This window comes from Papaver somniferum, chromosome 9 (assembly GCF_003573695.1).
Source record: "Papaver somniferum cultivar HN1 chromosome 9, ASM357369v1, whole genome shotgun sequence".
NCBI classification, from domain to species: domain Eukaryota; kingdom Viridiplantae; phylum Streptophyta; class Magnoliopsida; order Ranunculales; family Papaveraceae; genus Papaver; species Papaver somniferum.
In genome coordinates, this window is record NC_039366.1 from 31,077,273 (window position 1) to 31,149,150 (window position 71,878).

The window sequence follows — 71,878 nt, forward strand, 5'->3', positions numbered from 1 at the left end:
TCCTTATGTTGTTGAATTTGTAATCCTAAGAAGAATTTTAATTCACCAACATTGCTCATTTCAAATTCCTTAGCAAGAGAGACTTGAAAGTCCTTTGCAAAAATTTCAGAAGTTGATCCATAGATGACATCATCTACATAGATTGGAGCAATAACAACATCTTTCCCACTCCATTTGGTAAACAACGTTTTGTAATCTCCGCCTCTTGAAAAACCTTTTCTAAACAACGTTTTTCAAACCAGGCTCTAGGTGCTTGTTTCAACCCATACAGTGCCTTTTTGATCTTTAGCACATGATCTGGGAAATCAGGGTTTTCAAACCCCTTTGGTTGAGCAACATATACTTCTTCCTTTAAGATTCCATTAAGGAACGCGGATTTTATATCCATTTGAAACAGCTTAACCTTAAGAAAACAAACATGAGCTAACAAGAGACGAATGGACTCGAGGCGTGCCACGGGAGCAAAGGTATCGTCAAAGTCAATCCCTTCAGTCTGTGAATATCCTTGAGCGACAAGTCTAGCTTTGTTTCTGACAATCGTGCCAAATTTGTCAGACTTATTCTTGAATATCCATTTGGTACCAACAATATTGATATCGGAGGGACAAGGTACAAGTTCCCACACATCTTTCCTTTAAAATTGATTTAACTATTCATGCACAGCATTCACCCAAAAGGGATCGTTTAGAGCTTCATCAATATTTCTTGGTTCTACTTGCGAAAGATAACAACCAAAATTGCAAATATTTTGAAGTTGTCCTCTAGTTTTAGATGTAGAATCTCTTCCTCCAATAATACTGTTTGGATCATGATTCCTTTGAACCTAGAGATGTCGTGGAGGAACACGTTCTTGTTCATCAGGGCTGCCTTGATCAGTGTTCTTCTCCTGGTCACTAGAAATGTCAGGATCAGTAACAGTTGTGATAACTTCAACCGATTCTGGAATTTCTTTGACTTTCTCAATTGTCTCGGTTGGAGGCAATTCAGCGGGAGGATTATCCTGACGAAAGTTAATAATGTCGTCGATGATAACATTAGCATATTCCATCATGACTTGAGTTCTTAGATTAAATACTCGAAAACCACGACTATCAGAAGCATACCCACGAAAGATACCTTCATCACTTTTGGTGTCGAATTTTCCTTTCTGTTCTCGATCTTTCATAATATAACACTTACTTCCAAACACCCTGAGATAGTGTAGGTTGGGTTTCCTTCTATACCACAACTCATAAGGAGTGTTAAGGGTTCTAGACCGTAAATACACACGGTTGATCAAATAGCATGCTGTGAAAACAGCTTCTCCCCAAAATATTAAAGGTAAGTTTTTGTTATGAAGCATTACCCTTGCCATTTCCTGAATATTTCTATTATTTCTTTCAGCAACTCCATTAGCTTGAGGAGTGACAGGTAGCGAGTATTGTTAAATGATCCCCAGTTCGTCACAGAATTCAAATACCTTTGTGTCTTTGAATTCCGTATCACGATCGCTTCTAATTTTCTTAAGTTTGTGACCTTGTTCGTTATGGATCCTTTTAACAATAATCTTGAATTTTCCAAGAGTTTCATTCTTATGAGATAAGAATGCAACCCAAGTGAATCTGGTGCAATCATCTAGCATAACTAAAGCATACTTCTTACCAGCAACAGTGGGTTGTTGAATTGGTCCGAAGAGATCCATATGAAGTAAATCAAGTGGAGCTTTAGTGAGAATATCTCGAGATGATTTGTGGTAGACTTTCGTTTGCTTACCCTTTTGACAGACACCACATACACCTTCAATCTTTGCGTTGATTTAGGGAATGCCTCTAAAAAGTTCTTTGTTAATGATCTTAGTTAGAAGGCGATAATTGATGTGACCAAAACGCTCATGCCAAAGATCTGTAGATTCTACCTTAGTCAAATTGCAACGATTGCTAAACTGAGTATCAAGTATATAACATTTGTTTTTACCACGAGTTCCTTGAAAAATTACTTTCCCAGTTTTGTCAACCATGTCACATCCATTTGCATTGTGATAGACGCATTTATGTGTCTAATTTGTCCTCAATGTTTCGTATTGTTAGTACTCATTTTCGTCCTTATTATGGTATTTTGTGTGTGTAGGTATTTTTTTTGGAAATAAACATTGTTGGAAAAATCGCCTCGAAAAATGACCCGAAGGAGCCTCGGAGAACACCTACTATTCGGACTCTCGGTTTGGATAAGGGGCAACCCAATTGCTAAGGGGAACCCCCAGAGTGCCACCTGCTATTCGCACCCCTTGTTTGGATAGGGGGACACCATCTTCTTCATTCAAATATCAGTTTTGGCGGGAACTTTTGCAGCAATCGGCCAGAGATTAGGGTTTGCGATTTGAGCTTGTTGCAGTGAGACTCAACGGATGAAATCGTTTGGGAAGATTTGTTTGGGCATCACAGGCATGGTATGGTCGTCGGAATAGGTTAAGTTTGGCTAGAAAATTACTTGGGAGCAAATCAGGGTTCAACATGGTTCTTTGAAAACCCGATACTGCTGTTCTGGTTTTGGAAGCTTTCTAAGGAAATTAAAACTCTGCAATTAGTCGGATAAGGCCTGTTACACTCTAACCGGACTGGTAGGTCCATCAGAACCGATAAATTTTGGCCACATCGTCGGAGAGAAGAAATCAGGGAGTTCGTGTACGGAGGAGATAGTCAATGGATTACAGCAAGTTTGGACTGTGTTGAACGTTTTCGGGTGGATTCTGGTCGATGGAGGAGCGTAAAGGAGTTAAACATGGATAGTATGCACGTAATTAACTGCTGCAGATACGTGCATGAAACAAAGAAGGAAAGAAAATATATTCTCTTTACTGCCGAGTGATGACAAATTATTTTGGAGTTATGTCGTGATTTCTTGCCGCTGTCGAGTATAAAAGAAGTTCTTGGAGGTCATAGATGGGAGGGGAGAGAGTTTGGGTAAGTTTTGGAGGCTACAGAATGAACAAATCACGAGTTGCAGAGCTGCCATTTATCTGCTGCTGCTGCTGATGAAGAACACCAAGAACACGAAGAACAGACTATCCAGGACAGTCGTTTTCCAACAGTGAGAACGACACACAGGCTTGGTCGTAGATATACTGATCTGTGACCATTATTATTTGTCGTTTTTTTTTGGACGCTTTTTGTGGGTCGTACTTTTGCTGTTTTACACCTTTTTATCATTTTAATCAACTTTTGAGCAACAAACATGTATTTTTATCAAGTGATTAATATGAGAAGTTAAACCCCACGCTGGGATGACGGAGGAAACCAAAATTCATCATGTGGTAAATTCATTTAATTCTTTATTTGACTATTTGCATTAAATTAAAATTACAAAAAAAAAAAAGATTTTTCTTAATTAATTGTCATTTCGTTTGATGGTTTATGCTTAGGATTAATTCTTTTGATATTCCATGCTTAATATTTACAATTAATATTTTAAGAATCTATCTTAGGCAAAGAAATAGAGTCAAAATACTTGCTGAATGAGCTATAATAGTTTAGAATAAATAGGTGAATCACATGAATTTGAATATTTGGTGGAATCCTAGTCCCAGTACCTCTCACCATTGTTAAAATTATTTGTATATTTATTTTTATTAAAATTTAAAAATTGAACCTTCACAAGTCTTAGACGAACTTTACTACTACAACAACTTTTGAATCCATCACATTGAAGACAACTCGATGGCCTTTGTCACAAATTTGACTAATAGAAAGAAGATTAGCAGTCATACCTTTTACGTACACTACATCATGGATTTCTGGAACACCGGGTAGGTTGATCGTTCCCTTCTTGATGATGTAGCAGGAATTCCCATCTCCAAACGTTACGTGACCTCCTTCATAGTCAATAGACGAAACGAACCATGTGAGATCTCCTGTCATGTGTCTACTACATCCACTATCAAGAAACCATTGAAAAGGAGACGTAGATCTTAAAACAAAGGCACCCATACTATTAGTACTTCTCTGTTTAGAGTTTCCTGATAGTTTTGTATGTCCTTTCAGAGTATCAACATGTTGTTTAGTTTTCTTACAAAGATTACATGCAACATTCAGACTCTTTTGGAATGACATACAAACTTGTTGAAAACGATTGGAAAAATCACAACAACAATACAGGACACTGCTTTGAAGTTTGTCTGAGTGGTTCCTAGTCACCTCAGTTTTTTCATCAAACGGTCATTGATTCCTATCTGATTTACGACTATTATTTAAAGGGGAACAACTGGAGTTACTCAGATTCACCAAGGGACAATTACCAAATATCAAATCCTTAAGAATTGCAATTTCTGCAACAAGACCAGAGTTGATCCGGATTTTTTCATCCAACCCCTTTTGAAGAGTAACCAGTTTATCAGACCTTTTTCTACGGTTGTTTTTAAAACCTGGTGAAGCGTGAATTGAGACTTTATGGTCCATATAGTCAGATCGCTACAAACACAGACTTTTGAGGTCTTAAACGTGTTTCCCTGCTCTGATACCAATTGAAAAAGCGGGGGTCTAACAACACTATCCAATATTTCTATTAGTAATCTGTATGGACTAACTCCGAATCAACTAGACAGTCAGACTCAATCTAGATAAAAGTATCTCAAGGAGTAAATATCTCTCTCTTGTTTTGATTCACTCAACCTAATAGAAATCAGCGATTCCTAATCAAACACAAGGAATAACTTGGACGGTACCAAAGACCAATGTCCAAGGATCAATCAATATCAATCAACAACCAAAGGTCGTATTTCCTATTGATTGATTCAAACGCACAACCTGTATTATTTCAATTATATGACAAATATAATGCGGAAATAGAAATAACACAGACACCAGAACTTTGTTAACGAGGAAACCGCAAATGCAGAAAACCCCCGAGACCTAGTCCATATTGAATACACACTGTATTAAGCTGCTACAGACACTAGCCTACTCCAAGCTAACTTCGGACTGGACTATAGTTGAACGCCAATCAGTCTCCCATTGATCCAAGGTACATTTGTACTCCCTACGCCTTTGATCCCAGCAGGATACTACGCACTTGATTCCCTTAGCTGATCTCACCCAAAACTAAGAGTTGCTACGACCCAAAATTGCAGGCTTTAACAATAAACAAATCTTTCTCACATAGACAAGTCTATAAAATGATCAATCTGTCTCCCATAGAAAAACCCTAAAAGTTTTTGTTTCATCTTTTGATAATAATCAAGGTGAACAGGAACCAATTGATAATCCGGTCTTATATTCCCGAAGAACAGCCTAGATTAATCAATCACCTCACAACAATCTTAATCATATGGTAGCGAAACAAGATGTTGTGGAATCACAAACGATGAGACGAAGGTGTTTGTGATTACTTTTTATATCTTGCCTATTGTAGAACTCTCACGATCTCAAGCCAATCAATATGATTGTACTGTTACGATAGAAGATGCAAGATCATATCACTCAACTACGATAAAAGTAGTATCGGTATGGCTTCACAATCCCAATGAAGTCTTTAAGTCGTTAACCTGGTTTTAAAATAAGAAAACCCAAGGTTAAAGGAGAATCGACTCTAGCACGCAAACTAGTATCACACGTAAGGTGTGGGGATTAGTTTTGCACAATACTAGATGTCTCCTTTATATAGCTTTTCAAATCAGGGTTTTGCCTTAGTTACAAAGCAATCAATATTCACTGTTAGATGAAAACCTGATTTAGATTCAAGCTAATATTTCTCAACCGTTAGATCGAAAACTTATCTTGTCATACACAAATGATTGTACGCTTCTAGGTTTGTTAACCGCACCCAAACGTGTAGATTGCTGGTTCGACAATAGTCTACCCAAAGAGGTTAACCATATGAGCATTTCATACCAACCATGTTCTTCTTCACCATAACTAGTTCAATTGACCCAAATGAACTAGTTAAGAGAGTTGTTCAATTGCAAGGAAATATTATGTAACTACACAAGACAAAATTGAAGCGAAGATGATTTGATTCACTCGAATCAGTTCATGAACTTTAATAGCCACGGTTTGCAAATGCATTCCTTAGTCTTTTAATATTAAGTTCAGAAATCATCTTTAGATATATAACCTTCTCAAGTTCGCAGACTAGGTTGGGGACTTAAGACACCGGATAGAGTTTACAAACTCCAGCAGAAATTCTCGGGTTCGAGAACTATGCCTGTTCGCGGACTGGTTTCGCGGACTTGGCTCACACAAGTAGTTTGTCAACTCCATCAGAAATTCTCGGGTTTGAGAACTTCGACAGTTCGCGGACTGAGTTCGCGTACTTGGCACTTTCCATACTTCCGGTTCTCTTGATCAACAAAGTTCGAAAACTTCGGTTCAAGGAATCCATTGGTTATGTAATCTAAACTCTCATTCCAATCATTGAAACATTCTTAGAGGTCGTTATATAGTTGTTATACTATGTCTCGTCAAAGCAATTTTCAAAGTGATTGAAACATTCATGACTTTGGTCACTAGGTAAAGATAAACTTGGTCGAAGTGAAAATCTTACCAACACATATTTCGAGATATGGATAGGCGAGGTGTACTCGGCTCGAAATACCCAATGTGTATGATCTAGTCTATATATATAACATAGGACTTTTGTCTCAAACAGTAGGACATAGAATAGATAGACTTTTGAGTGACAGATAAGTTCAAGTCTCAACATACCTTTTTGTCGAGAAGTTCCACCGGTTCCTTGAGTAGATCTTCTACTTGTATGATGAATCGCCATGAAGTCCTTGAGCTCAACTACACTTACTATCCTAATCCGAGACTTATCTATAAGAGACTAGAAATCAAGACTTATAATTTTTATCACTAACATTGACAAACATGCTTGAGATAGCAACGCATGAGAGTTTGACCGAGCAGTGCTCTAACAATGTTCATGATATTTCCAAGGAAATGTGTGTCATTGTTCTGGAGTGTAACCTACAAAACTTGATGCATGAACAAGAAGTTAGAATGTTTCCATCATCCAGCAGTCCAGATGGACTTCTTCGAGCAAATGATACGCAAGGAGTTCAGATGGATATAAGTAATATCCTTTTTTCTTCTATTTGTCAATAACGTTTATTTTTGAATATTTTTTTTTTGTGTCCTTTTATCTAATATTCACAATGAACTCTGATATTTGTCATATTTTTCCTAGAAAATATAACATTTGATCAAATTATAGTAGGAGTTCATTCTATGGAATAAGCTATTCTATCTGTTAGTTCATTATGAACAGATAAAACAGTTAATTATTTCCTTCCATGCTTAGTTCATTATGTACTATGAAAGTTACATTAGTTCATATATTGCTAGTTCATAGTACTTAATAAACTGATATCTGCCAGTTAAAATAGATGCTTATTATTTCCTTTCTAATTAGATAAATTGCAAATCTGTTCATTGCAGGAAGGAGTGCTTGAAGAGCATGCAAATCTGCAGATAAATCAAGTAGATGTAAAACTTCAGAACAATGAAGAGTTGAATGAAATTGAAGTGATGTAGCTTTAACAGATACACTGCAACAAATAAACTGTAGTCGTCCTTCTTTATCCATCGGAGTGTCACAGATCCGTGTTGAGACAACAAATAAGATTGAGATGGTTTCGCAGATTCTTGAAGATTTGAACCAACATGGTCTTGGTTCTTCAAAGGATAACACCGAAGGAACACCTATTCAAGACATGAAATGATTACAAGAGGCAAAAAAGCAGGAAACTCCGTTGGAGAAGATTTTGTTAGTGGATCAGAATTAAGTGAGAGGAAAAACTGCAGAATCAGGTTGAAATTGCAAAGAAAATCAAGTGAAAGGACTCCTCCTAAACCTACTGATGACAAGCATAAGAAAGCTGAGGAGAAGAAGAGGAGGAATGTACCCAAGAAAAGAATCAAGGGAGATGAAAAACCTGCTCCAAGCAAAAGGAAAAGAGGAAATGAACAAGTAAATCTTCCAGCAGAGAAGACGGAGCGAGAACAACAGGAAACAGTGAGAGCCTATATGCCAATCATTCCAGATATGGGGGACCTGAAAAAGTCCCCATACTTCTCCAAATTAAATAGACATAAAAAGAGATTGTTGGATACCTACTACAAACATGCTATGAGAAGGTCCAAAAAATATTAAAAACTACAGAGTAAGAACTCGTAATGCTTACTGTATAAATGAACACATATAAAAATTTTCAGTTCATTGAATAGAATGACTGTTATCCTATCGAATGAACTTGTCATATGTTGATATATAGCTTGTTGCTTATCCTTTTGCAGTCAAGCATCTTGGGTTGTAGATGACGAAGTAAACATGGCTCAAATATCAGTCCAAGGAGATCACATACATGACCTATTGTTTAGTAATGACCTTGATGTCATGATTCTTTTCTACTACTGCTACAAGCGAAAGAGGGCTGCACAAAGAGAGAGAGAATCCATTTATAGTCACACTATGGGAAAAACAGTAATCTACAACTGTAGATTGACAACTCGTAATTTTCAAGTTGTAAAAGATATCATGTTTTACAACCTTTTCTAATGAAACAGTTGTCAAAGTAAAAACCGTCCAACTCTTAGGACCTAAGAGGTCCAAAGAGTAGTGACGAGAATTAAAACCACAATTTTTTGTATAAAAAGGGTTGCAGAGAGAAGTGATGAGTGCTAAAAAGTGCATATTTCTATATATTTTTCTTGGCATTTAACTCATCTTTTGTGCGTTAATTCTACATTTTATCCCATATTCTGTATTTTCATTGTTTTCAAGAATAAATATTTTTCTTAATTAATTTTGCATTTTTAGGTAACAAATAAAGTTAGATGAATTGCGGAGCGGAAAAGAGCAGAAAAGTAGTGAAAAGCCGGGAGGAATCACGCAAGGAAGCCGCGAAGAATGTTGTGCACAAGACCAAAAGGCTAGAAGTGGGCTTGAAGAGGAAGAATTGTTCTTAAAAAGATATGGGCTTGGCATACCCAAGGCCCAAAACCCTCACCCAAATCCATTTCCTATATCCATACCCCCGTTTCCCTTTCTAGCCGTCAGATTGGATCATCTCAGCATCCTATGGTCGCAGCATCACCAGTACATCAAAGTCTAAGCTCCTGTCAAACACTACAGCACCTAACTCCATCTTGAGCCGTCAGTTTCGTTGTACTTCCGCATCCAACGGTCGCTCCTCGCTTCCTTCTGTCTCGCCGTTAGATCGATCCATCATCTTCGCATCCAACGTCGCATCCTCGCTGTTCATCAACAATTGCTAAACTCGCCAAACACACGAGCACCTAACACCTTCCCCTACCAAACCAAACGCACCCTTCCTTCTTTCCCATCGAACCCATCTTCCCCCACCTCACCTCTGCAGAACCACTACTCCACTGTCACCACCTTCTCCATCATCGCCACCACTCCCTGACGCCACCAAACACCACCAAACCACTCTACCTTTTCCATAAAAGCAAAACCCATCATTTTCCCCATCTTTCTAGCCTCCTACTTCATCAATCTCGCACCTTCCCTATCCCTGAAACCCTAGGTTAGAGATTGATGAATTAGGTGAAGCTAAAGAAGAAATTGAGGCGTGGGAATGAAGCAGTGAAGTCAGAGGAAGATTGGGTCGACATTGTGGAATTAGACCCATCAAAGTAGGTAAATTTCATAGCCCTAATTCACTGTTAAATTTGGGGATTTTTGGGAATTGTGTGTATGAGCTAGAATTGTGTAAATTGGGTATAAATAGGATGATATGGTGTGTGTTGTAGGCATGCCTGGGCTAGCCAGAGCTTCACCCAAGGGGCCTGGAATAGCCAGTGCTTCCAAGTTGTTTTCAGTTCATGTTTTGAAGTCAGTTAATTTCAATTTCAAATGTTAATCATGTTTTAATTTCATGTGCTAGGGTTTAGATGAAACTCTTGATTGTATGTTAAGATAGTTAGTAATCTGTCATTGTTCTTGTAGTGCTAAAATGAGTTAGGACTGCTAGTAGCCATTTGAAAAGCAAGCCTGTGATCAGCTGTGCTGTAGAAAGACAGCTGATGCTAGGGGTAAGTGAGTGATAATGGTTAAAAATTCAGTACATTAGAAGGATTGAGCCCAATGCCTTAGAGTTGATAGATTAAGTGGTTGTGCAAGTAAACCTGTGATCAGCTGTGCTGTAGAAAGACAGCTGATGCTAGGGGTATGCTAGTAAAATTAGTTGATAAATCATCCATTACAATCTTCCCTGAGATGAAACAAGAACATGATTGATTAGGATCTGCCTTAGTTTAGGATCAAGAAGTAGATTCAAAGACCCTAGTACCTTCATTCTTTACTTCACTGCCTTTGGCTCATTGCCACTGTCACTTACTGTCACTGCTTAGCTTAGGAAACCTCAACTACACACACCAATTCCCTGAGGACAAACCCCTTCTTACTCCACCTATCTACAACAACCCTGTATACTTGCAGGTGTAGTTGTAGGTTCTTTTAAAACCACACCAAGTTTTTGGCGCCGCTGCCGGGGACTTGGTTGTGTTGTGTGAATTTTTTGGCTGTTTTTGGCATGTTAGTTCATTTGCATCACTGCATACTCTTTTGCATATTGTTTCATTCTAGCATATTCATCATGCATTGCATTCTTGCATTTTAGTGTAACTTGCATTAGCATCTCTGCATCTTGTCCTGCATCACTGCATATTTTCAATTTTCTGCACTTCTGTAATTGCAACTTAGCACCCTGTGTTAGCTGCAGTTGTCTGTCTGTAGTTAGCTGCATATTTCTTTTGTTTATCTGCTACTACATCATCTTAACTGCTACTGCATATTGGTCATTGGGTCATTGTCATCTTGGTTTTGTACCAACTGAACTCTGAAATTTGCTGCTGTGAATGCCTGAGTTGTGTACTGAGTTAGCAGTGTCATCTTGAATGCCTGAAATTTGTTGTTGTGAGAACTAATTCTCTCATCTGAAATTACCAGGTAGTTGTGAGGCTGAGAACAAACCTCTGGTGCTGATATGCTGCTGTGAAGCCCAAATAGAGCTGAGCTGCTTCTCCTGATCCTGCTGCTCCTGATCCTGCTGCTGCTATTGCTGCTGCTCCTGTTGCTATTCCCTGTTGCTGCTGCCTGCTGAAGCTGGTGTAAGATAAAGCCCAACTGGGCTGTAAGCTGCAGAAGGAGAGGAAATTGAACCAAGCCCAACTGGGCTGTAAGCTGCAGAAGGAGAAGAAATTGAACCAAGCCCAACTGGGCCTTGAGTGTTGAAGCCAAAGCTTAGGATGATCCAAAGCCCAACTGGGCTTTTGCAACCAAACTGAACAGCTGGGTTGCTTCAAAGGTAAGCTAAACCCATTAAGAGAACCCAACCTGTGGGCTTCCATTTTTAATTTGTGGGCTTGTAATAATTTTTGTTTTTCTTTATTTTTTTGGGCTTGTAATAATTTTTCTTTTTCTTCTTTTTCTTTCTTTTATGGGTTTGTAATTATTATTGTTGTTTTTATTTTCTTTTATGGGTTGTGCTAATTTTGCTAGGATAATTTCCAAAAAAAAAAAAAAAAAAATTTACTTGCTCCCAGATTTTAAAACCAAATTTTATTTTGCTCCCACATTAACAACCAAATTTTTTTTTTTTCTTTTATCCCACAAAACCAAATTTTCCCAAAAATCCAAACCCATTAAAAACCAAATTTTGGGCTTTGTAACATAGTTACTTAGCTTTGAGCCCAATCATGTCTAGATCTTTTCTACAGTTGGGGAATACAACAAATCCCTTAGAGAACTTGCGTGTGGACAACTTCACGTTATGAACCTCCCATAGACCATGATGTCAATAGTCATAGGAATTATTATGGACATTTTCAAAGTCCGAGCCTCAATACATGAACCCTAATGACTATTCACACATGCATCATTCGCCACAACGTGAAAATGAATTTTGCTAATACCTCACTCACACAATCATCTCTTGAGGATCAATTAGAAGCTCGAATCGCAGCTTTAGAAATGCAATCATGAGGAATCTGTCACATCTAATTTTCTTAGGCAACCTGAAATCTATGCATGTCCCGCATGTGGTAGTTTAGACCACCCTGTTGAGAATTGTCATAGTTTGCATGATTTTAGGCAATCTAGAGAAAATCCAAGGTATGAAATGCCCATAAATTGTGAGGATGGTAGTCATTGGGACCATAATCAATCCTTTGAGGGTTGCGATCAATCTTTTATAAACCCTAATGACCATGCACACATGTACCAATCACCACAATTTGAACATGAAGAATTTTGTACTCCCATGAATTTAGACTCCACCACAGAAGCTTTCAGACTCAGTGAGCAAAACTTCGATAGATCTACATCACGAATTCAGGCATATTTAGATCAGATTTTGCTTCACCTACAAAAGGAGGAAATTCATGAGGAAATGTATATTTTCCCTAATGAAGTGTCTAGTCCCATTCATGTAAATGATATTGAATATGAACCTAATTTAGAGGAACATGAATCGACTAATGACACCACCACTGTTAATGAGGACCAATATGCATGCTACCATGATGATGATTATGATGATTATGATGATATGTTAGAAGAACATGAAAATATTGTGGAACCTGTTGGTTCAATAACATATGGCTTCTCGCCCTCGACCTTCATGAATGTTGTTCTTTCTAATACTCATTGTAATTCATATGATTTTGATATTGACATGGGATTCGTACAATTATTCTGTGAAGATGAGCATGACATAGGAATAGTTGAATCTTCTGTAGACACTAATATGCATGAAAATATATTTGATGTGTCCGATTCTCTACCTAGGTCACATTGTGATATTTCTCCTGATTTGCCAATGCATGAGAATGAATCTGTTGATGATGTTGATGACTCTGATTGTGATCTTGCCAATTTGTTTGATGATTGTGAGCATGTTGTGACACTTGTAGAAGACTTAGGAGATGTTGATGTGATTAGTAATGATGTGCCTATCCTCCTACATGAGTCACAATCTGATGGCCTTCCACCCAACCTAGATTTGGTTTGTACCCATATTGTCAAACCGACTTTTCTGAGAGTCCCTAATCTAGGTTTGGAACTGTGTGCTCCCAAGTCCTCTTGGACTATTTTGCTTTAAGTATAATACATTTGAGGAACCACAGTTGGAATTAGCATGTGTACCCGTCCCTAGCAAGTTCATTTCGAGCTAGACCTTGTGCATGATGAACCCCCGAAACTGCGCGATTTTGTTTTCAAAATTATCTTCTGTAAAATCCAGGTTTGGGGGTAGCTCATTTGGTTTCACAGCTTCACGTGCTTTTTTTATGTGTGAAGTTGTTGAAACCGCTACACTTTGTCTTTTGGGTTGATCCTCAACTCTTTAGATTGTTAGTGTATGGTGAATTTTTTGTATATAATCCAGTAGATACAATTTCTTAAAACCCTTTTTATTCCTTTTGTATATATTTTGCTAATCCAATATGATCTCGGCTGAAAAATGTTGGATTCTAGCCGGTGAATAATGGAGTTCGGTTCGTGTTTTCGACGAATCGGGTATTCTCTCTCCTTTTACTCTACTTAGCATGTTCCTCTTCGTATGTTGCATTTTAATTCTTTCCATATTTTTAAACATTGAGGACAATGTTTAGTTTAGGTTTGGGGGTATAGAGTAGATACCACGATAATATGCCATAATTAAAAACAAAACTCCATCTTTTTGAAAAAATTGAAAAATTCCAAAAAAAAAAAAATTAGAAAAATGATAAAAACATAAAAATGGAGCTCATTTACCTTGAAATGTTGACTCTTGTGCAAATATGTAATTATTAGGAGTCTTAGTCTAGATATTTAGGCACCCTGATTCTAGCACAATTCACATAGTGATAAGAAATTTGCACGCGCACGATCTACCAATACATGTATGGCCTCGATCTTCAAGGTGTTTGATAGGAAGTTACGATTGCCAATCACTTTAGAATACTGAACGAAACTTGACTAGCTTGTCTTTGGTTGGTTGGGATAGAAGGTGGAGGTTACATTAAGAAAGACAACCATCGAATTTAACTGGGTGCATCAAAAAGGGCTACCTCTTGCAAAGTGTCATGTAATCTTTTGTTTCCTTTTGTATGTATCAAAAGTGTTTTCTTTTGCAAAAAAAAAAAAAAAAAAAAAAAAAAATCAAGTTTTTCAATTTCATCTCTTGTTCCAAAAATAAAAGAGAGTAGTCAATGTAAATAAGAGTCATGTAAAGAGTCATTTTGTTGTTTCATTGTAATAAGCAAGGAGGGTGTATGCATTGATGTACAACGCGAGTAATTGTGAAATACCTCCAACTCATTCACAATTCTCGTAAAGTCCGGACAGCTAGCTAGATTTCGACCTTGGTTCTTAGCCTGAGAAACTATCTCTTGGTGATTAGTAGTCATAACTTCAGATTTCTTTACACATGTGTAGATACACTTTACACTCTTATCACATGTCTTTTTTTGTTATCAGTGCTAGGATTGTGCCTTTGATAGCTAGATTGACATCTCCATTTTGCTGTGAGCTTAAACTGACTTGCACATGTCACATTTGATGGAATCTGAGCTTATATTTTGACCTAGAACTTTGTAGGTACGTTCTAAGCAAACCTTCACGAGACTTAACTCGTCCACTAGGGACACTTAGTGGTTTAAAAGGCTTAGTGCATACGCTAAATGCATTCGAGATACCAGCGACAGTGGTATAGGTAGGATTTCCTTAGTTTTGTTTTACTTGAGGACAAGTAAAATTCAGGTTTGGGGGTATTTGATGAGTGCTAAAAAGTGCATATTTCTATATATTTTTCTTGGCATTTAACTCATCTTTTGTGCGTTAATTCTACATTTTATCCCATATTCTGTATTTTCATTGTTTTCAAGAATAAATATTTTTCTTAATTAATTTTGCATTTTTAGGTAACAAATAAAGTTAGATGAATTGCGGAGCGGAAAAGAGCAGAAAAGTAGTGAAAAGCCGGGAGGAATCACGCAAGGAAGCCGCGAAGAATGTTGTGCACAAGACCAAAAGGCTAGAAGTGGGCTTGAAGAGGAAGAATTGTTCTTAAAAAGATATGGGCTTGGCATACCCAAGGCCCAAAACCCTCACCCAAATCCATTTCCTATATCCATACCCGTTTCCCTTTCTAGCCGTCAGATTGGATCATCTCAGCATCCTATGGTCGCAGCATCACCAGTACATCAAAGTCTGAAGCTCCTGTCAAACACTACAGCACCTAACTCCATCTTGAGCCGTCAGTTTCGTTGTACTTCCGCATCCAACGGTCGCTCCTCGCTTCCTTCTGTCTCGCCGTTAGATCGATCCATCATCTTCGCATCCAACGTCGCATCCTCGCTGTTCATCAACAATTGCTAAACTCGCCAAACACGAGCACCTAACACCTTCCCCTACCAAACCAAACGCACCCTTCCTTCTTTCCCATCGAACCCATCTTCCCCCACCTCACCTCTGCAGAACCACTACTCCACTGTCACCACCTTCTCCATCATCGCCACCACTCCCTGACGCCACCAAACACCACCAAACCACTCTAACCTTTTCCATAAAAGCAAAACCCATCATTTTCCCCATCTTTCTAGCCTCCTACTTCATCAATCTCGCACCTTCCCTATCCCTGAAACCCTAGGTTAGAGATTGATGAATTAGGTGAAGCTAAAGAAGAAATTGAGGCGTGGGAATGAAGCAGTGAAGTCAGAGGAAGATTGGGTCGACATTGTGGGTAAGATTAGACCCATCAAAGTAGGTAAATTTCATAGCCCTAATTCACTGTTAAATTTGGGGATTTTTGGGAATTGTGTGTATGAGCTAGAATTGTGTAAATTGGGTATAAATAGGATGATATGGTGTGTGTTGTAGGCATGCCTGGGCTAGCCAGAGCTTCACCCAAGGGGCCTGGAATAGCCAGTGCTTCCAAGTTGTTTTCAGTTCATGTTTTGAAGTCAGTTAATTTCAATTTCAAATGTTAATCATGTTTTAATTTCATGTGCTAGGGTTTAGATGAAACTCTTGATTGTATGTTAAGATAGTTAGTAATCTGTCATTGTTCTTGTAGTGCTAACAATGAGTTAGGACTGCTAGTAGCCATTTGAACGAGCAAGCCTGTGATCAGCTGTGCTGTAGAAAGACAGCTGATGCTAGGGGTAAGTGAGTGATAATGGTTAAAAATTCAGTACATTAGAAGGATTGAGCCCAATTGCCTTAGAGTTGATAGATTAAGTGGTTGTGCAAGTAAACCTGTGATCAGCTGTGCTGTAGAAAGACAGCTGATGCTAGGGGTATGCTAGTAAAATTAGTTGATAAATCATCCATTACAATCTTCCCTGAGATGAAACAAGAACATGATTGATTAGGATCTGCCTTAGTTTAGGATCAAGAAGTAGATTCAAAGACCCTAGTACCTTCATTCTTTACTTCACTGCCTTTGGCTCATTGCCACTGTCACTTACTGTCACTGCTTAGCTTAGGAAACCTCAACTACACACACCAATTCCCTGAGGATAAACCCCTTCTTACTCCACCTATCTACAACAACCCTGTATACTTGCAGGTGTAGTTGTAGGTTCTTTTAAAACCACACCAAGAAGTGACCACCTTTATATTTTACAACTCACATCTTAAAGGTAGTGAATAAGTTTATAACAACACCCATAAGGTTCGCTGAAGATTAAAAAATATTTGATTTTTAAAAATGTTCTTTGAGAGATTCGAACCCAAGCCTATTGTATGTTAACTCAAGTCATCAACCATCATTCCAGCTTCTCAATACTGGCATATTTCTGCTTTTTTTATGATCAATATTGACAACCTTTACAAAGGTTGTAAAATGAAAAAATTGGCGTTGAAAAAAAAAGAGTCTGCGGTGAATCGAACTTGAACCTCATCGGCCTAAGACTAAGATTCCAACCACCCTTCCAGATTTACATGTGTGATCATATTGTACAAGTACATCTATATTGACAAACAATTTCAACCGAGCCTTAAAAAAAGGACATCAAATGCGCCATTCTTCCTGAAACATACAAGGCATTCTCTGAATTATACAAGGCCTGCAATCACATTTTAATCAACACACACAGTACCAGATTCTACATATCAAAATCTAAATGAATGAAACAAGTGGAGGTGTATATCTATGCATGTTTTGGTACAGAAAACACCAGTCATGAAGAAGCTGCAAATGCTCAAAGTTTCAGAGTTCATATGAATGTGTTACCTGTTTTTCTCGCCAAGTGCAGAATTAGGACCAACTCAGTAAATCCCCTTTTCTCTCCTCCTTTATCCGGGCTTGAGATCGACAATGAAATAAGATATCATTTCAATGGCGGAGTTAAAAAGAGGGGGTTCATCTCAAGAGAAATAAAAAGCATATCATATATACCAACAGTATTATAAGCCATACAAAGGAAATCCAGGTCTTACACATAAAATGAAATGTTATTACATATGAAGACATTTCTGTATATTTGTAACTAGATCAGCCATTTGATTTGTAGAAACTCTAACTTATTCTTTTGCAGCAATGAAGATAGCATCTGAAGCCCATGTAAAATCTCCACATTTTTCACATATAAGGTAAGCTATGTACTTATTGTGTTGATTGTTGCATATTTTCAGGTTGAGTTTGTAATTGCAGGTTGAAGAGAAGCACAACCGATTGTGCAGTGGACAATTTTTATAAGAGTGATTATCTTCTCCACAAGCTTGACAGCTTTTCTCTGATGGCAGCAACAACAACTTGGCTTTGCAAGGGTCATAAGCATCATCAAACCATTTAAAGTAGTTGCAGGTAGGTATGGTGCACTTGAAAAACATATTTCCATAGGTTTCAGTTTTTTTAGATTGTAGTAATGCTCTCACACCATTACAAGGAACATGCTTGCACCTAGAATAGAGCCAAGGACACACTTTTGTCTCATGATTCCTTTGTTCATAGATAGCACACTCACTTAGGATTTTTTTCATTCTCATGTTAATGTTGTTGCTGCTACTGCTGCTGCTTGGAGAGTCTTTCACACCTCCACCCATAACTAATTTAGAGTTTTTAAAGCCTAATTGAAGAAAATTTCTGAAATCTACACTAATTCACTTAAAATCCTAATTCAGTGTTGCCTAATTTACACAGAATGGGAAATCAAAAAATTAGCAAGGACTAGAACTGTATCATCATTCTCAATATACTAGTATTTAAACAGAACGGGAAATCAAATAAATAATAAAACCCTAAAATGGGTTATAGAATCAGACATGTGTAACCTTCTTTTCCTTAACAGATCGAGAAGGTGTTGGTGGTGAAGAAATATTAAGCTCGATCTATTGATGGGTGATGGTGGTGAAGAAATCTTAAGCTCGATCTATTGATGGGTGTAAATAAATGAACCTTATTTTCTTTAACAGATCGAGGAGATGAAGTTTGGTGGTGAATAAATCTTAAGCTCGATTTATTGATGGGGTTTTAAAGTTTCGTGGTTCGGGAGACGAAGGAGGAGGTTTTGCGGGAGATGGATGAAGAAAAAAAATGAGAGAAGGAAGATAAGTGGAGGAGAATCGTTGATGGGGAGATTGAATAGATAAGAAGAGGATAAAAAAGATCTTCTGCAACCTTTATAAGAGTTGTAAAATAAAAATAACTTTGAAAAAAATGAAGCTCAGGTGAGAGTCGAACCTGAGCCTCCTCTGTCCAAGTCTAAGACTCAAACCATTCTTCCACATTTACATGTGTGATTATATTTTACACTTACTTTTATATGTATAAAAAATTTCAACTCAGCCTTGCAAAAAAAGAGAGCAGCAAACGCATCACTTTGCCTGAAACATACAAGGCATTATCTGAATTATACAAGGCCTGCAATCACATTTCAATCAACACTCACAGTACCAGATTCATGTAAGTTTTGGTGAAGCAAACACCAGTTCTGAAGAAGCTGCAAATGCTCAAAGTATTGACTGCAAAAAAAATACAACTGCAGAACTGCAAAAAAAGCAAGAAATTGGTTACCAGTGCATGATTCAAGTAACCAATTTCTGCACATTACTTCAGAAAATATGTATTTAGAACTCAATAAATCACCTTTTCTCTCCTCCTTTATTCGGGCTTGAGACCGGCAATGAAATGATATATCATTTCAATGGCGGAGTTAAAAAGGGGGGGTTCATCTCAAGAGAAACAGATAGCATATCATACCAACAATGTTGCAAGTCATAATTAAAGAAAAATAAATAGAATGTCATTTTAAAAGCAAAATTACAATCTGAATCAAAATGAAAGAAACCAAATAGGTTCAGCGCATCAGTGGAGATGAAAAGAGTAATTAAACCCACCATCAGTGGCACTTCTTTTTCGTTTTCTTATTCTTCTTGTTCTTCTTCTTTTCGGGAACCACTAAGATATGTTCAACATCAGTTCTTGCATAAGTCTCGGGCTCATCATCCATTTGTAAGTCAAGAGTTGAAGGATCCACTGGTAGGCATATTGTGTCTTCATGTTCATTGTATTTCTCTAATTCATGGAAACCCCTAGGTGGTGGTTTCAACATCACAAACCAATTAGACGAATCTGACTCTCGAGAATAGAAAACTTGTCGGGCTTGTGACGCTAAAATGAATGGATCATTCTGATATTGGTTCTTATACTGACGTAAGTTGACTAATGTAAAGCCTTTTTCTTGCTTGACACCAAAATAGGTGGGATCCCAGTCACATTTGAATATGGGAATTTGAAACATATGCTGGTAGTCCAACACAAGAATTTATTCTAAAACACCATAAAAACCACTACTTATTTGTGATGCTGCAACTAAAGATTTTGACTCAATTGAAACACCACTGTTTTGTGTGACTCTTCGAATATCCTTCGTGATAAACCTTGACCCATTTATTTACAAGCCTTTATATGAGACACATTTTTCTAAAGGACCATATGCCAACCACTGTACTGTACTTGATACAGATATGCCTCGACTAATTTGCATTTCAACCTATAAATATAATCTAGTTAGCAGAACACAATTACCACAATAATGGGTGCAAGCTCTATGCAAAAAGGAGTTATTACTCAGGGAAAATGAATCAAACATATAACAAATGACATATAACATATAAAAAATGACCAAGTGGTGGTGCACGTACCTTTTGCCATATCCAATCTGCAAATGTGTCTGAGTGTATGGAAAGGAGTTGGTCTTCACTGTCAGCATGGGAGGATCTTAACTCATCCATGTGCATTCTAATAAGAAAAAAAAACTAATATGAAAAAGACCCGTAAGGGTATTAACTAATAACAATTTCAAATGAACATATAACGTCAATTGCTGTTGTGTTAAAAAGCACATATCTATGAGCGATCTTCAGCATATCACTACCAATATACACTTGAACACCTTTAGAAAGAGGACGCCCTGCCAGTGTGGAATCATGTTGAATGTTTTCATTACGGCTTTGATTTACTTCTCCTTCATATGCTTTGTCCGCATGAACATCTAAATACCTGACGCACTCCATTCCCAAGTAACACTCTGCTATACATGCTTCAGGTTGTGTGTAATTGTTTACGTATTCTTTGAATATCTTCATATACCTGCGATATACCAAACCTTTAATTATTAGCACCAAACTCCCATTTACATTAACAAAATTTTTAATAATAATAAAAGAAGTAATACCTTTCAAATGGATACATCCAACGATATTGTACGGGTCCAAACGCACTTCTCGAGCTAGGTGAATTGTCAAGTGTATCATCACATCAAAAAATAATGGAGGGAAGTACATCTCCAACATACACAAAGTCACAGCAATTTCTTCTTCAAGTTCTAATAATCTATTCAGATCAACAACCCTTTGGCATATTTCGTTAAAATAGGAACATAACCGGTTAATCGCAGTACTTGGCCCATCAGGTAAAAGTCCATTCAAAGCTACAAGTAATATTTGTTGCATAAGAACATGGTAATCATGAAACTTAAGGACACCCAAGCAACCATCCTTCCAGAAATGCCTCATAAGATCAGAACTATACCCATATGGAACTTTCAAATTTCTCATCATATTATAAAATATACCCTTTTCCTTGTCGCTTAAGTTATATGGTCCTGGTTCAAGCCATGTTTTCCCATATATGATTTTTGGATGCAAGTCTTCTCTGATTCTCATACTTTTCAGATCATTACGGGAGTTTAAGCCATCTTTTGTTTTTTTCTTTATATTCAATATAGTACTAATGAGACTCTCACAGACGTTTTTTCCCGTATGCATAACATCAATATTATGACGTAGTAACAAAACCTAACAAGGAAGAAACATAACATAAAAGTATGAGCATGCAAGTCACTTGGTCGTACGTTCCATAACAGGGAACCAACATCATGATATGGTTATTAGGAACCTAGCACTGAGACTTACAATGCATATAGGAATTTCAGAGTGAAAAGAAGATAATTTGAGGTTAGAATTTACCTTCCAATAAGGCAAGTCGAAAAATATCGACCGTTTGTTGAATATCGGATGGTCATGATCCTGTGCACCAGAACCAGCAACAGCACTCGTACCGGCATCAGTAAAAACTGCCCTCTTCCGCTTCCCACACTTAGAGTTACCGTCATTTGAACCTTCTGCTCTGCTCTGACCCTTTTTTTTCTTATTCTTCTTCTTTAACTCTTTATCTTTCCTTTTCTCTGCCTCGTTCTGCTTCGCTTTTCCAAAGTCATTCACAATACTGCTGTGACGTTGAAAAGCCTCTGCACCAGACATAGTAGGTGGCTTTTCTTTCCTCTCAATATCTCTATTGAAACAGGCTTTCTTCTTACTCGATCGAAGAGAATTATTATGAGGTAGAAATATCCTATGATTCATGTAAACAGTTTTACGACTAAACGGCAGATAGTTTGAAAGAGTATTATCACCACAAATAGGGCAGTCTGCCTTCCCTTTATACGTACATCCAGATAGGTTACCATAAGCAGGAAAATCGTTTATCGTCCACATCAATAATGCCTTCAAGTTGAACATTGTCTTACTATCCGAATCATAAACCTCGACCCCGTCATTCCACAACTTAATCAGATCATCAATCAGTGGTTGCAAATATATATCAATGTCTCTACCTGGTTGTTTCTTTCATGGAATCAGCAAGCTTAAAATAATATTATCGCCTTGCACACACAGCTGAGGGGGAAGATTATATAACACAAGCAACACCGGCCAACAACTGTGGGATGCAGAAAGATCGCCAAAAGGATTAAATCCATCAGCAGCAAGCCCAAGACGCAAATTACGCGGTTCTGAAGCAAATTCGGGGAACTTTGTGTCTATGTGCTTCCAAGCCAAAGAATTCGTTGGATGACGCATCTTCCCATCTTTACTCTTATGAGTCACGTGCCATATCAACTGCTGAGCTAGCTCTGCTGATTTATACAATCTCCTTAATCTCGGCACAATGGGGAAGTATCTAAGTACCTTCACCGGTATCTTCTTTTTGGGCTCGTCTATCATGTCAGCATCGTCCATGTTAGATGTTTCTTCCTTCCACCTAGAATAGTGACATTTAGGACATTCATCTGCGTCTTTCAAATCATTTCTAAACAAACAACAATCATTCTAACATGCATGTATTTTCTCATAAGTGAGCTGGAAAGCTTTCAGCAACTTCTTCACTTCATAAGTTGATTTAGGAAGACAATGACCCGGGGGCAACACAGAACCAATTGTCTTGAGAAGATCGTCAAAAGCCCTTCGAGATAAACCATTTACTGTCTTCTGCCTATACAACTCAGTAGTCATAGATAGCTTCGTGTGTGTAGTACAACCAGGGTATAAAGGGAAGTCAGCCTCTTCAATCTCGTTCAGCAACCCTTCGTCGTGGTTTGGCAACCCTTCGTCCTGCCTAGGTTCACAAACCCCTTGCCCTGGTTCGACATCGCCTTCAACATTAGCATATGTCCACATCTGGTAGAAAGTACGTTGACGTGTTTCTCCCTCTTCACTCACATTATTAAAATTGCTAACCTTCTCCCCGTGAAGAACCCACTCGGTGTAAGTAGGATCCATACCCCGTTTTAGCAAGTGCATATGTATTGTACCAGGAGGAAGTGGTGCAGCAAGATTCTTACAATCCACACAAGGACAACTAAACTTAGAAGGATTTCCAAGTTTCTCATGAGCCAACTCTACGAACTTCTTTACTGCATCCTGGTATGGAACTTCCCCCTACATTAAAACTCCAATGGTTAGATCTCACTAAGATCAATTAATCTCATTATGAGACATACACATCAAATGTAAAAAAGGCATCTACAAGTCATGACCCTATAGAGACAGTTATGACTTGGCTTTACCTTGGCCAACGAACCCAATCTTTATTCATCATTTTACAGTTATGAATCTCTATTCCCTTGCCACTGTGAATGAAAAAAATTCTCATATTAAAACATATATAAAGTGCTAAAGGTTCAAAACTCTATCATTCACAAAACAAATCAAACAACAAGCAAATAACTAGCGCATACATACCATCCGTTAGCTAGACTTCTTTTCAGCAAAATTTGTACTTCACCTGCTACCCTATACCGTTGGCTCAATCTGCAAAAATCAAACAACCCGAAAAAAATTATTTCAACCATTTGCAGAATTGAATGCATCAATTTCGAAGAACCCAAAAAAAATTAATGCAACTGTTTGAAATGATTGAAATTAAATGAAACCCTAAAAATTTAATCCAAGCCAATCATCAAAATTTAATGGAACCCTAAAAATTTAGTACAAGCCAATCATCAAAATTTAATGCTACAAAATCATCAAACGAATTAAATGCAATGATTGAAAAACGAATTTGATGCAACCCAATCAACAAATCCTAAATTTAATGCAAATTAAGATGAAACAATTACAAAAAAAATTAAAGAAATCAGTTACAGACCCGTGAAACAGATCGAGAAGGTATTAACAAGGCTTAAGAAGCTCGATCTGTTGATGGACAAGCTCGATATGTTGATGATGTTAACAGAGCTTAAGAAACTCTATCTGTTGATGAAGAAAAAAACGATATGTTGATGAAAAAGTTAAAAAACTCGATCTGTTTCCTCGATCTGTTGATGATTTTGAGTGATGGTGGTTTGATAAATGGTGTTTCGGCAGATGGAGGAGGTGTTTTCTGTGGTTGGAAGAAGATAAGATAAGAAAAATAAAAGAAGGGGTGGAGGAGGTTAAGGAAAAAAAAAAGAAAAGGATAAAAAGGAAAAAATAAATAAAAACAATGGACGACTAGAGATTGAAATGGAAGCTGTGATGCACTAATTTTTTTCTCATGGCCCTTTCACAACTCTTAGAAATAGTCGTCGTATGGGTTTTTTTCGTCCTGCTAAACTTTTTCACTTCTGATAAAAAAAAAAATCACTTATGCTAATTTTTTTCACTTCTATTAAATTTTTTCACTTCTGTTAATCTCGGAACAAGTTCACTTCTCGAAGTTGACGAATTCGTGCGTGTTTAGGGTTTATGAGAATATTTTCATGGAATCTTACCCGTAAACTGCTAAAGATCCATCGTTCATGCTAAGTTGCAGTCTCATAGTAGTTATCTCATGGCCAGTTTTCGATCTCGGAACAAGTTCACTTCTCGAAGTTGACGAATTCGTGCGTGTTTAGGGTTTATGAGAATATTCTCATGGAATCTTACCCGTAAACTGCTAAAGATCCATCGTTCATGCGAAGTTGCAGTCTCATAGTAGTTATCTCATGGCCAGTTTTCCATCTCGGAACAAGTTCACTTCTCGAAGTTGACGAATTCGTGCGTGTTCAGGGTTAATGAGAATATTCTCATGGAATCTTACCCGTAAACTGCTAAAGATCCATCGTTCTCGGGATGTTCGAGTCTCGTAGTAGTTATCTCATGGCCAGTTTTCGATCTCGGAACAAGTTCACTTCTCGAAGTTGACGAATTCGTGCGTGTTCAGGGTTTATGAGAATATTCTCATGGAATCTTACCCGTAAAATGATAAAGATCCATCGTTCATGCTAAGTTGCGGTCTCATAGTAGTTATCTCATGGCCAGTTTTCGATCTCGGAACAAGTTCACTTCTCGAAGTTGACGAATTCGTGCGTGTTTAGGTTTATGATTATATTCTCATGGAATCTTACCCGTAAACTGCTAAAGATCCATCGTTCTCGGGAAGTTCGAGTCTCGTAGTAGTTATCTCATGGCCAGTTTTCGATCTCGGAACAACTTGACGAATTCGTGCGTGTTTAAGGTTTATGAGAATATTCTCATGGAATCTTACCCGTAAACTGCTAAAGATCCATCGTTCATGCGAAGTTGCAGTCTCATAGTAGTTATCTCATGGCCAGTTTTCGATCTCGGAACAAGTTCACTTCTCGAAGTTGACGAATTCGTGCGTGTTTAGGGTTTATGAGAATATTCTCATGGAATCTTACCCGTAAACTGCTAAAGATCGATCGTTCTCGGGAAGTTCGAGTCTCGTAGTAGTTATCTCATGGCCAGTTTTCGATCTCGGAACAAGTTCACTTCTCGAAGTTGACGAATTCGTGCGTGTTTAGGGTTTATGAGACTATTCTCATGGAATCTTACCCATAAACTGCTAAAGATCCATCGTTCATGCGAAGTTGCAGTCTCATAATAGTTATCTCATGGCCAGTTTTCGATCTCGGAACAAGTTCACTTCTCGAAGTTGACGAATTCGTGCGTGTTTAGGGTTTATGAGAATATTCTCATTGAATCTTACCCGTAAACTGCTAAATATCCATCGTTCATGCAAAGTTGCAGTCTCATAGTAGTTATCTCATGGCCATTTTTCGATCTCGGAACAAGTTCACTTCTCGAAGTTGACGAATTCGTGCGTGTTTAGGGTTTATGAGAATATTCTCATGGAATCTTACCCCTAAACTTCTAAAGATCCATCGTTCATGCTAAGTTGCAGTCTCATAGTAGTTATCTCATGGCCAGTTTTCAATCTTGGAACAAGTTCACTTCTCGAAGTTGACGAATTCGTGCGTTTTTAGGGTTTATGAGAATATTCTCATGGAAATTTACACGTAAACTGCTAAAGATCCATCGTTCTCGGGAAGTTCGAGTCTCGTAGTAGTTATCTCATGGCCAGTTTTCGATCTCGGAACAAGTTCACTTCTCGAACTTGACGAATTCGTGCGTGTTTAGGTTTTAGAGTTTATACCTTTCAAATGGTTTTATTATAATTGTTTGTAATCCGACGAACCATATTTAAGGAAATCAAATCACAACCCAATCTAACGGTGGGAAGCCTTGTTTGGTTTACCAAATTTTGTGTTTTGTTTCTCAATCTGTATGCTTTGTTCAAACCAATGGGATCGTCCAAATTTTGATCTAACGGCTAAGAAAAAGAGCATGCGGATTGTGTGTTTCCCACCTAAACAACCCGACTAAATTTGGGCACATTCTTCTAAAATTCGAACCAAATTTGGTTTCCCACCCAAACAACCCCTAATGAGAATACTTTTGACCATTGACCAAAACAAACCCCAACTCATTTTCTTTCTCTTTCTCTTTCTCGTTCTCTCCGTCTCTGAAACTCTTTCTCTGCAACTCAGAAAACAAATCTCCGTCTCTCCATCGTTCACCTCAAACTTCACCTCAAACTCAGAAAAAAAACCCCAACTTCATAGAAGAAGAGTTCATATTTCTCAGCATCAACTCAGGTATAAATCTCACCTTAGGGTTTTATCTTTCATTTTCTGTTTCGTTTTTTTGATTAGTTTTGATTGGAAATGTTTGATTTAGAGTTAGACTTAGGGTTTTTCATTTGATGTAGATTTAGATTAAGGGTTATTTCCTGATTAGGTTTTTTTTTAGCCGAGTTACGGTTTTTTTGGACCGATTCATATGTTTTTTTGATTTCGAGTTTGATTTCGAATTTGATATTTTCTTTGTGTTTGATTTAGAGTTATTTTATGATTAGGCTTTGATTTTTTTAGCCGAGTTAGGGTTTTTTACCGAACCGATTCATATGTAAATCGGCTTAGAGTTTAATTTTTGATGAACAGATTCATATGCTTATTGATTTGGAGTTAGAGTTATTTACAGAAATTTAAAATTGTTGACATGCAATAGTTTCTGCATCTAGTTTTTTTTTTTTTTCATTTTCTGTTTGATTTCATGGTGCATAATTGCATTGTCTTAATAATTAGTTTTTGATTTTGATTTATTCATTCATATGATCAGATTATTCTTGGGTGTTGATTGATTTTGTTTTTAACATGATAGATCAAGTGCACTAGAACATTTTAAGAATGACTTGTTTTTAACATGTTACATATATATAGCCATGTCTGTTATGCTTTCAGTAACATGTAATACAATTTTTTGCAATATGACTAGCCATCAAGTGAATCTGTAATTGTCGTTGGTGGGAGTACCGAACTCCTGCCTCATTCTCAACTGAGAATTGCGCAGGGATTCGGTATTCCAACCAACGGTTGTCAGTTGCTTGGTGGTTATTTGAAGTTTGATTTGTAACATGATTTTTTTTTTAAGTTTGATTCATATGTGGATTGCTTTAGGGTTCATATTATTAACATGATAGTTTGATTTCTTAAGTTTGATTCACATGTGGAATGCTTTAGGGTTAATATTCTTAAAACATGATAGCTATCAAGTGAATCCGTAATACCTTCTGGGTGGATTACTGAACCCCTGGCTCACACTCAACTGAGAATTGCGCAGGGATTTTTTATTCCAACCAGCAGGTGTCGGTTGCTTGGTGGTTATAGGTTTCTTTCTTATTTTAATTTGTAGACTATTGTCAATATTGTTTGTAACATGATAACTATTTTAATTTGTAGACTATTGTCAATGTTTGCAGTTCTGACTTTTTGGTTCTGTTTTTATAGTAGCTGCGTACGTGTGGAAGAAGATGAAGACCAATTTGTCTGCAATGGTAAACAAAAAGGTATAGACTTATATATATTATAGTTCAATTTATGCATTTAGTGTAAATGATGTTCTTTCTCTCCTTTTGATTAACTTACTTTACTTTATGTTACAGGTTATCAAAGAAGCAAAGAGAAACAAGTCGGTCCCAACTCCCAAAAAGGTAGTAAACAAGCAGGCAAAAATCGTCCGCGTGTCTCCTTTCAAGGTAGTAACAAATATCGTATGATTCAGTTTCTTTTTACTTGTATCAATAATTTTGTTGACCATCATCTCCTTTTGATTAACCTAGTTTAATTTATTTTGCAGATCAATTTGAAAGACCAGAGTAAAAAGTCTCCTGCCAAACAAACTCCTAAGAAGAAGAAGAAGAGTTCAGAGCATCCTGATAGCGGAAAGAGTCCAAGACGATCATCCCCTAGGTTCAAGAATACTCCTGAGGAACCTCATAATGCTGAAAAGACATCTCAGAACAGTTCAGAGGAACCACATGATGCTGAAAAGACTACTCCAACACGATCATCGCCTCGGAAAATTAAAAGTGCAGTTGAACCAGTCGCTGAAAAGATAACTCCAACACGATCATCACTTAGGAAAAGGAAAAGATCATCTTAACCAGAACAATCTCAACCATTACAGTCCACATCAGGAGCATCCCAAGTTGCACCCTCTAGTGAAGTTGTTAAGAAGCAGAAATATGCAAAGCGGAGATTGTACACAGGGCCATGTCCAAATGTGCAAGTCAGGAATGTGAATGATACTTTCTCAGATCTTCAAGACAGTGAAGACGAAGAAGATGAAGATGAAGATGATGAACAAGAAGAGAAGGGAAATGAAGAGGTGGAAAATGAAAACGTGGAAAAAGAGAATGAGGAAAATGAGGACGAGGAAAATGAGAACGATGGCGAGGACCATGGCGTGGGAAATGAAAATGAAACAGAAGCTCAGGTATGACTGTATGTCCAAGATTTTCATTTGTATCTTTATGTTATTTTTTCCATCCTTAACTCTTTTGCTTAATAACTGCAAAAACACTTGGGTTTTGCAGGCAAAACCGAAAAGAAAGTACGTTCCACGTGGCCCAACAAGGATGAGTGCACTATGGATAACAAATGGTAAGAATGGCAACGAAGCTGTTAGCCTTAACAATAAGGATCAGCCTATTGGTGATCCTTCGTTGCAACTTGCAAGTGTGTTGGGAGTTCTGGTTAGGAGAAACATCGCACTAAAACACATGTATTGGAGACTTGTCCCTAAAGAAGCCAAAGATAACATATGTGCGGTTGTCCAGGTGATTTCTTAACTCTTCAAATTTCGAACTCTTTTACTTATATAATGTATCAAGAAGATTTACACATTCTCTCTATAACTCTTTTAACTCTTTTTCTTGTATTTGCAGCAAAGGTTTGTTGTCGATGAGTTTTACAAAGATTACTATGTTGAGAAGATGGGATGTTATCTTAAAGAGGCTAGGTCAAGGAAAGCCGGGAAGATACTCGCCTTAGATGAGGTAGAGAAAGAAGAAAGAGAGAAGAAGCTGGCAGAACTGAAACCAAATAATAGCACTGTCAATGAGTGGGAAGAGTTCGTGAAACATGTTTGCTCGGAGGAATTCAGAGTAAGTGTTTATATCACAATAAATTATTTTTTTTGGCGTTAAACCCTTGCACGTTCACTGTTCTTGGTGATGTCTTGTTATTTAACGACGTTCCGTACTTTACCAGACAAAAAGATTCCGGACGCAACAAATCAGGAAGAAATACACCACTCCACACACTATCAGTAGACTAGGTTGGGCGAGACTCGAGGCTAAGATGGTATGTTATGTATTTTTATTCTTATGTTCATTATATGTTCACTGTATTCAAATTGTTCATATGTTAACTAGCTGGATTATTGTATTGTTTACAGCAAAAGGAACGGAAAGCACAAGAAGAGATTGATATAGTCGAAGTTTGGACAACAGGTCACAAACAGAAGGAAGGAAAGGAACCTAATCCGGGTGTTGTGGAGGCTTTGGTGAGAACTCAACTCTTCTTTATGTTATTTCTTTGTTTCTTTCTCTGGTTTATGTATCTTTCAATGATGCAAAAATGTGACTAGTCGGGTTAAATATACACAATTACAGGAAAAGATTCAAAGAGCAGCAGAAGAGCATGGTGCTGATGTTGGATCATCTGTGACAGATGATTTTCTTTCCAAAGCTCTTGGTGACGACAAACCAGGGAGACTGATAGGAATTGGGTATGGAGCGACAAAGACTAAAATGGTTGTCAAGACCCATTATAAGAAGATCATCAAAGAGTGTCGGGACAGTATGAAGGAAGTGAACGAGAGCCTTGCACTGTTAGAGGTGAGAACGTACTCATTCATGCATTTAGTTTGTTTTTTTTTTGTTGATGAATGAAACTTGCATGTAATACTGCCGGTTTGGTGTTGGTATAGGAAAAGACGTCGAGTTGTGTCTGCTATGGTTCCTCACACTTGCACAACGTCAGTCCAAAGGTCAGTGTGTTTATATATGTTTGTACAGCTGCATATCGCCAGTTCAAATTTATTTCATTGCATTATGCCAATTTTTTATGTTGTTGTTGTGTTTATCCTGCAGTCTGGAAATGCTAGAAAAGTTGTTGGTAGCACTAGCATGAATGTTCCCCACCATGAAAATGACAGTCCAATCAGCAGACCAATGGCAGGGGGAGTGCTAGAGTAAGGTAAAGCTTGCAGGTTGCTCAGTTGGTACAATGAGAATGAGGTTGTTGCTGACGCGATTATGTCTGAAACAGATCCAAAGATGAAGTGCCATGGAGAACCAATAGGTTTTGCAGCTTACAAGGTAACTGTCACTACATCTATTGTTGATGATGCCATTCTCTACAAGCAAAGCGGAGAGTTGAAGACTGTATTCAACGTTGTAGGAACTTATACCACATGGGCCAAGGATCTCATATTGCCTGCAATCTGACTTGTTATTATGTTTGGGGAGTGTTTGGGGAGTGTTCATAAAACAACGTTGTTCTTTTTTTGTTGCTCTTATCAGCTTAAAATAATGTTGTTCTTTTTTGGTGCACTTATCAGTTTAAAAAAATGATGTTCTTTTGTTGTAGCTGTGAGAAAGTGTTATCAGCAGGTTCAATTGTTTGAATGTTGTTACATTTTAATTGAATGAAGCCAATTTATATATTTTCCGGTGAATCAGAATCAAATTTATATATATTTTTTTATAAAATGTAAATGAATCACAACTCCTAAAAGAGGCTGTGAAACAAGCCTCACACTACATACACAAGCATAGTGATACAATTTTCTGCTACACAGAGTATTGGTTGTGAAATAATTGAATTATAACCAAACTATGTGTTGTCAAAATAAAATTATACTACACAAACAAGAATTGTGATACATATTTATAATACACATACTATTGGTTGTGAAAATAAGCTTGTACTACACAAACAAGAATAATGATACATATTCTTGCTACATAGTGCACTGGTCGTGAAACAAGCTAACTATAACCAAATCTAGGGGTTGTGAAAATAAAGCTACATTGCATAAATAATTGTTGTATCACAAACTTCTGCTACATATTAATAGTGTTGTGAAAATGAAATTATACTACACAAACAATAGTTGTGATATCTTTTTCTGCTACATATAATATTTGTTGTGAAAATAAGGTTGTACTACACAAACAAGAATAGTGATACATATTCTTTCTACATAGTGCATTGGTCGTGAAACAAGCTAACTATAACCAATCTATGGGTTGTGAAAATAAAGCTACACTACATAAACAATTGTTGTATCATATACTTCTGCTACATATTAGTAGTGTTGTGAAAATGAAATCATACTACACAAACAATAGTTGTGATATCTTTTTCTGCTACACAAACCTATGATTGTGAAAAAAGAGTTGAGTAAGAGTTGAGTATGTTATACAACTAAAGTAGGAGTGGGGGAAGGGTGTATACACAACAGTTGGCGGAGTGGTATACAATGGAACGACAACCGTGTTTACAACTGTTATTGACGAGTTGTAAAGAATTGAGGACTTTCTACAACCCCCCCCCCCCCCCCCCCCCCTTGTGCAACCCATAGATATGAGTTGTCGTATATCGTATGACAACTGTTATCTGGTGTAGTTAATCACTATTTTTCCCGTAGTGTCAAGACAGTGAAGCCGAAAATAAATACACATACTTTGAGATCATGTCACCTACTGCATTCTTAAGTCCTTACTTCCATAAATTTACTAGTTATGTCATGAAATGATCTTTTAAGAAATTATTTAGTGAACAATATTTCAAGCTTGGTGATAACTCTTCATTATAACTCAGACCGTTATTATAATTCAGAACGATTATTTAGTGAACGATCTTTCAAGCTTAGTGATAACTCTTCATTATAACTCCGATTATTTGCTGAACGAAATTTAGTGATAACCCTTCATTATAACTGTTGATATAAATTAAGCAATTAATCTTTGATGATGAACTACTGTATTCATTAGTTAATTAAGTATTCATGGAAGTTCTTACTCTATAAACTGTTGATACATACCAGTTCATTAGTTGACTATTCTTGGATGATAAACTGCTTTATTTATTAGTTGACTGCTCATCGGAGTTCCTACTCCATATCAGTTCAGTTTGGATGATGAACTTCTTTAATGATGTTATTCTATAATTGTATATTTCTTTGCAGACGCATGTTCAACAAAGAAAAGAGGATGATAGGTTGAACGTGATAAATAACTTCATAGAAAATTTACATAGCAGGACCGAGAAGATAATAATTCAGATGAACTGCGACCCTAGTCTTGATAGAGCCAAATCCAAAGTCCCTATTGGTGTGCATTGGCATCTACTCGTCTACGACATCAGCAACTACCAATGGGAGCATTACAATTCAGTCAAAAGAGGAGCAATGGCTGATAGATGCAAACTAGATGCAAGAAGGACGGCTGCATACTGCAAAAGGCACATTGATTTATGGATGGAGAGGCAGGACTTTTAAAGAGACACTAAATTGAACATTGAGTATATGAGTACGCCTGATCAGGGTTATTATATAAAACAATGTTGCAAGCCAAAGGTTCTGAAATCTCAGCATCTGTTTCCAAAGGATCAAATGATAGAAAAGATGCAACAATGGAGATACATGATGGCCTGCAAACTTCTGACACAAGGTGAAGATGGATTAAGTTGGGATAACAAACCAAACGAAGCATATCTTAACAATGAAATGCTTGCCTCTGGTCATAAATATTGAATTAGTTTCAAATTGCATAACTATAGTATTTTTGTATAGTAGGTTACTGTTTGTGGGTGAAAACTGTTTCTGCTGATTTTGGTAATTTCGGGTGTGTGGGTGAGAAACAAATCTAAACCCTAAAAAATGTACTGCACGGGAGTACTTCTGATTCGAGTGATCAATTTGTACAATCCTGGCCTAAACCAAGAAATGGCCGTTCCAGGCTTGCTTCGGTCACAAAGTGAAGGAGAAAGGTTGGTCTTAGGGAGGGAAGCGAAGAAAGTGTTGAGACCAGAATAGTTGATTTTGGAAGTGTGGGTGTTTCGTGACTTGTATCAGAAAGTCGAACTGGCTAGCTGAATGAAAATCTATCAGGTGATTTCTGGATGTTGTATTTTTCTCCTGACCAAAACTTGTTGTTGGAAAATAGGTGAGACTCATTTATACAAGTTGCAACAAAACGTATCTTGGTCTCGTGGGAAGTGGAAACGATTGAGTGGTGGAAGAAGGGAGTAACGGGTAACGCATGGAATTTATGTTCCCATAATGAAGGATACGTTTACACCATTATTTCTTGCCATTACTGACCGCCCCGCTTTATGACACTTTCTATAACGTGCGTATTGCACGCCGCATGCTGTAAATCGCCAGACCAATACCCTGATGAGTATCCCCCAGTTTGTGACATGTTTTGATGTCTCGAGTGTTTTCTTGGAAAACATGTAGCACTTTGATACGTGTGGCAAGTTTAGAATTGAGAGGCTTGCCATAGGTAAATAACATATGTGATGCTAGGCTCTTTTTGGCTAGTCGAAGTGGCGCCAATAGTAGTGCATGGTGGCATGCCAGTAGCCGTGGCATGGTGGCATGCCATGAGCTACGCCATGGTGGCATGCAAGTGGCCGCGGCACGGTGGCATGCCAGTGGCCGCGGCACGGTGGCATGCCGGTGGCCGTGGTGTTGTAACTTGGATAAATTTAAGATTTGGCTTTGTGACTAAAGTTAAGGTTTGGCGGAACGACCAAGTTTAGGGATTGGCGCCGTGGCCGTGGCCAATTTATGGTTTGGCACCGTGGCCAAAATTTAGGGCTTGGCGGCATGGTCGCTCAGAAGTTGCCACAAGTCCGTTAGTTTGGCAGTGAACTTGGATGGCTGAGATTGCATCTCAGGAAGAAAGATAGTCGTCGATCATGGCTACCTTCAATTGGCAGTGGCGCCTTCAACTCGTGCTAGCGGCATGGCTGGCATGGCTCGTGCATGCCTTCGGCGCGGCTGTGTAGCCATAGCCATTGAAACCTTGGCACGTCGATGTGGAAATCTTGCTTAGGGTTTAGCTTGTCGAAACCCTAATTAGCCTATGTAGGACGTCACATGGGGCGACTGGCCATGTTTAGCGTGTTTGGCATGTGCATCTGGCATGTGTGCCTGACGTGTGCGTTTTTTGGGAAACCAATTGGCTTTGCGGCCATCTAACGTGGTTTCATTATTTTCATCATTGTGGCGAGTTTAAGGTAACCTGATTGGTTAATGTAAGAGGGCCGGCCAGGCATGGGCGTGGCTACACTTCTGTGTGAGTGTGGCGGATTTTAAAGCGACCTGATTGGTCGATAGGAAGTGGGGCCGACAAGCTAGGGCTTGGTCACACTTCCAGTGCGTTGTGGCGGATTTAATCGCCCTATTTTGACTAAGCATAGTTTTTCGACCAACGGGGTCAAGTGTACTGCTCGAGGCGCGATACCCTAATTTTGTAAATTAGTCAGGTTTATGAGTTTTTTTTGAGTTATCACAATAATCGGCTGGATTTTGTATGCTGCCACAAAAATCCTTATCTACAAAATGCAGTGTGCTTTCCGTCTGAGCATTTCGTGCGATGGCCTTAACTTCGGTACTTGGAGGTTCATGCTACTCCGCTGCGAGTTAACATAAATCCATCATGCCATACCGATATTAAGGGTTCTGCCGGGGAACACAGCACCGGAAGGTACATTCGCCAGTCTGGATAAATTTCATGTAAATATATTGAATGGATCAATAAATACGTCGATGGAAAGGTTAGAACTCATGGCACCGTTTCCTTGCAGAATGACGTCAGATGCAAGGTTTTACGATTTTAACCCTAAGATAAAAACCACCATCAACATTAAGTCCCCTGCTTAGCATGTAACAGTGGCATTATTGCGGGGTAAGCATGAGATGGTGACAGCCAAGATTAAAATCGAAAGAGTAAAAATGTGAAGAGATTGCCAGGGAAATTCAACTAACCTTTTGGTGGAAGGCATGAGGAATCTGTGACCCTTGTGTTGGCGGCTTTTGTATAAATTCGTCTTGTCCATGGGATGTTGGCACCAGTGCGGCATATTTGGATACTGATTAAGGTATGGTTCACGAAGCTGGTGGCTAGGCTTGGCCGCAGAGGTGATGCTGGCTAGCTGGAGTAGCGGATGGCGCGGCTAGCTTGGGTAGCGGATGACGCTTGTCAGGAGCAGAAAAGTTGGCGCTGAGAAGGATGCAGGTGTATCGGCTACCGAGCAGAAAAGCTAGCGCTGGGAGGATGCAAGCTGTTGGTGCTGGCTAGAGACACGGGCTGTTGGCGCCGGCTTGGACATGGAATCAGTGGCGTTGCTTGGACGTGGAGCCATTGGCGTTGCTGGCTTGGCTTGGGCGTGAATGTTGTTGGCGCTGGCTTGACATGGAGCCATTGGCTCGGCTCGAGACGCACGCTTGGAGTGGAAGGATGGCTCGGGCTAAGTCACAGAATGGTAGGGACGGATGCTGACTTGGATGCCAAACCCTAATTATCCGTATAAGCAAATATCTAATCCATCTGGTATCACATGTTTGAAGCCTTAATTCACGGCTGGTAAAAGGATTTTCCTTCTCAAGATTCATCAATCCTCTGAATATAAGAGGTGATCTTGAATCCGTCGCTCGTTCAGATCATCATAAAATCGCGTCCACCCTCTTTACAAGTACTGTATTGTGTTTCTTCTCCTAGCTTCCATTTTGTCTTCTTCATCATGTAGATTGCTGGTGCGCATATGTAATTTTTTTTGTAGCATATAATGGGATCTTCCAGTGACGATCGTACCTCTGACTCTTCGGCGAGGAATTTTGAAATCGACAAGACCCAGCTTTTTTCGTATGAGAAGGTATTAGACAGAATTGATTCTCTGTTCCGTGAGACTGACGAGATTATACAAGGCATGTCTCTCGCCTATCTATGCAAAGTGCGGATGTGTGTTCAGATTCTCATGGATTCGATGGACATGGAGGAAAAGTGGAGACGTGATGAAGCATCTCGGCGCGTCGGGAGATCTCAGAATAATGAAGCTTCTCTACAACCCAGTGCTAGGGCTGAACGATTCGCCTCTCGGTTGAAACGGCGGAAGACTGAGTCCATGAAACTTTTAGGCGAGAGACAGTTTAATTACCCTGTCCATGATGGTATCTTAATCCTTGACCTTGATGCGGATGAACCGGGACATCCTCAAGAAACTGCTGGAAAAGCGCCCGAGGAAGATGTCGACACGGTTTACGAGACCGGAGCAGCTTCTGGAGTGGACGCTGAAGATACTGTCGGGAACGTTGAAGCGACTATTGAGGATGTCGTCGAGGCGGACGAGGAGGCAACATATGTCGGAGCCATCGGAGAAGCCATGGAAACATACGCTGGGAATGATGTTGAAACAAATGCGGGACATGATGTGGAAGCTGCTGCTGCCGAAGCGGCTTCGGGATGGGATGTCGAAGTTGATGCTGCTGAGGCGGCTTCTAGATGGAACGTTTGCTGCCAGAGAGGGTGCTGGGGAAAGTGCTTGAAAAAGCTCTGATAGAGGCGTTATTGGCTCAGGCGTCCGCCATTGACGACCAATTTTTCCACCTTTGCTATTTCTTCTCGACGTGTAACCGCTTTTGATATTTCAAAGATTTACTTTCACTTCCTTGTTTTCATGGCGGAGTTAGGATTTCGCCAAGTAACATTCCGTTATTCAGCTTTTGTGGTTTCACATCTCTGAATGAATTAATAAAACCTTCATACTGAAAAGATCCAAAACCCTTTATGCGAAAATAAGTCGCTCGACCCTCCTGGCCATCCAGTAGACGGGTAGACGCCGGACACAAATAGTGTGGATGGAATTTGCCGCAGGTACTAGCCGGCCTGCTGCTTTCGCAGCCAGTGCCTCTGAACGACGACATCACCCATAGTAACTCAAAACAGGGGAAAATAACAACAATGGTTCAAGGTTCGACCGACCTGTTTCTTGGCCCTCCCTTGTAGTAGCATTGCTGTCACATATCCCGAAAACCAGAGGAGCGTTAGGTGAGATTCGTAGCCGGATATTTTTGAAGAAGATATCTGTTCTGCTGCCTGATGATCATTTTCCTTGCATATTCCCTTCTTCAGTATTTTTTTGAATAAATGTCTTTTTTAAGGAAAGATGTTCTTTAATTAAAATCGAAAACTCTACTCATGAATGCAAGCAATGCAATCATTTTTAGAGAAGTTACAAATATTGCATGAAAAGGGAAAATGCTGAAGGAAATGCTGAAAGGGGAACGCTGGAGGTGAAGGTAGCACAACGTTTTAGGTATCAAATGGTTTGAGCCATCGCGAGTGAATCGTCACACCTTCCAATTTGCCGATATTGATGAGCTTGCAGTAACCACCCAAGATAACATCTGCCACCAGATATGGCTCATCTTTCTTTTCTTTAGGCAGATCGGGTCGAGTGGCTATCTTCACTATTATGTTCCCAACTTGAAACGAGGTCGTCTTGACTACTACATCTCCAATTTGAAACGGGTTTGAGCGTTACGCAACCACTTGATTTTTGAACTCGTCATCTTTGGCCGTGACAGCTTCCAAATTTTTGACGAAGCATTTGAAAGGGCCAACGTCCCATTCACGTCTCATAATGACGACTGGGTTGGTAACCGGACCGAGTCCCCATGCCTGGCCGAGAGGAGAGGTGACTGGGTGCATAAAGGGTTGTTTAAACAGACTTACTTGTGTTCGGAATCTGCGGATGAACGTCGACGGGCTTTCTCCAGGCAATTGAGTTACATTGGTAAGTTGTTGATACGAAAACATGTAGTCTTCAAAGTTGGACGGCTTGTTGGAAATTCTTTCGGGTATCGACATCGGCAGAGGGGATACTCTTAACTTCGCTTTGTTTCCGTGTACCCATGCGCATCCCAGGATCATGTCATAATTTGCGAGTTCTTTGACAATGTGGAATTTTCCATGTGTTAGAGTGTCTCCCACCTTTGAAGGTTGATGTAGCCATATGCGTCCATCGCCTCTCCGTCCAAGATTTTGACCACGGTTGGGGAGCGGGTAGCCTCCTGCTTCGAAATTCCCCCAGCTCTCAGAGTTATGATGGTAACGATGTTGAAGTCAGAGGCTGCGTTGATCAATGTGTTGTCAAGTTCGGCGTTCCTTAGATAAACCGTGGTTAGCAGTCCCCAGTTGTATTTTCCAGCACCGCTTCCCGACGGAGTTTAGGGTTCTGGCGTGATTTCTTCAGTAGGAAAGAGTCACTTGCACGATACAACACGATTAAGGGCTGTGAAGATATCTTGACGCTATGTCTTGGAGAGATAGAGAAATTCGCACTTATGTCACATCATGGATTGCACAGTCTCGTATACAGAGTCCCCAGAGACCATGCAACTCCTGAATGGAAGCGGATCTCTGTGAACTCTTTCGTTGTCCATTCGAAGCTCCCTTGCTTCTATCTTTTCTTTGAAGATATGCTTTAGCTTATTGCAGTCACTGGTCGGGTGGTGGACAAATCTGTGGTAGAGGCAATATTTGGGGTTTGCCATTTCCGCTTCGGTTGGTGGGCGCCTGGTGAGAGGTAGCCTGACGGCATCGTCTTGGATCCATGCTTCCTTGAGTTCAAGCACTTCCTCGATTGGGAACGGGAAATCCAAGACATTTTCTCCAGATGTCGCATGGGAGCTTTAGCGGCGGTCTTCCGTGGCGGAGTTGTCTCTCGTGCCGGTGCTGCACGCTTGGATTGTTGTTCTGCCGCTGGAGCCTTCCTCTACGACGCTCAAAGAGGAGGGACCAGTGTTGTATTGATTATTTATCAGGCGTCTATTTCCTCGAGTTTCGCGTGTGTCCTCGCTTCTGGTTGGCCTGGTTCTCTCCAACAACGCTGGTGCCGCTGTGGCCGATCGTTTTGGAGCTTCATGAAGTTCAGAGAATGTATGGAACCGCAGATTCTCTAGTAAGGCGCGGTAGATGTGAATCATGTCATTGATGCAAGAATCCACCAGTTGTTGTTCAATCACGTTTGGGTCATGACAATCCAGTGCTTGAATTCTGAACCTTTAGACAAAATCATTCGGATGCTCGTTGTTTAATTGGAACATCCTTCCTAGATCTGAGAAGGTAATTTTCTCAGACACAAAGAAATACTTCTTGTAGAAAGACGCAACCATGTCAGACCAGTTGGAGATGCTGCCTGGCGTAATGTTGTTGTACCATGTGTACGCTCTTCCAGTAAGTGATTTCGAAAATTCCCTCAAACGGAGAACGTGATTGTATTCGTGTTCCCCCAGAGACTCCAAGAATCGAGAGACATGTTCACGCGCATTACCGGTGTAGTCATATAGAGATAATTGAGGGGAAGAGTACCCCCTCGGAAGAGGAACTCTTTGGACTTCCGGAGGATACGGGGGTTGATGCTGATGCATGTCCATGGAATCGCTTTTGTCTCGATTTAGGAGAAGTCGTTCCAAATCTTCCCGTGTGACGAAATTGGATGGTTGATTTCTCTCCGCTGGAGTTTCTGGGCGAGTCTCTTCGTCTACAAAGGTGCGCCTTGTTGAGGTGTTGGCGGCAGGGGTATTGGAGGTATTCCTTGTTGGCTCTGGTTGGCGTGATTCTTGTGGTAGCCGCTCCGTTAATGTCTTGAGAAAAACAAGTACCTCCTTTTGAGTCGAGGCCATGTCTGTTTGGGCCCTAGCGATAACCTCCTATCTTTCCATCAAATCAGCAATGGTAATATAGGATCGGCTTCCTCTGGCTCCTCCAGTTTCTCGTCCTGATGTCGGAGTAGTTGCGGCTCTGGTGAAGGTTGGAGGTGTCATACTTGATGAAACATTAGGAGCGGCGGCAGCGGCTCTGGCTCTGGTGATTGGGGGTGTAACACCTGAAGGAGCATTTTCCGCGACAGAGGCTCTGGCTCTGGTAACCGAAGGTGTAACGCCTGAAGGAACATTTTCCATGTTGCTGGTGTTGACAAGTGGCATATTAGCACTACTGGAGGGAACGTTAACACCGAGAATAATTTCGGCGCCAGTGTTCTCAAGGTTTGTTGCTGATCCGGACCTGAGTTCCACCATCTTGAGATCGGAGTTGAAAGATAAAATTTGGAATCGAGAAATTGATATTGTAACCGAGAGATTAATCTCCCACTGTGGTCGCCAATTGTTTGTAGGTGAAAACTGTTTCTGCTGATTTTGGTAATTTTGGGTGTGTGGGTGAGAAACAAATCTAAACCCTAAACAATGTACTGCACGGGAGTACTTCTGATTCGAGAGATCAAGCTATACAATCCTGGCCTAAACCAATAAATGGTCGTTCCAGGCTTGCTTTGGTCACAAAGTGAAGGAGAAGGGTTGGTCTTAGGGAGGGAAGCGAAGAAAGTGCTGAGACCAGAATAGTTGAATCTGGAAGTGTGGGTGTTTCGTGACTTGTATCAGAAAGTCGAACTGGCTAGCTGAATGAAAAGCTATCAGATGATTTCTGGATGTTATATTTTTCTCCTGACCAAAACTTGTGGGCGGTGGAAAATAGGTGAGACCTATTTATACAAGTTAAAACAAAACGTACCATGGTCTTGTGGGAAGTGGAAACGATTGAGTGGTGGAAGAAGGGAGTAACGGGTAACGCCTGGAATTTATGTTCCCATAATGAAGGATACGTTTACACCATTATTTCTTGCCATTACTAACCGCCCCGCTTTATGACACTTTCGGTAACGGGCGTATTGCACGCCGCATGTTGTAAACCGCCAGACCAATACCCTGATGATTATCCCCCAGTTTGTGACATGTTTTGATGTCTCGAGTGTTTTCGTGGAAAAACATGTAGCACTTTGCTACGTGTGGCAAGTTTAGAATTGAGAGGCTTTCCGTAGATAAATAGCATCTGTTATGCTAGGCTCGTTTAGGCTAGTCGAAGTGGCGCCAATAGTAGTGCATGGGGGCATGCCAGTGGTTGCGGCACGGTGGCATGCCAGTGGCTGCGGCACGGTACCATGCCAGTGGCTGTGGCATGGTGGCATGCCGGTGTCCGTGGTGTTGTAGCATGGCCAAATTAAGTTTAAGATTTGGCTCTGTGACTAAAGTTAAGGTTTGGCGGCACGACCAAGGTTAGGGCTTGGCGTCGTGGACAATTTAGGGTTTGGCACCGTGGTCAATTTAGTGTTTGGCACTGTGGCTAAAATTTAGGGTTTGGCGGCATGGTCGCTCAAAAGTTGCCACAAGTCCGTTAGTTTGGTGGCGAACTTGGATCGCTGAGATTGCATCTCAAGATGAAAGATAGCCGTCGATCATGGCTACCTTCAATTGGCAGTGGCGCCTTCAACTCGTGCTAGAGGCATGCAGCATGGATGGCATGGCTCGTGCATGCCTTCGGCGCGGCTGTGTAGACATAGCCATTGAAACCTTGGCACGTCGGTGTGGAAATATTGCTTAGGGTTTGCCTTGTCGAAACCCTAATTAGCCTATATAGCACGTCGCATGGGGCGAGTGGCCATGTTGGGCGTGTTTGGCATGTGCATCTGGCATGTGTGCCCGGCGTGTGCGTTTTTTGGGAAACCAATTGGCTTTGCGGCCATCCAGCGCGGTTTCCTTCTTTTTGTCATTTTGGCGAGTTTAAGGTAACCTGATTGGTTAATGTAAGAGGGCCGTCCAGGCATGGGCGTGGCTACACTTCTGTGTGAGTGTGGCGGATTTTAAAGCGACCTGATTGGTCGATAGGAAGTGGGGCCGGCAAGCTAGGGCTTGGTCACACTTCCAGTGCGTTGTGGCGGATTTAATCGCCTTATTTTGACTAAGCATAGTTTTTCGACCAACGGGGTCAAGTGTACTGCTCGAGGCGCGATACCCTAATTTTGCAAATTAGTCAGGTTTATGAGTTTTTTGTGAGTTATCACAATAGTCGGCTGGATTTTGTATGCTGCCACAAAAATCCTTATCTACAGAATGCAGTGTGCCTTCCGTCTGAGCATTTCGTGCGATGGCCTTAACTTTGGTACTTAGAGGTTCATGCTACTCCGCTGCGAGTGAACATAAATCCGTCATGCCATACCGATATTAAGGGTTCTGCCGGGGAACACATCACAGGAAGGTACTCGGCGAGTCTTGCATTGGCGAGGTGCCGAAATTTACAGAGTGTTTGGGATGGTTGGTGCATTCGCTAGTCTGGATAAATTTCATGTAAATATATTGAATTGCTCAATAAATACACTGGTGGAGAGGTTAGCATTCACGACACTGTTTCCTTGCAGAGTGACGTCAGATGCAAGGTTTTATGATTTAACCCTAAACTAAAAACCACCATCAACAGTTACTTAACATTAATCAGCAAGACAATGATTATATTGTTACTCTCTTGACATTAGATTGGTACTCTAATGTATTGGTACTCCCTTTAATGAACTCTATTGACATTAGATTGGTACTCTAGTGTATTGTTTTTGTTTTTTTTTTCTGTGTTATACTCTTATTTGTTTTCTCTTAGTTTCATGAATCAGAGTGAAAATGATGAAAAAATATAGAAAAAAGGAAGTTCATAAGATACGATGAACTAGAAAGAAGTTCACTACATATGATGGACTAAAAGAGAAGTTCATGCGTAGAAATGAACATAAGTTCATGTTGGATAATGAACTAAAACAAGTTCATTCTGAGCGATGAACTACTATAGCAGTTCAAGTTCTTTTCCATAACTGTTACCGCCTTTAACCCATCCATAAGAGAGGGATATCCCTTCCCTATCCTTCTCCATCCCTCAAAACACAAAAAACTCAAGTCCTGTGGTCTCTCATATCCCTACATGAGTAGGGATACTCACCTCTTTTTCTACTTGTCTGATCAGATCTGATCAGGCTTGTAAGGAAGGGAAATCACACGGGTATTCAGTACCCGTATTATTTTACGCTTTACGCGTACTGAGTACCCGTAGCTTTTTACACGGCTACTGAGTACCCGTTTCTGGATTTTAAAGTTTTACCTTAAAACTTTCCTTTTTCACTTTTTTTTTTACTAAAACTCTTTTTTTATCTATTATATCTCTTTTTTTATCTATCATATATCTTTTTTTTATTCTAAAATATTCTTTTTTACCTAAACAAATATATCCCTACGGAAAAAAAAACTGCGAAAAAAAATATGGATACTTAGTACCCGTTTGGCGCTATTCATATGCGTACAGAGTACCCGTTTCATGTAGGGAAGGGATGAGAGGACACCATAACAAGCTTGCCTTCCTTGTGCCATCCCTTCCCTACATTCGAGGGATAGGAAAGGGATAGCCAGCACCATAGTGCCTCTAACTGCACACACCCACCCATAACTGCACCCAACTTCACACACCCTCCATAAATGTTATTGCCTTTAGCCCCTCCATAACTGCACACATCTTCTTTTCATACTGGTCTTTTCATTTTTCATTTTCTCCTCTATTAAGTGATTCTCTTCGTCTTCTCCCCTAAAAAAAACATTCATCCATAAAAGAAAATACAAAATCAGAAAACCAAAAAAAAAAAAAAAAAAAACGGAAAAACCTAAACCCTGAAATGAAGACGAGATCTTCATCAAAATCAGATAAAAACAAACAATTTGTTGTATTTAACCAAGAAGAAACAACGAACGAAGAAGATGAGGAACAATTTGAAGGTACGATACATTAACCTAAAAATTTGATAATTTTTATTTTAATTTTAAATGCATGTTCCCCTAACATGAATGTGTTGTTGATACATTAACCTAGAAATTGGATAATTCCAATTTTAATTGGATAACCTAAAAAGAATATACCATTAATCTAAAAAATTGGATAATTTCTATTTTGAAGATAGAGTTCATCAAAGTTTATTAACTCTGCATTTCTGATTTGAGTTGTTCATGCATGCTTCTAAATGATAACATTAAAAGTTTATTTTAGTTACTTTAAGTGTTTTTTATTTTTTTGAGTTCCTCCTGTTTGATGAACTCTAAGTTCTCAATCTGTTGGTCATATTTTAGTTACTTATAACTTTTTTCTTTTTCTATGTAGACAAAGATGCAACTAAAGGTGGTAAAAACATAAAGTTTAAGGGTGGATTCAAAGCTTTCATTACTCTTACTGATAACATTAGAAAACTGTCAGAAAAGGAAGCTCTAAATGAACAACAGATTAAACTATTAAAGAAAAGTAAATTCTGGAAGTGATGCAAGTTTTTCTTGAAGATAAAATTGATGCCTCAAAGTGGTTTAAGACAGTGAAAAATTGTCAGATTCTCTTGGAAGCAAACGAACAACTTCCTGGGCAAGATGGTGTATTTCAGTTCATAATTGGGGATGAAACATACGTCATTCGAACTTCACCTGAAGAGTTTTCAGTAACGTTTGGCATTCCTATTCCGTGTATTGAAGATGAAGGAGGAATAGAAGATGCATTGTTGGAACCCAAAAGTATGACTGATTACAGACTGGGAAGGTTCTATACAAAACATAAGTTTATTCCACCCTCAAGAAAAGATAATGACATAAGAAATCCAGAATTGAAAACTAAGATCCTTGAATTGGTTAAATCCAAGGCACACAATCAAGATCTTGTTACAATGATGGAGTTTTTCTTGTTGTCAACAGTCTTCGTTACTACCGGCGATGGAGGTTCCATCAACACTAAGTACATAGGCTTCCTAGAGTCTGAGGATAGAGTATCCTGGCCTCACTTAATACACAAACATATTGTGGAAAGCTTAAAGAGAGAGTCAACTGAAGGATGTCATCTGTTTCTATTGGTAAGATGAACTTTAAATTGTGTTATGAAGACTTGTTTATTTGGACCAAATAGTGTAACTAGTGTTGATGCTTATGACTAACTAATGTAATTTCTTTTGACTAAAGGTTTGGCTTGTTGAGCATTCACAATTAGCACCCAAGTGCAAGATGGAATATCTACGACATTTGCAAAAAAATGGAAAAGGATGTTTCTAAATTTGGAAAGGTACACACATTACTTTAAAAACATTTTGCTTATGTTGATGGTTTTGGTGAAATTCATCTTCTCTGATTGAACTATTTATTCTTATATGAGTTCATCCTGGTTGATGAACTCTTGGTTTCCTTTATATTCTTATAAGAATTAAAGAGTTCATTTTGTTTGTTGCAGATCATTTTCTTTGTTGAACTATTCAGTTATGGGAGTTCATTTTGTTTGTTGAACTATTGACTTCCAATGTACTTTTACAGTAGTTCATCCTGTTAGATGACTACACTTTAATTGAACAATTATTTTCATTCCCCGAGTTAATCTGGAATCCATTTTGTTATATGCAGCCGTCAGAGAGTTTCTCAGAGGAGTACACTTTAATTGAACAAGGAATACTGACCGAAGAAAGAACAAAGACGAAAGTTGAGTTGCTTTAAGAAGCATATGACGATATGGCTAGTCAGGTAGAAAAACTGAAAACTGCACATGTTAAAGAATTTGAAGTAATTAAATCTAAACATGCTAAGGAGATTAAAGAGTTGAAAGTAAACCATGTAGCGGAAATGGCAAATCGTGAAGTTCAGCAAGAAGAGTTAGAATCTAAACTTCCAGAAATGACAGTTGGAAAAGATTTTTTTGGTGAAAAGATTGACCTCCTTGCTAAACACTTGGCATCAAAGAAATCTGAAGTTGATGGCATTCTGAAAAGTGAAGGACTTGAAAAAGCAATTGAATACATGACTAATTTGACAACAAAATTCTTACAACTTGCTTTTGACAATGAGTACAAAAATTCACTGTTGGCTTCTGAAATTAACAATGAAGTTAACTTGAATGATGGTACTTTGAATGTTACTGGTGGTGAAATAGAAGCTGAAAATTTTCCAAAAGCAACCAGTTCACAGGCAGTTCTTCCTGAAAATGAAAACCAAAGCATGGATTTAGGTAAAAAAAAAAGACTTGTTTTGTATTACATTGTTTGAATTTATACTAGTTTTGTACTATGAACTAAAACCTGTCTACAATGAACTTGTAAACTAAGATGAAGAAATACCAGTGCTGAGAATCAAGATGCACAAAAACCGGATGTTGTTAGTGAAGGTATCGAAGCTGATGAAATGGAAACCGATGGATTTTTTCCTGAGAATGAAACCCAAAGCATGGATTTAGGTAAAAAAATGACTTGTTTTATATTAAATTGTTTGAATTTATACTTGTTTTGTACTATGAACTAAAAACTGTCTACAATGAACTTGTAAACTAAGATGCAGAAATACCAGATGCTGAGAATCAAGATGCACAAAAACCAGATGCTGTTAGTGAAAGGATGGAAGCTGATGAAATGGAAACCGGTGGAGTTCATTCTGAAAATGAGCAATGTGTGGATATAGGTAATTATTTCTTTTGTAAAATTCATTCGCCTGAATTTGTAGTTCATCCCGTTGAATGAACTCTGACTGGTCATTATCTATATTCTTATGAACTTTTGTATAACTGGATACTTTTTTTTTTCTTACTCAGTTTTTTATAACAGCAGGTCAGAGAATGGTGGGTGGCCCAGAAGATGATGGATGTCAGAGTAAGTCAGAGCATGAAACTCCACCTTCTGTAGAGACATCTACAAAAATGATTAGTGCAGAACCCAGAGTAAAGTTAACAATAGTACCAAAAAAAAAAAAACAGCGTCAAAGCATAAGACTACCTCTATTGCTGATGCTAATGTAAATTCAAAAAGGAAAAGAGTAGAAACTGAAGATGTAGTAGAAGCTGAAAATAAATTAAGAGAAGAAAAAGAAAGAAGGCCAAACTGCAGATGTTCTGGAATAATTAGAAAGTTCAACTCCACCGGTTGCTGAAAATCAGGTTGCACAAGCGCCACAACCAAGAAGAGCCATAATTGATATCATACCGAATCTACCACACCTGCAAACATCTCCATTTTACTCAATATTCAATGATGTTCAGAAGGAAAAATTTGAAGAATTCTTCAACAAAGCTATGGATAAGTATGTTATTAGTATTACCCATTGATAACTTAGTCTTAGTACTGTACATTGAATGTTTATGTTAAACATATAATTTATTTTTTTATATGTTTGCAGCCAGTCAGCTTGGAAGGCAGCAGAACCACCTTTGCTAGGTGAAGAAAAACCAAATGAACTGTCAGTGCAAGCTAGTGAGATTGTGTCACTCCTGTTCAATAAATACTTGGACAACACCTTGCTTTTCTACTACAAGTTCAGAAAAAATAAAGCTGCAAAAACAGAGAGAATGAACTTGGGGAGCCAGGATAGTGAGACTCCAACAAGGTACATCAATTTTGCAATTATGCCTCCAACTGCATTTGTAAGTGTATATTACATCAAACTTCTAATGAACTGCTAATTTTGGCTATTAATTCTGTCTAATAATGATGGATAAAAACCAAATGAACTCATAACTTGCTTTTTCATTTTGATAAATTAACTATTATTCATTTTTATAAATGGACTCTTTAATAATGATGCGCATTACTTGATGTTTAACAATTTTCCCTTTTAGACACATTTGCAAAATAAAGATGTAAACAGAGAAGTTCATGGTTTTATACAAAACATGGACAACAAAACCAAGAAGCTATTAATACCAATGAACTATGACATAAAAATTGGCAAAGCTAGAGCTAAAGGGCTTGTAGGGGATCACTGGCATCTGCTAGTATTGGACGTTGGTAAACAACATTGGGAGCACTACAACTCTCGCATAAGAGGTAAACTTGGTAAGCAATGTGGTATTGGTGCAGGAAATATGGCTGATTACTGCATGGCATACATCAATAAATGACTTGAAGCTAATAACATGCCAATATGCAGTACTTTTGTCTTTGAAAAACTACAACGAATACCGGAACAAGGATCAAATCCAGATTGCCTGTTATATGCATGTTACTGGATAAAGAGAAGTATCAAGCCAAGCCCAATACCGATTTAAACAAAACTCAAATGATGAACAAGATGCAACTGAAGAGAGTTGATATGCCTTTCAAGCTTCTTACTGCAACAGGAGAAAATGAAGATAGTTGGGGTGAATCCACTAATAGTGACTACTTGAACAATGTCGCATATGATCTTGGTTTAGATTAAATAGAAAAACTTTATTAAAATGTATGGTTCTTTTTTATCTCTAGTATCAGTTCATGTATGTGTTTTGGATGATATATTACATATGAATTAACTTAAATATGCGTTTTCTATGAAAAAAAGCATGTGAAAAACAGATTCATATAAGGTATGGACTGTTGATACCTGAAAATTTCATATTAAGTAAAACATGTTTAGTACAACATTTATTTGGTTCATTCCAAAAAAAGAACCGTCATATGGTAAAAATGATTCAAGAATCCAAGTTCATTCTGGACACTGAACTCTAAAATCAGTTGAATCGGTTCATCCGAATAAATGAACAACATTTCAGAAAACTAATACCAATAAAAAGGTTCATTCTAAAAAATGAACTAGAACAACATTTTTCTAAAAAGAAAAAAATTAGTTTAAAAAACTAAAGTGGAAAAAGAATATTAAAACAATACTAATAGCAGTTCAACAACATACTACTCCAGCAGTAATTGACGACGGGTAGCTTTGTTATGATTCCCAATCTTCTTGCAATTTGAGAATTTCATAGGCCTCCTCTCCTTCTCATAGGCACCGCGAATACGCTTCTTTGATGGGCTTCCTGGAGCTGGCCTTGGAGTACCAGGAAAAACTATGTCTTCAGGTTTATACACTTCAGGCCTATCGAAGTTGGGAATGGGTCGAATTGCAGGAGTATAAGAATTACGAAAATGATTTGAACCAAAGTAAGGATGAATATACATCAAAATCTCAGCACCCTTGAGAGTAATAGTGGCAGTGGCGTGAGCACAAGGGAACCCAGACACTTTATATCTCTGGCAAGTACAGGTCATCTGCATAAGATCAACATCATGAGAGCTGGGAGAGTGCACCTCATATATATCGTTACCTGACTCGGTAACATTCCATGGACGACCTATATCGACATGTTCCTTGAATATATCTTTGTAGATGAGAGTCAAACTATCTAGATAAGTTCTACCAAGCTCGTGCCTCTCTGAACTCATCCTCATAATCTTTATCCCGAGCTCATCAACAAGAGCAGCTGGAGGCAAATTCCTTTCACGATGCATCTAGTTATTGAAATATTTTACAATACTTGATGAGTGTGTCATATACCTATATCCTATGAAGAAAGCAATTGCCCGGTGCTTGGGATCGGTATTTCTGAGGTACTTGGTAACCCAACCACATCCAATAATACACATCTCATTCAAAGCAGACTCATATTTAGCAACACTGTAACAATATGCAATTTTATGGAAAAAATTCAGTACTTGTTTATACTTATCATGTCCTTTCTTGATAGGGAGGTTATTCTTCAAATGATAAAAAAAAGTAACTATGATGCGAGTTAGGAAAAACCTTAGGAATACTTTGCATCAGCCCTTCATGACGATCAGTGGTAAAGGTGATAGGACGAGAGTGCACACATACTGCAAGTTTTCCATGAACCACTCTCAACCTTCAATGTCTTATGAAGGAACTAAAACAAACGCGAAAGGCAAAAAATCTACAGTATAAAAGAAAATAACAGAACTAAAACTATCAGTTCATTGAGAAAAATATAAGATGAAACTGTCAGTTCATTTAGAAAACTACCGGTTCAAACTTAACATAGCTACCAGGATTGGTAGCCTCTATTGCTTGGACATACCAAACAAGATCTACAAAACCTTTTACATTATCACCATATATCTCTGACTGAGATGCTTCCTTCCTTTTATAAGCATGATGGTATTTTATGTTAATACCGTAACAACTCTTCACCTGAGCAACAATATCCAAAGGCTTTATCGACGGATTTGACTGTATTTGATCCTTGAATAGATGTTTGATCAATTTCTTCTTCACAGGGGGATCCTTCATCTTATAAGCACCACCACATGTATGATTTCTATTGAATTCCTTGATAGCAAAGACACTTTTAGCGGTATCAATTGGAATAATGTGCATATACCAAGGATAATCTGCATTCCTACCATACTTGACTGTGAACTTAAGTCTATCATCCTTAACCTTTGCAACTATATGACCATACTTGCTGCAATATTTGTCGACGGCTAAGCGCACCTCATCAACACCACCATAAAAAATTGACCAACACCTTTAAAAATATCCTCACAACCGTTAGACAAAAGAGGTTTTAATTCCTCATGACCTTCCATCAGGTATTTAATCTTTGAAGTCTCAGTGAACCCACTACATGACTCATTGTCACTGAGCGACTGCGTGGAAATACCATATGAAGATCTAGAAGCACCACAATTAGAATCCCCCTCAACGAACAGATCAACTGTGACAATTGCTTTGAACAAGAAACAACTATTAGACCTTGAAGAGCAAAATCACAATGTGAACACTTTATCACAACCTTAGCCATGACTAAATCTTATGCTCTGAGGAGTCAAGTTTCTCCAATAATCACAAACATATATTTTCAGGTCACGAAGCATCGACTATAAAGAAACTTCTAATGGAATTCCATGTCCATTGTAGTACATATATGCATAACAACTAGAAAGAGACATACTGAACCTGAAAAATGAAGGTTCACATAAACAAATGAACACATACAACAAATAGTTCATTCTTGAAGATGAAGACCTTATTCTTTAACAAAGTAACTTCATTCTAACAGATGAACAAGCAGAAACAAAACTTCTTCTTAACTAAAAAAGAGTTTATTCTAACAGATGAAGCAAAAAAACTTAATTCATTACATTGTTCTTCAAAATAAAAAAACAAACTAATAAAAAAAACATAGATTGCAACAAATACTTATCTACAATGCATAAACTAAAACATGATTCATAAAGCATTAGGTTTTCATCAGTTCATTAACCTTGATGAACTCCTAGCGAGAAGAGAAAGACAGCTGATCTACAAAATTACTTTAAATGCAAAAACAATCAAAGAAAGAGTTAGTATGAAAACTCACCAGAAACAAGAAGAATTCCAAAATTACTTCATATTAATCTCCGCAAATCGAATGAACTCTTCCTCTCTGCAAAAATCGAATCAGTCTTCCTAATTAAAAAAGATCGAATCTTCATATGATCTACAATGCATTAACTGAAACATGATTCATAAACACATTGGGTTTTCATAAGTTCATTAACCCTGATGAACTCCTGGTGAGAAGAAAAAGACAGCTGATCTACAAAATTACTTCAAATGCAAAAACAATCAGAGAAAGAGTTGGTATGAAAACTCACCAGAAACAAGAAGAAATCCAGAATTACTTCAAATTAAACTCTGCAAAATTGAATCAAATCTTCGTCTCTGTAAAAATCGAATCAAATCTTCGTCTCTACAAAATCCAATATGACCTAAAACCAAAATCGTCGAATTTTCAATCTTCGTAAACCAAATCAGCTCTGGAAATTCGTCTTCGAAAACCAAAATCAGCTCCGTGAAATGAAAAAAATCAGGTAGGAAATCAAAATTAATCTGTTGTAAATCGAATATTCGTAAATCAGATGTAAAATCTTCTGTAAACCGAATTTAGTAACCCTAGGACCAGAAGAAAATAGATTTAGTCTAAAAAATTTCTGCAGCAGAAGAAAATCGACAACAGTTGGAGGAGGAGAGAGAAAAAAAATGAAACTGAATCTGTTATTTCTGAACATATACGGTAGGGAAAGGGTATTTTAGTAACGGAAAAAGTATATTCCATGTGGGTGGACAAAACCCTATGACCAAACGATAATTTTTAGGACCAAATAGAAATATTTATTTTGAACAAGGACCACGTAGTTTGGTGTCCCGGGGATCCCTCTCGGTGCTTAATTAGCATGCGAATAGTTTCTCTTCGTGTTTTTTCTCCTTATCGCTGAATTCACCATGAATAAGGGATAGAAGGAGGAGGAGACAACAACACAAAAATTAGCAAGAAACTAAAATTGAAGAGAAGAAGTGAGTTGTTAAACCTAACAATGAAGAGAACCAAAGTCTTCCCGTACAACAACAACAACTAAATATTGATTTTATAACCAAAACCATATCAAAATTCATCCGATCACCTTCTATGGGAACAACTCGAAAGCATTCGTTTGATGGCAAGTCTAATGGATTTGATCGAAATCAACAACCCCATGTGTTATGTGTATTATATAATCCCTTTGGTCTGAATCAAAAATCTGTGTGTATTATGTAGTCCCTTTGGTCTTCTATATAATCTTTGTTTCACAAGCAAAAAATAAAGTTTAGATTGTGGCAGAATTTGGAATTACATCGATGTTTTGTAATGTTGAGTCATGACCAAGGGTGGAACTACAGCCAGGCTTGACCTGGCTTGAGCCACCCTCAGAATCCCAAATAACCATGTTTTTCACTACCTATTTTGGTTGAGGTGTTGAATTAGGTCTAATCTAATACGCTTGAGCCAGATGTCTACAAATGGTCCAGCCACAAAGCCACACCTACACCAAATTTCCAGTTCCGCCACTGGTCATGACACACCTATGTGCATGGAGCTATTACTTATCGGTGCACTCAGAACCATCATTTTATGAATTCTATCGATTTATAATTGGGGGATACTCAAGAGTAATGTAGTCTTATCCAGAATTATTTGGATAAGGGGTACTTTAAATTACTTCATAATTTTTCTTGGAAAATGGGTCATTTGTCCAAGTATTTTTAAAAACATGATTCTAATGGACGAGTAAAAGTTGGTATGGGTGAAATGGACACCAAAAAAATAGTAAGAATGAAGTTAGATTCATCCTGCCTTAAATTTAAAAAAGAGCGATGATGAAACTGGATGCATCCTGATGTAAATTAAAAATAAGAAAAAGTATTTGAAAATGGGTAAGATGAAACTGTTTACATCCTGGCTATTTTTACATTCTCGTCCATTTAAACAATATCAAATTTTACATGTCTTTTTCACCCAGAAATTATTAATTTTTGTCCTTTTAACCATTTCGTGTTTTTTTTCCTTCTGAGATTCCTAATTCGCGAGAATATCCCAAATTGTGATTCTTTTTTAATGGTTACTTATATAAAGATTTAAGCAAGATTTTATGAGTTAATTCTCTTACTTCAAAAATTTACACCTTTTGTCCCTCCTTTTTAATCGTGACCCAGCAATAGTTTATAATCCAAGTACCGGTAATATCCTAGTCGGTTAGAAACTCAAGTCAACCTATTTACATGGCAATGATGGGTCTTGGCTGAACAACCATGGGATCACGGTTCACGTAAAAAATCCTAGCTTAATTGGGGGCTAAACATTTTAATTGGGGCCTTACACTAGAGGACAAAAAAGGTCACCCAATCCTAATTTGGGTCACCCTAAAAAAATATTTTTTAAATGGCTAAAATGCCCCTAAATAATTAGTGATAATCTGATTTAATTAGAGTTTAATTCTTTTTTTTTCCAGATTTTTTGTCTGCAATTTTGTGTCTGATCTTTTTTTTTTTATATGAAAAGTCGTCATGGTATTGAAAATTTTCAGTGACGACTCTAAATAATCGTTAATTTTTCGATTGTTCCAGTGACGACTCTAAACTGTCGAAGATTCATTAATGGCGGAAATGTACGGCAGTTTTTAGTCGTCATAAACATAATCAATTCCCTAACGACCCTTTGGAAGAGTCTTTATTGTTTTAATTATGTATATGACGACTGTAAACAGTCATTAATGTTTTAGAAGTGTCGTTAAAAACAACCGTTAGTCTCTAAAAAGAGTCGTTATCTTCATCGTTAATGGCGGAAATGTACGACAGTTTAGAATCGTCATATACGTAATCAATTTGCTGATGACACTTTGAAAGAGTCGTTATTGTTTTAATTATGTATATGACGACTTTAAGCTGTCGTTAATGTCTATGAAGGATTGTTAGTTAGGGTCGTCATTTGAAGAAAAAAAATAGTCAAGGGTAAAACAATATATTCACGATCGGATTAATACGTTCCCGAAAATTTTGGGGTGCAAATAAAATGTCATGACCCCCAATTAGTTTCTTTGACCCCCAATCAAACGAGGTAAAAAATCTGTTTTAACGGAGTTCATGGAGTTGGTCCATTCATCATCAATGCAGGCGATCAACGTGGAATTCGACTAACCTATAACTTGGGAGCTCGACCCCTGATCAACTGGATATTCCCTGATGGTTGCAGTTTTAGAGTTGATCATTCGCTATGCATGTTCCGTAAACTTCTTCCTCCTCCTTTGCAATAGGCTAAGTAAAAATCCACCTACATGTTAGTCCGAAAGGTGACTGAATAGCGCATTCAAAAGTGCCTACTTATTGGTGTTTTGGTAGGACCATTAGTAGGACCCAGTGGGCGGCTTTTTGTCTATCAAGATTGTGTATGCATTGTTCGTGGAGAGGTGTATTATGTCATGTGGTGCTGGTGGTGGTGATCTGATTAATAATGAGCGTAAGGGTGCACACGGTACGGTTCGGCTCGGTTCTTGTCGAGGCCGAGTACCTGTACTCCCAGAGATCGGTACTGAACTTTTGGACCGGTATCGTGTACCTCGGTTCCGGTATCATTCAGTTCCGGTCCGGGACCGGTACCAGTCGGTATCTTTTCAGCGAAAAAACTGACTGCCTTTTCTTTTACTTGTTTTTTACCTATTTTTTCTATATAACAAATTCTCATTCAAAGAAGCAACTAATAAGTAGCAATATTACTAACAAACCAAACAAATAATGTCTTGAAAATATGGAAAAAAAGTGCCAGTAGTCACAGACACACACTAAGTCTTGAAAATGAGAAAATCTGGAAAAAAAACAACTAGCAGTGCAGCTAGTGCTGCAGTAGTTAAAAGCTGAAATGATACTAGCGTTCATCGAGTACGACCTTGCTAACCCAAAGTCTGAAACTTTGGGGTTATAATTCTGATCAAGTAAAATATTATGAGGTTTAATGTCGAAATGCAGTATTCGCATACCACAACCTTGGTGTAAATATTCAACCCCACGAGCTATTCCTAATGCAATTCTATAAGTATTTTCCCAACTTAGAAGCTTAACAAGTTTTCCTTTTTCACAAGGGAATAAATATTTCTCAAGAGATCCATTCGGCATGAATTCATACACAAGAGCTTGTTTCGAACGTTCCGCTACAAATCCAATAAGTTGCACCACATTTACATGATGTATCTTTCCCATAGTAGCTACTTCATTAATGAAATCTTGGCCGTCTCCTTTTGTTGAGCTAAGAACCTTAATTGCAACAACTCGGTTACTACGAAGAGATCCGTTGTACACAGAAAATCTGAAAATTGGTTAGCTCTAAAGATCTAAAAGAAGTTAAAAGAACACTCAAACAGTATTAATTAAAAAAATTTATAAAAAGCCTAAAAAAATACAAAGTACCTTAATGGGTTTCCTTCAGCTTCTTCCTTGAATCCTTTCCCTTCGTCTTCTCCCTGACGTGATTGATAACTTACCCTGTGAAACCGAAACCCTAAATTAAATTAATCAAAAGTCCTAGGATCATCCAGAATTCGACTTCATATAGAAATCCATAGTCCTAGGATTAAAATTGGAGAAGAAAAAAAGTAAAAAACTTACACAAATCAAATCATTGAAATCACTGACTTTTTCTTCTTCTTCTTCTGGATCGAGAGGTGTTGTTCGGTGTTCCATGTTCACTGATTAATGGAGTTCACTTTCAGACTTCAGAGAATCAGAGACTCAAAAACTCAGTTCTCTCTCTATATCAGTCTCTCAGAGGGAAGAGTCGAACTCGAAGACGGAAAAGAAAAACGAAAATGAGAAAGAGAGAAACCCTATCGTTAAGGTACTATATATACCCCCCCCCCCCTAATCTAACGGCTATATTTGTTCAGTACCCCTAAATCTAATGGCTACGAATGGTCGGTTCTTTGGGTCCGGACGGTACGGGACTTATACAGGACCGTGTACCTGTACCTCATCAGCCTCGATTCCTATTTTCTGGACTGGTACCTGTACCCCGTTCCTTGGTTCGGGACAAATATCGGCTTGGTTCTGCCGGTTTCGGGACGGTTCCTCGGTCCAACTCGATTCCTGTGCACCCTTAAATGAGCGCGTAGAGATGACGCTCATGAAGATATATTGAAGAAGAAAGTCTTTCTCTTTTTTGGTTATTGAGGAGACTAAGTAAAACCAATTAGATAGAGTGCGAATATGTTCTAATACTGTACACATATTAAGTCATACTAACTAGCTATCACTGCAAACCGTTGATTCATTTATATACATCAAAGATATCCACTTTTAGATAAAGGAAAAACATGTTATTGCCTTCTTCTGCTACCTTAGGTTTGTGGAAATATGATTAATTACATGTTTTTGAGGGTTACTTGTAATGCAAAAATTATTAAGCACTCATGTCTTAATCACAAAGTTTTTTTTTGTTTTTTTTTTGTTTTGATTAAATATACTAAGGGATAGATTATTACCTTGATATTTAATGAATTTGGTTATAATATTCATCGATCATCATTCATCACGATTTGATTTAATCCATAGGCAGAATGAACTGTCAGCCAACCTAGCAAAACTATTTTAATCAATTAACAAAGACTGGAATTATTAAAACGAAACTAACAATAATTTTATTCAACCCACTAATCTAATCCACCGGTCAAATCCACCGCATACGTGGCAAGTAATTCTAAGTGCCGACTAATTTAAGTTTTTTGTCCTGAAAAAGGTAACTCAAAATTTTTAAGAGTAATTCTAAATGAACCACTCAAAAAATAGGAAAATAATCTACAAAAAGAAATTCCAAGAATTTGGCGTCGACCAACTAGTTTTGGTGTACCTTTTTATCTGAGTTATAAAGAAGTTTACCGCTTTATTGGTGGTCGAAGAAATTAAAATCTTTGCGACTTATCTATTAGAAGAAGAAGCAGATTTTCAGTGGAGTGTTGTTCATTGGAGCACAAAGACGACCAAAATTAGACATGATTTGAAAATTTAATTCCAGAGAAATATTTTTCGCCAACAACATGCTCATAATTTTGACTCATCAAGTGAAAGTTTCACAAATTTGAATTCTCCCACCATTAATTGGATCAACTGCATCTTCATTAACATCCACGGTTTACTTTCTCTTTACAAAAGGAGAATAAGATTAGTGTGAACAAATACAAAATCTGCAATGTGTTAGGGTTAAATTTTATTTTTCCTCGTTGTATGAAGTATACCCTAAAATATCCCCAATGACCTTACTTTTTCCGTACTTTACAAAAAAATAAAAGAATATATTTTTATACATATCCTCAAAAATCCAAAATTAGTGCATCCCAGAAATACATACATCACATATGGACATTAGTGTTGATTATTTTCTTCTAATTTGGTAATTTGGCTGAACCTATCAAATGTCGACACTCGAAGAAGTATATTAAACGAGTAGCACAAACTTTAGAAGATTTTTTTACAATCTATAACCAGTAACATAAACTTTGAAAGAGATTTTAAAAGTAGACAAACAATAAACATTTTGAAAATCCATTAAAGACTTTAAAAATCACAAAAAAATATTTATTGAGTTAAAAGAATTTGAACTAATGTTTTGGACATGAAAAGTAGATATCCAGAAATTTTATGCCATGTTTTCTTCTTCTGATCGCTCGAAAGAAAATACAATTTATAAATCATACAAGCCGTGTGAAGGCTATTACAACTGAAGTTGAGAGAAAGCCAACAAAGAAAACACTTAGAGTGAAAATCGAAGTTCTAAATACACAGGAAGATCAACAAGACAAGATTCACCTTGACAATCCAAATACAACTCTATGCTTGCAACTTGCAAACCAATTAAATAATCCACCAGCTGCTTTCAATTAGTAGACTCAGCACCCTCTTTACTTGTTTTCAATTTTATGCCAATTAATACAGTAGTCTAAAGGTGAGTGGTGTTGTTTTAATTTAGGTTGCCATTTAAATTGTGTTATTCTCGTAAATATTCTTATACTTAGTAGAGTCTAATTAATTAAGCCTTTGGCTTTGAGACTTGGAAAGATTTACCAATTTTATTCCTGATATACGAGTTTCACAAGCACAAAATGAATGAAAAATTATGAGTGACATGTGCTGGTTGAATTTAGTTTAGACATTTGTTCTGCTTCTGCTGATTGTTAAGTTGGACTTATTTCAAAGTTAACCACGAGATAGAATTTGGAATGACCTCAAATATTCTTCAAAAGAAAGTGGAATTAGTATCACAAGTAATTAGATTTTAGTCTGTAAATAAAAAACATGTTTAGTACCTGAATATATATTAAAGGGAAAGATTTAGGTATCGTACGTACGTACTTAAATACTTTGACAAAATATGCAAGGGATTGATGATGATCCCGTCTCTCATTCCCATCCCATGCATTACAAATACTAAAAGACACTGACTTTACACGGCGAAGAAAAGAAACTTCTTGTTTACAAAAGAACAACTAGCTACTACTTAAGATTCTCCTAATCTCTCTTTTAGAGATCAGGCTAGGGATAGGAATTAGAGTTGTGGCTAGTGGATTGTAGATCGACCTCCGTATGTACCTGTCAACAATTGACACTACTGCTAGCTAACTCCTCACGATACAGAATCTATGTATATTTTATCAGAAAAGCGCTCTTTTCTCTCTTTCCCTCTGAATTTTTCTGTATCAAAAACAAATAAATAACAACTTTCTCCCTTAACAATAACACAAAATTGGTTAAAAAGACCAAGATCAACAATTCCTGGGTGAAATGGACAGTTAGATTTTGATACTGTTTAAATGGATAAAAATGTAAAAATATACAGGATGTAACCAGTTTCATCGTGCCCATTTTCAAATATTTTTTTTTATTTTTAATTTACACACGATGTATCCAGTTTCATCCTTGCTGTTTTTTAAATTTAAGCTAGGATAAATCCAGTTTCATCCTTTCTATTTTTTTTGGCCATTTCACCCAAACTATTTTTTACTCGTCCATTTGAACCGGACAAATGACCCATTTTCCGTAACAATAATCAATGAAAATTTTGAAGGAACAATCCTTTTAGAAGATGGGCCAACTTAACCCTCCTTGGATTACCCGTTTATCTTTTTTTAAAAACACGCAGTAGTGATCTTGGTAAAAAGAAGAAGTTCATGCATGAGAACGGTGAACCCATGCAAAGTTTATCAAACCAAAACTTTATTCTGTATCTGTGAACACATAAATCACGAAGCCATCCACGTGTTCACAAACAATATTCGCATACATTATAATTCTAAAATTGTACGTCGTATGTGTAAAGGGGATGATTATATCGATTCATCGACTCAAAGCCTTCGAGCTTGTCATTGTCTAGTCGAATATTATCATACATAATGTTCTTATAAAGGGATAAACTGAGAAACAAGTATAAATGTAAAGCACATGAAGTTCAATGCTGAATGTAAAGTGCTGAAATGTAAATAAGACAAAGATTTACGTGGTTCGGCACTAAGGCCTACATCCACGGGGCTGGTGTTTCACTATGTATTGAATGATTACAAAGATAGTCGAATGACTTTAGAGTACACATAGGTCTGCGGAAATAGGGGGATTACTTACTCTTCCTATTTCTCTCTCCTATATTCTCCTATAATTGCTCTGGATTGGTCGCCCCCCTTCTCTCTTAGTGGAGAGGGGTATTTATAGGGTTGGAACGTGGGTCCTACTTCTGAGGTGTCGTTGCAACCTTATCTTCTTGTGCTTTGTGCCCATTACGCAGAGGTCTTCGGCATATGTTGCGGTCTAAACTTGAATACGAAGAGCTATCCTCGCTTATTCCACGAGCTGATTGACACGTGTATATCTCTTGGTATTTAATGTGGGCAGTTGGACGTCTGCTCGTGTCAGACAAGTGTCTCTTAGTCTGGTCACATCTGCGTCAGTCAAACTCTCTCTCAGCCGTTGATCTGGGATCTTCCTCGGGATAAGATGTACTATCACCCAAGGGGTATTATCTGGTGCTCCTCTTTGCCATCATACCTCTGTGATCCTCGGTCCCTGACCGTCGGATATGCTGACCGGTGACATTTTCTGATGAGATGCTCCTCTAGGTTATGACTGCTTGTTATCATGTTTTGATATCTCGTTTTGCATGCCTTCCACGTGTCTCTTCCTGTTCACGTAGTGGATGATGAAATGTGTACATACAATTTGCCCCTCTTCTTCTGACTTGGGCGTATTTTGCAATTTAGAAGAAGAAAGGTCGTCATACACGTTTTATCTCTCCTGATATAACTTCCTCTATAAATACGGTCACGTTTCCCACTTTTGCATTAACTTTCCCCATAACTGCTCCTTGGTACGAGGGACATTTATTGTCTTCTCTAGCTTTATAAATAGGAAAGAGAATGTGAAAAAAAAACTTTTATCCTCTTCTTGTCAGTGTTCATCCTTTCTTTGTTTTCTATTTTTGTTCTTTAGTAATTTATTATCGTCGTTCTTGTGAGGAAGATAATAGCATTCAATTTTCTGATTCTTTCGCTCTCGACTACTGCTGCCCCTGTATCAAAAATAACTTGCTTTTGATATCTCTGATCCTTCTATCTTCGACTGTGGCTGGTGCTTGTCGTCCTCTTTTATATAGGTATGCGGTTTTTCATTAGCTGCTCATCATTGATCTATCTATTTTATGTTGTTATATCTACCCGTTTTGTCATCTGTTGCTGTATTTTTGGCTTTGTGATGAAGAACACGTATGTCGAAGCATATATGTTTGCCCCTGTTCTTTGTTACAAAGTCTGTGAGTCTGTATCTAAGTATTATCTCTGGAGTCTAACGGGGTATTTCTGGTTATTTTCAGTTTTTAGGGTTTTTGATGTTAATCCGGATGAACCATCAGTTATGGGTTTTTTGATCTTTAGTGATCTCCTCGTATTCTTCTCTAAACTTTTTTTTTTTGTGTTTCTTTGTAGATATGTCTGATCGTCCGCGGGTTCCTTACCAAACCCCGCCGTCTAGTCCGTCAAGATCCCCTCCGCGTAGAGATTCTGACAGATCTCCACTTGGGGAAGGTTCTTATAAATCTTCGCAATCAGATCCTCGGGGTCATAGGGTTTCATCTTCCTCTGGTGCGAAGGCTTTGCCTACTAAGAAAGGGGATTTGCCGAAGGGTCCTTCTGGGTATAGGTATGATGTTAACCGTGCCCCTTCTCGTCCTCGTGAAGATTCTAGGAGTACGCAGGCTCCTCCTCGTGATGAGTCTAGGAGTACGCGGGCTCCTCCTCCTCGTAATGAAACATTGGATGTTCCTCCCCTTTGTTCAATGACTCCTCCTTCAGTGCCTCTGCAGAACTCTTTGCCGCCTCCTCCAACAGTTTCTTTTAAAGGGAAGTACTCCAAGGGTACTATGTCGAGAGCTGATCCGTCTAAAAATCTTTCTAAAAGGAAAGCTTCGGAATTGAGTCATACTTCAGATTCCGCAGATGAAGAAGAAACTGCCTTCGTGATACGCAGCGTTTCGGTTGGTAAGAAGAAGGTCACTTTCAAGCATATTGATCTTGAGATGTTCAAGGAAAAACATGAGCTTCAAGATTTTGAAGTTCGCTTCTATGCCCCTGACGATGATATCACTTACGAGCTCCTTGCTAAGTATCAGTTTGATGAGTTCCATCTATTGACTACGGTTGGAGCCTTCGAGGCGGGTCTCATGTTGCCCATGTATAAGTCGGGTGACTCCTTTTATTATGACGTGTTGGCTAGTCGCGAAGGCTCTTCCACAAACACTCATAATCGTTCCGAGTCACAACTATCTGGGAATTATCTTCGTGCACTGAAGGAATGTTACCTGCGGAGCAAGGGGGAGACTATGATGACCTACTACGTTCCAAATCCTGCTGAGAGAGAGTGGTACACTCCTCAGAATTTTAACAGTTCCTTTGGGGATTATGTCAACAGTAGGAACCGTAAGCCGTGGAGTGTTAATCTTCGTAACATTGGTGCTCCTCGTGGTGAAATTCGTCTTTTGAGTGAGGTGAGTGATGCCAAGCTGAAGTATGTTCCTGGTACTGAGGGATCTGCTAAACGGAAACTCTTTCTTGCTCGTAAAAGGATTAAGCGTGATCATGATTATGAATGGCATGCTACTGTCATTTAAATAGTTGGTCCTTGGGCTTATGCTTGGATTCCTGGTCCGCGCGGTTGGCGTCCTTATGAAAACAGCAAGCCTCGTGAAACTCCTCCTGCTCGTTATGGATATTTCTGTCCTTGGCGTCCGAATTTCGTGGGCATGAATTTTCCTTACGTTCTTGATTTCGTTGATGGAGATGAGGAGGAGGGTTCTGGTGTTACCCATCCACCGAAGAGTGCTGCTGCTGCCAAGGTATAGTTTCTTCTTATATTCTCTATTATATTTTCCCTTTTTCCTTGCTTGAAATAATTTTCATTTTTTAAGTGAGGGAAAAAATGAGCCTTTGTTGGGATGTGTATTGGTTTGTAGGTGTAGGAGAAGAAGAAACAATCTTCTACTGTTGTGACCGGTGAGGCTGAGGTTTATGAGGAGGTTACGAGTCCTGTAAACGAAGGGTATGCTGAGGATGAAGAAATGTCCGATGGAGAAGAGCGTACTGATACTTCTCATCCTGATGACGAGGGTGGTAATGGTGAAGAAGAAGTCGTCGCGGGTGGTGATGGTGAAGAAGAAGTTGCAGTGGGTGGTGATGGTGAGTCTGAGGGTAATATTACCGCAGGTGGTACTGGCGGGGAGGGGGGGATCTTCCCCTGTTGGCAATAATACTGGTGGTGTGGGTACTCTGCCCGTTATTTCCCCTGAATTTTCTTTTGGTAGGATATATTCCGCGAGGGAATCCTTTGATGTGAACGCTGTCATGGGTCTTGCCGAATACTTCTCATTGTTTTCCCCAAATGATGATTAGGATGTGCTTGGAAATCTAGGTAAAGAAGGTGCTACTGGTCAGCAGGCTGAAAGCGCAGGTGGTCATGCTGAGGCTGGTGATGTCGAGACTTGCGCGGGTGAGGAGATAGCAGCCAAGGGGAAGTCTGCGGTTGAGTCTCCTCCAAAGGATTTCCCTTACTCGCTGATTCCTGAAGGTGAAGATGCCATTTTGGCTTGGCTTAAGAAGAAGAATCTGATGTTCGTCCCCAACCCTGCCCCAGTGGTCCCTGGTGAGAAGAATTCCGACGCTTATACTCGTCAGATGATGCAATTTTCTTCTGAAGCCCGCGTTGCTGAGATGTGGGAGAAGAATCTGAGAGCTTCAGAAGCTAACCTAGTGGTTGACCCTCCCTCCTATGTTGCTGATATGATGGCCATAGATGATGGGTACCAATACGGTTTTCCCCAACATCGTGTCTTAGAGGTAAATCCTTGTACTTATTCCGTCATGATATCCGAACATTGTATTCTTCGTGATATCCGATCCCTTGGGTAAAATAATGTTTGTTGTTTGTGACATAGATGACGAGGAGCGAACATTGTAACCATGTTCTATACCAATTCTTTAAAGCAAAGTCTTTAAAGTTGGAGACTAAGCTTCGTCATAGAGAAGAGGAACTATCTGCGGCCGAAGTGGAAATAAGTGAATTGAGGGGCCGCCTGAAGGAAAAGGAACTGTAGGATCATATTCTCGCAACAATTGTCTCTCGGAGAAATCATCAATGGAATTGCACAATAGCGTCGCAGAACAGTTTCAGAAAACAACGTCAGCAAATATCATGGGAAAGATGTGATAGTCTTGCGAAAATAAGAGAGCTTGCGAAGTTAACATTTATAAGGTTGCGAGAATATCGCAAACCATATCCGAAAATAAAGGACAGATTAGCTGTCATCCACTATGTATTTTTTATATAAATAGTCATTCGAGTTGTAAAGGAGAGGGAGATCTTTTTTGAGTGAGAGATAAGTAAATAGGAGAGAGAAAGTTGAGAGCAGAGATCATTCTTGATTTCTTTATTTTCCTTGTAAGAATATTCTGAAATTAATAAATAAAATTAAGAGTGTAAATATAAAAATAGGTTGATTAACGATAAAATCATACGAGGGGCGTATTGTAGGATTTCCTGCAACTACATAATGGCGCTAGAAACAGGGAGAGGCGATTGAAGATTGAAGACTATTCTAGAAAAAATTGAAGATTAACATTGAGATTTCTGAAAATTTAAAGTAGTTGATTAAGAATTTTTCATAATTTCTTGAAACACTATTAGCATTGAATAAATGGCTAGAAGAAGAAATACATCCGAACAACCAACTACTATTAGAAGAAGCAAAAGAATTGCTGGAAGAGAAAGAAGTGAAGTGGGAGAATCTACTAGAAGGAGAAATAATAGAGAAAATATAATTCAATCACCAATTCAACAAACACTAGTTCAAGAAAGGAATATCGATTATGACAGAGTGAGCGTACACACTTGGCGATCAAATTCTGCAGAAGAAATAGAAGAAGAGCAACAAAATAGAAATTACAGACAAGAAGAGAGAAATCAAGAAGCAGATAAAGGAATAACTCATGGAGATGAAGAAATTGGAGCGTTAGAAACATTTAGACGAAGAATACATGAGGAAAGAAGAGGTGAGGCGGAAGAGCGTGCAAATTTAACAAGACAAAATCACGAATTAAGAATGGAGAATATCAGATTGCAGAATAGAAGATCGAGAAGTATTACAAAATCATATTCCAGATCAACTAGAATAGAAATGAGGCAAAATTCTCCTACAATCAATGTTGGAAACAATATTCAGGAAGAAATGTCAAATCCTAATGAAGAATATCGCGAAAATAGAGAAAGAATTGATGATCGTTACATTCCACAAAACGAAACTTTTGATGATAGGCAAATTAGAGGAAATCAAGAGAATGGGAAAATTCAGAGGCAAAGTAACCAAGATGGCGAAGGAAATCAAGAAGAGGGAAGAAGAATTTTACATGTGAGAGAAAATCAAAGAAATCAACATACAATTGAAGAAGAAATTGAAAGACATAATGCTGAACAAGCACGTTTAATCTGCGAACGTGAAAAGTTGAGAGCGGAAATGGAAGAGCAAGAGCTTCAGGAGACAATTCGCCATAACAATCATGACAACCGAGAAAGAAGGCGTATACAAAACTGGAATAATGATAATCTCAATGAGGAGTATGATAGAGTGAAGAGAACGGCTGAAAGACAGCAAATGAGTTGGTAAGAAATGAACAAAATTATGGAGGGGAAAATGAACGACATCATCACTTGCGAATTCAAGATAGGGATGAAGAAGAGAATCGCAGAAGAAGACGAGATGAGGATAATGAAGAAGAGATGCAAAATTTCTCAAGAGAAGATAAACGTGAACGTAGAAGAAGAGAAGCAAAATTAAAGAGACCAATGGGTCAAGATTCAAGGGTAAATCAACTAATCTTGAAAGAATTAGAAGAAATGAGAGGAATGCTAAGTAACAGAGGAGAAGTAGGTAAAAGACAATTGGATGAAGCAATAAAAGAAGCTGCGAAAACTCCATTTACCAGAGAAGTACAATTAGGAGGAATACCATCGAAATGCAATTTACCCGCATTAACCAGCATTTTCGATGGAACAACTTGTGCAATTCAACACATTAAAGCTTATGTGAGGTGCATGTTACAATGGGAAAATCATGATGCGGTATTGTGCAAATATTTCGCATCCAGCTTAACAGGAGAGGCGTTAAAATGGTTTGAAGGTATACCAAAGAACACAATAACCTCCTTCAATCATTTGCAGACCACATTCTTGGGAGCATATATAAGTAATAATTCCTCACGACCTGGTATAGAAGATGTGTTTGGATTAAAACAAAGGATTGGTGAAAGTTTGAAACACTTGACTAAAAGATGGAGAACTATGTGTAGCGAAATGGCTGGCCGTGTAGATGAGAGATATCTCATATTATCATTTATCAATGCTATGTTTGCAACAAACCTGTTGTATGTCCAAATTTTCAGAGTCAAGAATACGATTACAATGACTGAATTGCGAGAACTTCAAGAAGAATACATTTTGGAGGAAAGACAAAATGAAATGGAATCATATCCAGTTGCGAACACCAGCTCACAACAGCGAATGCAAGCTTATTACCCAAGCTAATAATACAAGTGGCGAATACTTCGCAAGTACAACAAGAAAAGGTGACAGTAACAATCAGCAGCAGAAGTTGGTAGCTATGGGAGTCGAGATCAAGAAGAGTATGAAAGAGAAAAATTTCTAAGTCGTGAGGAAATAACAAGATTCAAAGACTCGATCAACCGCAAGAAACTTATGGAGGTCAAAGACCAAACTTTAATAGAGGACAAGGAGGTCACAAGGTAGTATGGGAAGAAATCAAGATGCCACCTCTAAATGCAAGTGTGAGAAGATATGGGAAGCTATAATCTTGATGGAAATATACCAACACCATGGAACATGGGAACGGAACCACCTCCAAATCACAGAAGTCATGAATTTTGTTCTTATCATCATTTTCATGGACATACCACAAACGATTGCAGAAATGTAAAGAGATTATTTTGAGAATGATAGATCAAGGAAAACTAAACGACTTTCTGGTAGGGCATCCACAACCTCAACCATTACCACCACCCAGAACATCACAAAGTGAATACGATGAAAAAGAAAGAAACATTCTTCATAGAAGTGGTGCAAAAGCAAAAAATCTATTCTGTCACTCTATCGTACATTCATATAAGACAATTGAAGATTTTCATGATAATGTTTTAAGTAGAGTGTTCGCAAGAGATAATAATGGAAAGAAATTATGAATATTGCGAAAATTTCGCAACTAGAGGAATGGCAGAAACAGATAATTTCTTTACCGCAGAAGAAGTTCCCGAAGGAGAAGAGTGCATGACAATCCATTGGTAATAAAATTAGAATTAATCCAAAACCAAAAGAAGATGAGGATGATGAAGCTGAAGATTCATGGGCAATCAATAGAATCCTAGTCGATACTGGAAGCTCTGTGAACATCTTATTTTATCATACTTATAAAACCATGGGTGGAAGAGATGATGATCTTATACCATCAACATATAAGATATATGGTTTTAATGGTACTGCAACAAGCCTAAAGGGGAGGTTACTATGCAAATTCCATTGAAGGGAATATCTTCGAAATCTCATTTGTGTGTTGTTGATGTAGAATCACCCTACAATGCATTAATTGGTCGACCTTGGCTACATGGGATTCTAGGTGTAGCTTCAACTTTCCATCAATGCATCAAATTCCCTCACCCCAATGGTGTAGGAATCATAAAGGGAGATTGGGTTGAAGGAAAAAATGTTACGAAACTGAGATAGAATCTTGCGAAGGAAGAGCAAACAAGAAGGAAAACTGGCGACAAATCAAAGATGTACAAAGAAGTGAGAAGTTGATGGTGGATACAATCGAAAAGAAAGGAGAAGAGATGTTACAAAATCAATGCTAGCTGGTAAAAAGGATGAACATACCATTACCAAGGAAGCAGTAGCAGAAAATCATAAAGAAGCAGAGGAGGGCAAAAGTAATAAAACAAGAAATGTATGAATGATTAAGTTGTTGCGATAATCTCGCAATAAGTAAAATTCTCAAAAATACATTTGATTGAACAACAAAATTGAGATTGCGAAATTCAGATACAATATTATGAATTGCGAGACTCTCGCAGAGATAATGAATTTTACAGAAAATAATCAAAAGAATGACAAAAGAGAAAGAGGCGAACCTTTATGGCGTACACCCTAGTTCGCGAATAAATTTCGCAAGAGGCAAATGTAAGACCTAAAGTACGTCATATTAGGGGGTACCTGTTACATGACTCAGGGAAAGGCCACCGCCACCGGAACCTGAGTCATGGAGATTTGGGGTCAATAAAGCCCATCCGGGAGAGGCACCTTGGATTCTCAACTTAAGCATATGACTTAGGTTGGGCGACTAAGGTAATAAGACTCTCCCAAGGAGTGCAATCTGATCAAGGCGCCGAGGTACACGGTTGAGTCAAGAGTCCGAGGGCGTTTGAAGCGTCCTTGCCATTCTTGACAAGTCTTGGCTTATACTGCACTCGGCCGAAGAAAACCCCACTTAGGGTGCAGTCTCGTAACCATAAGCCCTATAGGTAAAAGGGATAAGAGGCTGCGAAAAAACTGGTTGTTGTTAAGACTGGATGGGAGGAGCTAACCTTGTATGGTAGAAGTACGCCTCCTTGAAGGGGCAACCAGGGGGAAGATAAGGGCGGCACCCTCCATTAGGGAGTGATAAGTGTCTTAAGACGCAAATGTCATGAGGCTTTTATTCGCAAGGATATTAAGGCTTGTCATATTTGTGCAACATCCTGAAGAGGCAATAATACAAAAGAAAAGATAAGATGAGATCAATGGGTTTTCGCATGAAAGTGCGAAGACGTCCTGCGATTTCGTCGCAAGACGGCAATGTCATGGGGCTTTATTTTCGCAAGAATATTTAGGCCTGTCATATTGTCGCAATTCCTGAAGAGGCCATAATACAAAGAAAAAGTTAAGGCAAGATCAATGGGTTTGCATGAAAGTGCAAGGACGTCCTGCGATTTTGTCGCAATGACAAGAGGTGGCATAATAAGACCTTTAATTAGGAAGGCAAAATAAGACCACACAGGAATGAGATTTTGAAAAGAAACAAAATTCACTTCGCAAGTTGCGAAATATACAATAAGAAAAGTTTATGAAATCTCTCATTTGGATTCAAATAACAGAGGCAAGTATGGGAATGTATGAAATTAGAAAATGTTATTTGTCTCCATATAAGAGATTTACTCAAAAATTCAAGAATTAATGATTATATTGATTAACTGTATTGCAAAGAAGAATTGTTTTAATTTACGCAGGCCAAAATGAAAGAAACACAAATATACAGAAAGAAGAAATAAATATACAAGTTACAAAGAATCAAAGAAGAAATAAAGACTATTTCTTGGTTAATCCTTCATTATCTTCATCAGACTTATTTCCTTCTTCATCTGCGTCAGAATCCTCATCACCATCAGAACTTCCATCACTATCAGATTCTTCATCGTCAGCATCACTATCAGAGATAATCAAACTGGGAGTATTCTGTGGGATTTCTCTAAAAGACAAGGTAATCAGAATGTGGGATATTATGATCATCACAAACCATCTGGATGGTTTGATTGCGAAAATGCATAGCATCATTCTTAAAATTTCAATGGTGATTTTGATTTGATTCTTCAATCTAGAATACTTGTCGTTGCGAGAAGAAAGATTCTTTGCGAGTTCCTCCTTTTCAGCTTCAAGTTCTTCAATCTTTTCACGATATATTTTCAGAATCTGCGAACAAAAGACAACCAATTATTAACTTGATGAAAATCATAAGAAGCAAAAGATTAGTAAAGAAGAGCAATTAGCAACCTTCTCTGTCAGAAATCATGTCTCTAATCAAGGCTGTATGTTCAACTTGGAGACTAACATTTACGCCTAAATCTTTTCTAGCATCATCTAAATTTTCGCAGCCCAGAAAATTTCCTCACTACTTATGAGAAGACGAGAACGAATTTGATTTTCCCTTTCGCAGAGTTCAATATTCTTGCGGTTAGCTTCATCTCGCTCAAGTTGAACTTCAAGGAGAGCCTCTTGGAATTTCGCCAAGCCTTGGCACCTTGATCAGAGATACGATCTTATCATCTATGAGACCGCTAATTTGGTTCTAACTCATTGGTTTTCTCTTTGGAATCAATAAGGAGACGTTTAAATCTGTTGGCTAAGCCTAAACTGGATCTATGATCAATTTCTAAGAGGCGAAATTTGATCTAAGTTCATTTAGAGAAAGAGATGAAATTCTATCATTGAAAAGCTATTTAAGGAATTGTTAAGACGTTCAAGAAGGGTATCATTATCCAAGGCATTAGGAAATGAACGAAGAAGGGTAGCTTCATCAGAAAGACCATAAATGTCTGCAAAAAGGATCATTTAAATAAGATAAAACAACAAGATGAATGAATAAAGAGAAAAGAGAAAAGTAATATACCGTAAAGATTATTAGCTTGTTGAAGACTAGAAATTTTGTTCTTATAGAGGAAGAATCAATTTCTAATTGTCTATTTTTCTCGCGAACCTTTAACTTCACTTCCAATTCTTCCTTTTGCGAAATTGAAGATTCTTCTTTTCAAGATTTCGCGTCTTCTCTCTAGATCTGAGGCAACACAAAAGAAGCTTTTCCAGCCTGCGAAAAGAAATAAAAAATATTAATATAGAAAGAGATTTTGAGTTATAACAATGAAGAAGTAAAAAAAGATGAAAGTATACCAACTATTGAGAGAATGCAAGAAGTCGGGAGTCACTGATCTAGAAACTCCGCGAAGAGAGCTATCACCATCTAGTAAAGGGACATCACAGAGGGTAGCAAGAGCTTTGCAGGTATTTGCGAACTGGCTATCTCCTATTCCTTGTAGAGAATCAGAAAAGAGGCCATAAAGCTTAGCCATAGAAGATTCGGGAGGAGAATTTTCAGTTCCAGCGAGATCATCATTATCCTCATCATCCTTATCACTATCAGAATTCTCGTTAGGAAGAACATTTGAAGGAGAAGAAGAACGCACTTTTCTTTTCTTTGGAGGAGGACCAGTTGATTTTTCTCTGCGAAGAGCACCTTTACCTTTATCACCAATCTTCGCAGCATCAGCAGATTCTTCTACTTCAGCAATAATCTTCGCATACAGATAAAAGTAAGAAATGGGAGCATGGGAATGGCAATACTATTTAAAGTCATAAGAGAAAATTTCTTACCTCATCTGTATATGATCCAGCAATGTAAGGACCCTTTAGCATTAAAGGAAACACACACCATTTGTCATCTTTGGATTGGCGAGGAGTTGTGTTTTTACCAGAATGCCAGTCAATATCTTGCATAAGAATTTTAGATTCATCAATGTTATCTTTTCTTCTTAATCGAATACCCCAGCGAGTATTCTCTTTCTTCATGGAGATAAGTTCGTAATTTTCAAAGAAATTTGCCACTGTATACTTCTCAGCAACTATTTCTAGGTTTGCGAATTTTGGATCCCTAAGTTCACTGGAGTAAAGAGATCCTCTACCAGCACCACGATTAGTGAATTCTAGCATTAGACGGATACAATCCCCACTTAATTGGAAAATGGATCGCGAAAATCCTAGATGAGCGAGAATTTCATAAAATAAAGGGATGTCTGGGTTATAAAGAGGAAGAGGAAGACCTGCGAGAATTTGACCTAGCAAAATTATGATTGATTGATCATCATAATTTTGATTGGAGAAAAGCTTGACAAAAAGAATTGATTTGGCATTCGCATCAGGAATGGGGGAGAGTGTAAGACCTTTATTAACAAGATCTTTTTGGACATCTTTAATATTCTTCTCATATCTATGACCACTTGGATCCATGATTGAATAAAGGGTACGGGAATGTATGGAAAGTAAAAGAATTGAAGGAAGAAAA

The 71,878-nt window shown here is 38.3% G+C and overlaps 4 protein-coding genes across 14 annotated transcripts; 3 read left to right on the plus strand and 1 right to left on the minus strand.

Annotated features, from left to right (window-relative positions):
* The first annotated feature begins 26,509 nt into the window (after positions 1-26,509).
* LOC113313378 lies at positions 26,510-31,092 on the plus strand. Of its 2 annotated transcripts, XM_026562137.1 has the most exons (12): positions 26,510-26,678; positions 27,870-27,928; positions 28,025-28,117; positions 28,219-28,857; positions 28,958-29,200; positions 29,309-29,527; positions 29,634-29,726; positions 29,821-29,928; positions 30,038-30,262; positions 30,355-30,414; positions 30,518-30,623; positions 30,696-31,092. In XM_026562137.1, exons 5-11 carry the CDS (start codon positions 29,000-29,002, stop codon positions 30,620-30,622), a joined length of 1,011 nt encoding a protein of 336 aa, XP_026417922.1. In that variant the 5' UTR covers positions 26,510-26,678; positions 27,870-27,928; positions 28,025-28,117; positions 28,219-28,857; positions 28,958-28,999; the 3' UTR covers position 30,623; positions 30,696-31,092. The 2 variants fall into 2 exon arrangements, with proteins under 2 accessions (XP_026417922.1, XP_026417921.1); XM_026562136.1 differs by having other exon boundaries at positions 30,518-31,092.
* LOC113311706 (transcription initiation factor TFIID subunit 11-like) lies at positions 27,914-28,863 on the plus strand. Its single transcript, XM_026560511.1, has 4 exons — positions 27,914-27,928; positions 28,025-28,117; positions 28,219-28,464; positions 28,549-28,863. The coding sequence occupies exons 1-4, from the start codon at positions 27,914-27,916 to the stop codon at positions 28,861-28,863; spliced, it is 669 nt and encodes a 222-aa protein (XP_026416296.1).
* Positions 31,093-43,834: 12,742 nt separating the features above from the next.
* LOC113308222 lies at positions 43,835-48,513 on the plus strand. 8 transcript variants are annotated; one of them, XR_003339594.1, is made up of 8 exons: positions 43,835-44,085; positions 44,465-45,194; positions 45,301-45,400; positions 45,733-46,330; positions 46,428-46,555; positions 46,657-46,776; positions 46,907-47,391; positions 47,488-48,504. XR_003339594.1 is itself a non-coding variant. In XM_026556701.1 (8 exons), the coding sequence occupies exons 4-6, from the start codon at positions 45,838-45,840 to the stop codon at positions 47,108-47,110; spliced, it is 810 nt and encodes a 269-aa protein (XP_026412486.1). In that variant the 5' UTR covers positions 43,835-44,085; positions 44,465-45,194; positions 45,301-45,400; positions 45,733-45,837; the 3' UTR covers positions 47,111-47,391; positions 47,488-48,143; positions 48,238-48,513. The 8 variants fall into 8 exon arrangements, 5 of the variants coding, with proteins under 5 accessions (XP_026412486.1, XP_026412487.1, XP_026412485.1 ...); XR_003339595.1 differs by having other exon boundaries at positions 46,920-47,391; XR_003339593.1 differs by having other exon boundaries at positions 46,651-46,776; positions 47,488-48,503.
* A 159-nt stretch (positions 48,514-48,672) lies between these two features.
* On the minus strand, positions 48,673-52,105 carry LOC113308647. Of its 3 annotated transcripts, none has more exons than XR_003339962.1 (4): positions 51,717-52,105; positions 51,440-51,505; positions 49,864-50,794; positions 48,673-49,737 (listed from the first exon to the last, which is right to left on the minus strand). XR_003339962.1 is itself a non-coding variant. In XM_026557109.1 (3 exons), exon 3 carries the CDS (start codon positions 49,569-49,571, stop codon positions 48,975-48,977), a length of 597 nt encoding a protein of 198 aa, XP_026412894.1. In that variant the 5' UTR covers positions 49,572-50,806; positions 51,440-51,505; positions 51,717-52,105; the 3' UTR covers positions 48,673-48,974. The 3 variants fall into 3 exon arrangements, 1 of the variants encoding a protein (XP_026412894.1); XR_003339961.1 differs by having other exon boundaries at positions 49,864-50,806; XM_026557109.1 differs by having other exon boundaries at positions 48,673-50,806.
* Between the last annotated feature and the right edge of the window lie 19,773 nt (positions 52,106-71,878).

Excerpts from the sequence above, each read along its gene's own strand:
- LOC113311706 (XM_026560511.1), top strand. Across the intron at positions 28,118-28,218 it reads TCCGCGTGTCTCCTTTCAAG|ATCAATTTGAAAGACCAGAG; the intron begins GTAGTAACAAAT and ends TTTATTTTGCAG. Across the intron at positions 28,465-28,548 it reads TTAAAAGTGCAGTTGAACCA|TCCACATCAGGAGCATCCCA; the intron begins GTCGCTGAAAAG and ends CAACCATTACAG.
- LOC113313378 (XM_026562136.1), top strand. The coding sequence starts at position 29,000 with ATGAGTGCACTATGGATAACAAATGGTAAGAATGGCAACGAAGCTGTT. Across the intron at positions 29,929-30,037 it reads CGGGTGTTGTGGAGGCTTTG|GAAAAGATTCAAAGAGCAGC; the intron begins GTGAGAACTCAA and ends ACACAATTACAG. Across the intron at positions 30,415-30,517 it reads TGCACAACGTCAGTCCAAAG|TCTGGAAATGCTAGAAAAGT; the intron begins GTCAGTGTGTTT and ends TTTATCCTGCAG.
- LOC113308222 (XM_026556700.1), top strand. The coding sequence starts at position 45,838 with ATGGCTAGTCAGGTAGAAAAACTGAAAACTGCACATGTTAAAGAATTT. Across the intron at positions 46,331-46,650 it reads AAACCAAAGCATGGATTTAG|ATGCAGAAATACCAGATGCT; the intron begins GTAAAAAAAAAA and ends TTGTAAACTAAG. Across the intron at positions 46,777-46,919 it reads TGAGCAATGTGTGGATATAG|CAGGTCAGAGAATGGTGGGT; the intron begins GTAATTATTTCT and ends TTTTTATAACAG.
- LOC113308647 (XM_026557109.1), bottom strand. The coding sequence starts at position 49,571 with ATGCATCGTGAAAGGAATTTGCCTCCAGCTGCTCTTGTTGATGAGCTC.